The sequence below is a fragment of the Cryptomeria japonica genome, chromosome 6, assembly GCF_030272615.1.
Source record: "Cryptomeria japonica chromosome 6, Sugi_1.0, whole genome shotgun sequence".
Lineage (NCBI taxonomy): Eukaryota > Viridiplantae > Streptophyta > Pinopsida > Cupressales > Cupressaceae > Cryptomeria > Cryptomeria japonica.
In genome coordinates, this window is record NC_081410.1 from 405,545,617 (window position 1) to 405,617,705 (window position 72,089).

Genomic DNA, 72,089 nt, shown 5'->3' on the forward strand with positions numbered 1-72,089 from the left:
TTTGGGTCGTTCATTTGTATTTAAGAACTCTATATTAAGCTTGCTCATTTAATTTGTAGCAAGAAACTTTTGTGAAATTGTTGCTGAAATACTGCTAGAATAAATACAAACTCATTGAAGCTTGGTGAGAACTTGTGTTGTTTTGGGTGTTAGCATGGTTTCCTACTTCTCAAATTGGATTAGGATTTGTTTACATCAAGTTGCATAGCTGAACGGAAGATATTGTCATTGATTCATGGTGAAACCTATATGTTCATACCATTTGTGATTTGTTGATTGCAAGTTGCAATGCATGGTTAATCTGAATTCATTTGAAAGCTTAATTTTAATTGCTTTATGCTCATTAATTCACATTGTCTATGGTGTTGATGTGTAGAAGTGATTTGAAAATCATTTGCATTTCCCTTGAAGATTGCATCATCTTTGAATAAATCTTTCCTCATGGCAAAGAAAAGCTTGGATTGGTTTCACTAAGTCATCAATAGTTTCTTGAATTGTTAGAAATAGACTAGATTCCTAAACCTTATTCCTTTTGCATTTTATTTCAAAGGATCTTTCATAGAGTCAGTTGAAGAGCCTTATTGCAAAATCATAGGTCATTCTAAGGGAAAGAATTGATAAAGTCCTCGAACAATTATGTAAGTCCCTTTGTGCTAACCAGTAATATTACATCAATTCATCGAGTCTATCCATCATAAAGTCGATTGTTCGCATTATAAACCTTGGGGTCGCCTCCTTTGATCATGAAGTTTATCATTTGAGGTTTCCTTGTTCAATAGAAGATACAATACTTAGTATTTTATTCTATGTTCGAGGTGTCATAAAAAACATATCAACATATTTGGCACTAGGAGGGCCACAAGCTAGATAAAATCAATTCATTTTCCCTAGAGAGGTTCGAAAGATTCTTGAGGTCAGCTCCAAGGTGGAGTTGCAGTTTTACAAGCGTAGATAGAACAATCAAATTGTAGATCCTAATGAACCAAGTCCTTCAAACCAGTAGAATGCGATACAACAAGGTCCATTTCAAATAGTTCATGTTCAGATACTTCCAATTCAACTAGTCAATCCTGCAATGGCCCAAGTAGCTCCTAATGGTGTGTTATGGTTGGTTACCAACCCCTCTTCACTCACCTTTACTGATTATCATTAAATTCCTAAGAATATCAACAAGTTTTGTTCCAAGTTTCAAGTGAATGATCCAAACCGAATAGCCAAAGAGCATATCAAGATTTTTGAGGATGCATTGCGCAACAAGCAGATTGAATATGTGGATGTGGCATGCAGACTCTTTCCTTATTCCTTGGGGGAAGAATATTTTTATTGGTTTATCCATTTGCCTACATCCTCCATAAATTCATGGTAATTATTGAAAATGACATTCACGGGAAAGTTTGGTATCCCAATTACACCTTTCCAATTGTATAGGTAGTTCATTGAGGTTAGGAGGCAAGAACATGAACCAATTAGTTCTTTTAACAACTAGTTTCATAAGGCTTTGACAAGGTTACAAGACCCTAATGTTGTTAATGATGCATCTGCCAAAGAAATTTATTACTCTTCCTTGGATCACCCCTCTACTATGTTTGTCAGGAAGTCTCATCCTCCTCCTATACACTTGACAACAGTGTATGCTAAAGCCATTGAAGTAAAGGTTTGGGTCAAAATGTGGCAGGCCACTACTCCATATGGGACCACCCATAGCAACTAATCAAATTTATGATCTCAAGAAAGCTTTGAAACACAATACACCTACTATGAATCCACAACTTGTGTATCCAATTGTACATCTAGCCAATCAACTAGTACTTCATCCAAGAGTTCCTCTTTCTCAAGCTCCCCCATCACAACCAATCTATCTTAAAAATGCAACATCATCTGCAAGGACTCAAGAGGAGAAAGATGAGATAGAGTTGATTGATAAAGTGAAGAAGTTGACCACCGAGGTTACATATTTGAGAAATCAAAACAATCAGATACAAAGTATGCAAAGGAATTACCAAGGAAACCAACATAATTATCAAGCATATCAAGGAAATAATCAAGAAAATAACTAGGGATTTCAAGGGAACAACCAAGGATCTCATGGTAACAATCAAGGTTTCCAAAAGAGGATGTGGAATGCAAGACCTAACAATGGAAATGTCCCTTAACCTTTGAACAATCCAACAACTTCTAAAAATTGACCTGTAGATAAGGTGTTCCTCACTGAAGCAGCATTGTTAGGATGGTGTAGATTACATAATACAAATCAACATTTTGAGTTGCAATGTCATGAATTCCAAGTTTTCATTGATATCTTTCAGAAGGAGATGAAGAATATGGAAGCACAAGAGAGCCCTCCAGTACCTGGATATGAAATAGTTCCCACCATAAGATATGATCAAACCTTACTCTTGGAGCATTTCAAGTTCCCACCTAAATTTGAAAGTTATGAGAACAAAATGAAAAATTTCCACCAAAATCAACAAATGGTCTAATGGAGGCACCAAGCTTTAAATTTCCACCAGAATCCGCAAATGGTCCAATTGAGGAGCAAAGTTATACTTTTCCTCCATTGAACAATAGTGTCCTCGTCCAAGGAACAAAAGAAGTTTACGCATTTCAACAAACATCAAGGAATGAGGGACCTCAGGTGTATCAAAGAAACTATCATCCTCATGAGTCATTAACATCATCAATTCCTCGAAATAATTTTCAAATGCCACCACACCCCAAAACAAGCAAAACTCTAGGATATTTAAAAGATTCGCCAAAATATAAGTACAGTGCAAATAATACTCCTCCCAAGGATTGATTGCAGAGGTTGGGTCAAATTGTTGTGGAAGAGGTGAAGAAGGTAAAGTTGAGTTTGTCCCTAATTGAGAATTGATGAGAGTACCTAAGCTTAGGGAAACTTTCTTTAGCAATTTGGGAGACAATGCTACTCAAGGTGCAGCTTATCCTACACAAATTACATCAAAATTTTCCTAGACTATACCCAACATGGTTCAAAATACGAATGTTGTTCAAAGGTCACATCCTATGAGGATGCTAATATGCCAAAAGTTGCTCAAAATCCATCAAATCTAGTCTATGTTGCTCAAAATTCATGCAGTACAATGTAGGAAGCAACAAAGAAGGAGGATCCAAATAGAAACATGGATATGATTAGAGATCAGAAGGTAACAAGAAATGAAAATCCAGAAAGAAGAGAAGGTACTAAAAAGATGAAGTAAAAAGAGATAAAACTGACTATGAAGAAAGAGAATCAAGTTGTCTTCTACAAAGGAAGAGATTAACTGGTCCTTTTCCTTCTATCCCTTAGGATTTTTGGAAAACTACTAAACAATTACCTAGCTGATTTAGGTGCATATAGCAATGTATTGCCACCAGAAATATGTAGAAAATTAGGATTAACTCCCACCAAGGCAAGCAAAAAGGTGACACAATTAGAAAAGACGGTCCCAATGGTTGGAGAGTTGAACAACATCCACATGCAGTTGGCATCTGATCCAAGGATACAATAATTCATGACATTTATGTGGATGATATCATGGATGGATATGGCATGCTCCTAGGCCGAGATTAGTCCAACGAATTGAATGGGTATGTAGCCACCAATTTTTAACACGTGGTTGTCGTGGACATGAATTTCAAATCAAATGAGGATAGACATTGTTGGAGCTTCAAACTTTTGTAGAATTTGAAGTTCTATTGATGAAAAAGAGTGATTATAACATGCACAGTATCTATGTTAGGTGACTAACTTTGGAGGATTATATTTCAAAATCGGGTGATCATCATGACAAATGGATTGGTATGAACATTTATATGTCATAAAAAGAGCATATGTGCCAAGTTGCAGCCCCCTGTGATCAAATTTTGATACACTTACTTTTTGCGCCCTAAGAAGATTTGTTGCTTTGCACATTATTTTATATACATAAGTGTCTCCCTTTGAAGGAAAATATCTTAGTACCTAATATGTTTCCTCTCAAACCAAAAGTTCCTCACAATTGTCCTAGCAATGGTGAACTCTCGTGTCCATTTACAAAACCCTAGGACTTCATCTAGTATTTTTTTCCCAAGTCCAATCCATTTACAATTTGTTCAGTTTGTTTCTCACACATTGCAAAGTTTATCAAAGTGGCCTTCTACAAAAATTAATATCTCGGACCCAAATAACCTCCACACCAAACTAATTGTTCCATGCAATTTTCTATACCACAACGAACTCTTGGGCAAGTTTTTAGAACCCCAACATTCCATGTGATATTTTTTCAAAAATCAAAACCAAACATAATTTATTCAGATTTGCACATTGCACTATACACAATTTTTTAGAATGCCAACTTTGAGAATAAATTTCTCGACACCTATTAATCATCGTGAGAAACCACATTGCAAACATTCTTATGTCACCTTTATGTATATGCTTGCCAATTTTCGTAACCATTGGACATCATGTGATATTTTTTTAGGGTTTCAACTTTTCCAGATTTGAACTGTTTTCATAATAGTGTTTTGTCAAGACAGCTTCGGTGGCCAACTTTGACATATAATATTCTGGACCCCAGGATGAATTTCTTAGAACTGTTTGTTGTTGTGCATTCTTGGGTTGAATTTTTGCATGCCTATTAGTTTTCATGGCCTCACGATGAGATTTGATCAGTTTTTAAAGGTGATTCTGGAGGCTACAGGCCTTGTTTTGGTCAAAATGTAAAATGACAAAAAGCAAATTTTAATGACAACCCACCTAGTCCTTTTCACCCAAAAGCATGCAGAGGAGAGGTTGCCTGGAGTCATCTCATGGTGAAAATCATTTCAAAATAAAAAAAAATTAGGGCCATGCCCATAAGCCGAAAAAAAGAGAGGAACATTATAGCATATTATTTTATAAAATTGTATTATATTTTTAGGGCATCAAAAGAGAAATGTATGAAATTATTTTTCTCCGAAGATTTTTTCAACTATTCATTGATGTTAATGTGAGAATATCATTTAACCGTCTTCATTTTTGTATTTTCTTGACCGTATGAATCACTGTATCAAGGATATACTTGATTTGTCAATGCACCTTAATGCTCTTGTGTATTTAGTTTAGTAGGTCTTTTCAAGGAAAAATTAAATTTTGTTGAATGAATATAGTGGTTTGGGAAGACAAACTAGATCAATAAGTAGGGTTATATGATTAGCATACCTACACATTGATGCAAAGCATAAACAAGTATAGTGTTGAGCAGTTCGAATTTTCAAACATCGGATGATCAAATATTTATCATGACTTTGTTGCCTAGGATAAAGCACTGATCAATATTTCATTCAAAATAGATAAAACTAATTTGACATTTTATTTTCAATTGTAGAGATAGGAGTAGGAGATAGTTTTGCATACAAGTATCTATTTCAGACATTTATGCCAATTTGAGGTGGATTGAGAAAGATTTAATTTAAAATTCTATAAAAAGCTATAATTTGCTTAATTATGAAAAAGGTAAACCCGCCTTGGTATAGCAGAACCAGAAGTGCAAGAGAAATCAATTATTTTCAAGGTTGATTCTCGTTTGTTGGCCAAATTCAGTGTTGAACCTAATCATAAAGCTTGGCATACTTTTAGGGTTAACCTGCATTTTTGGGAACCAATAGATTGGCAACTCTGCTAGGAATAAACACAGAAGAATATCATTGGGTGAGTTAGAAAATTGTTTCGAGTTTGTTGCAGCAATGGTAACAAAGATTTGAGGAAGTGACTCTATTGTAGGGAGAAACCCAGAAGAAAAAAATTCATTCCTCTTTGGAAGAGGTGGTGACTCTGTAAAAAGAATTTAATGAACAAGAAGAGAAGTATCTGCATCAATCTAAGGCAACCAAAATGTATCTATATATGTATCCTCATGAGATTCCAAATGAATTATGCTTGAGTCAGTTTGAGGTCATGAATGAAAATTATGGACAAGATGCTAAACCTCAATACTCCAGCAAATAATGCAATATATACAAATGTGCAGTACACATCAAAAGCTAGGAATGGTTTTTTTGATATCCTAGTTTACCCACCTCAATACCTTGAACACTACGATCAACCATCAATTCATCATCAACCAGTTGCAATCAATGTTGATCCCACAGTCTTTATCCAAGCCCTATTTGACATAAGAAAACAAGGTGAATCTGTGTTGTCTTTATTTAAAAGAATATTGGATACTTATATTCAAATACCTATTAATGCAATGCCTAATGAATCAGCATGTGTTGAGATGTTCATGGAAATATGTGAACCTAATTTGGTTAATTGGCCTAAGTTTTCAAAGCCAACTACTCTTTAGCAGTTATTGGAAATGATCATAGAAGGGATCAAATATGAATGTGCCAACCATGCTAAATATTGTAATGCAGAGAATGGAAACACCATTGATGGACATTAGGAGAATAATGAAATAATGCAATTAATGGAGGAGTACACTAGCAATGAAGTAAGTGAATGGGCAAGTAACAAATAAGAAATTCATTCATACCTAAATATCATAATGACACGATTGGTGAAAATGAGGCATGCATCAATGATAAGACAAATGACAAGGTAAGCTCACTCAGTTGTGAACAAATTTCAGAGCTACTAGCTATAGAGTATCAAAAGTAAACTAAAAAGAACAATTCAAAATCCTCTTGCCCGGCACATATTGATTTTGACAATGAGAACGGGCAAAACAGCAACACAGTGAAGACAAAAGAAACGAGTATGTTCCATGAGCAGGTTGCATTTAATGGGGATATTCATTATGATTGGTAGATGGATAAGGTATTTGCTTTTGAAAATTTTTAATCCTTGGTATAATGAAACAATAGAAGAAAATTAAACAATCTCTTGCCAAGATATGCCTGAGAATAATTTTTTATTATGTGTTTTCAAATACACTGCATGATGAGGGAGAGGTGTTTCCAAATGATATGGATATTGCATTAGCCTATGAGAATCATTTATATGATATTGAGATGGAGCCATATGGATCATGTGAATATATAACATCACCGCCAAGGCAAGTCAAAGAAATGAGTAATGTTTCAGATCATAATGTTGATATCATAGAAATATCAGATATGGATATTAGTTCAATTGATTCTAAGGATGGGACAAAGGGAGACACTCCATATTTCTCAATTGACTTGAGGCATGTTGATCAGATAGAGATAAGTGATGAACCTTTATAAATTTGTAAGTATAATGGTTTATGAGAATTTGAAGTCCCATGAAATTAATAATAATTATGACTTGTTCATTACCGTGGTAGTTTTAATCTAGGAGATTGTTACCTTGATTCTAAGTTGGAATGTAAAGCTAATAATAAGGAGAGTGAAAACATCACATTGGGTGAATATGGAAAACATGTGTCACTTCACAATAAATATTTTCAGCATGTACCTGATTTTGAAATCTGGAGTGGTGAAATTAGAATATTCAGTTATGATCAAGAATCCACCAATGATATCTTCAGACTTGTTGCATTATTACAAGATGAACATTGAATATTTGATCGGGGAAAAAATTAGTTTTTCATTTTTTTTAAATTGTGATTTAGTTTTCAAAATAAAACAAGCAACGATTTGAGAAACCTATATTTTGGTTTGCTTCCACCAAAGACCTCAATTCTTTCTATGCTCGCAAGGGGCATACATCCCCAGATAGAGCCACTGTTGGAGCTTCAAACTTTTGTAGAATTTGAAGTTCCATTGATGAAAAAGAGTGATTATAACATGCACAATATCTATGTTAGGTGACTAACTTTGGAGGATTGTATTTCAAAATCGGGTGATCATCATGACAAGTGGCTTAGTAGGAATATTTATGTCCTAAAAAGAGCATATATGCCAAGTTGCAACCACTTGTGATCAAATTTTGATACACTTACTTTTTGCGCCCTAAGAAGAATTGTTGCTTTTCACATTGGTTTATATGCATAAGTATCTTGCTTTGAAGGTCAATATCTCAGTACCTAATGTGTTTCCTCTCAAACTGACAATTCCTCACAATTTTCCTAGCAATGGTGAACTCTTGTGTCCATTTACAAAACCCTACGACTTCATCTAGTATTTTTCCCAAGTCCAATCCATTTACAATTTGTTCAGTTTGTTGCTTACACATTGCAAAGTTTATCAAAGTGGCCTTCTGCAAAATTTAATATTTTGCACCCAAATAACCTTCACACCTAACTAATTATTTTGTGCAATTTTCTATACCACAACGAACTCCTAGGAAATTTTTTAGAACCCCAACATTTCATGTGATATTTTTTTTTTAAATCAAAATCAAACGCAATTTATTCATAATTGCACATTGCACTATACACAAATTTTCAGAATGCCAACTTTGAGAATAAATTTCTTGAGACCTATTGATCATCGTGAGAAACCACTTTGAAAACATGCTTATGTCACCTTTATGTATATGCTTACCAGTTTTCATAACCATTGGACATCATTTGTTATTCTTTAGGGTTTCAAATTTTCTTGATTTGAATTGTTTTTAGAACAGCATTTTGTCAAAACAGCTTTGGTGGCCGACTTTCACAGATAATATTTTGCACCCCAAAATGAATTTATCAAAACCATTTATTTTTGTGCATTCTCAGGTTGAATGCATGCATGCCTATCAATTTCCATGGCCTCACAATGAGATTTGATTAGTTTTTGAAGGTGATTCTGGAGGCTACATGCCTTGTTTTGGTCAAAATGTAAAATGGCAAAAACAAATTTTAATGACAACCCACCTAGTCCTTTTCACTCGGAATCATGCAAAGGAGAGGTTGCCTGGAGTCATCTCATGATGAAAATCATTTCAGAATAATAAAAAAAAATTTAGGGCTAGAACCATAAGCTAAACAAAAAGAGGAACATTATTACATTATTTTATATCATTGTATTATATTTTTAGGGCATCAAAAGAGAAATGTATGAAATTATTTTTCTCTGAAGATGCTTTCAACTATTCAATGATGTTAATGTGAGAATATCATTCAACTATCTCCATATTTGTATTTTCCTGACCATATGAATCAGTGTATCAAGGATACACCTGATTTGTTAGTGCACCTTAATGCTCGTGTATTTAGCTTAGTAGGTTTTTTCAAGAGTTAAATTTTGTTAAATGAATACAGTGGTTTGGGGAAGACAAATTGGATCAATAAGTAGGGTTATATGATTATCATACCTTCTTGTTTATGCAAAGCATAAACAAGAATAATGTTGAGCAATTCCAATTTTCAGACATCGGATGATCAAATATTTATCATGACTCTGTTGCCCAAGATAAAACATTGATCAATATTTTATTCAAAATAGATAAAATCAATTTGACATTTTATTCTCAGATGTAGAGATAGGAGTAGGGGATAGTTTTGCATACAAGTATCTATTTCAGACATTTATGATAGTTTGAGGTGGATTGAGAAAGGTTTGATTTAAAATTCTATAAAAAGCTATAATCTGCTTAATTATCAAAAAGGTAAACCTACCTTGGTATAGTAGAACCAAAAGTGCAAGAGAAAACAATTCTTTTCAAGGTTGATTCTCGTTCGTTGGCCAAATTCAGTGTTGATAAAGCTTGGCATACTTTTAGGGTTTGACAACCTGTGTTTTTGGGAACTGACAGACAATATGCCAAGACTCAAGCTAACGATAATAGAATATGATGAAGACAATGAAATCTTGTTTTTGGAAATAGATCTTGGTCTTTGTAGGCCATAGGTTGAAGAAGTTTTGATGTTACAATGTTTAAAAAAAAAACTCCTCTATGATAGCATTGTCCCATTTTGGAACAGGAAAACGTCTAAGGATCAGTAGAAACTACATGGCTAAAAAGACTAATACTTGAAGTGTGAGAATGAGTGCAACATGTAGCATTAGGATCACCAACAAGAGGACTAACATCCCCAAGAGTTGTATGAGCCCATAAAGGTCGACTGGGTGCAAGTGGAGGAGAAGGAGAAGAAGATAGAGTGATGTCAACAAGGTAAATACCATCCTCAACATAAATACCATCATCAAGAACATTTGTAGGAGCATCATCATCATCATCCTCTCGGCACAAAACATCCTCAGAAGAAGAATTGAGAAGAAGGGAGGGAGAGCTATGTGATGTTGAATTCTTCAGAGTGAAAGACTTATCAAACTAAACATCATGACAAAAATATACCTCTCGTGTGTTGGGATCCAACAAATGATAACCCTTCACATCCTCACAATAGCCAACAAATATGAACTACTGAATCTTCTTCTCCATCGCCTTACGTCTACCATCTGGAATGAATGTCCATGCATCATTCCCAAATACTCTAAAGTAGGAAACCTTGGGTTTGACATGAGACCAAGCCTCTTCAGGATTCATATTCTGCATTGCCTTGTGAAGCATATGGTCTGAATTTAGTTTAACACAAAAAATGCGGAAGCCATGGACCTAGATTGTAGCATACAATTGGCCATCTCCCTCAATATTTTGTTCTTCCACTTGGCCACACCATTTTGTTGAGGAGTGCATGGCACTATGTGCTGGTGAAGAATACCTTGAGCATGACGGGATTCCTGAAATGCCTGATTGTCATACTCCCCCCCATTATTTGTGTGGATCTTTTGAAGCGAATGTCTTGATTTCTTCTCCACAAATGTAATGAAGGTTATGAAATGTCAAAGGCTCTTATCCTTGTACTTCAAAAAGTACACCCATGTGTGCCTAGAAAAGTCAACAATGAAGTTGAGCAGATACTTGGCCCCTAAAAATGAAGGAGTGGGGAATGACATGAGGTCACTATGCACCAACTCAAGGGGAGTCGAATCTTGTGTGACCATACCCTTGGGAAATGGATTGCTATGATGTTTTCCAAGAGCACAACCTTGACAAACTCCATCCAAATAAGAGATCTTAGGTAGACCATGCTAGTTTCCATATCAGATATGCACAATAAGTAGAAAATCACAACACGGAATAAAAGACAAAACAATTTATCTTGGGAAAACCCTTCTACTCAAGGGAAAAACCCAACAGCAAATTAATCAATTATAGATCAGATATAATAGTGTAGAAGAGGCACTCCAGAATCAGGCCTAGAAAGGTAGAATATAACAAAATAGTCCAGCACTGTAGATAGTGTGAAATTATTAGTAACAAAGAATAATTGAATCTCCTTCTTAAATGTGAATCTTCTTCTTGAATGTGAACTTGCTTCTGCAAATCAGGAAATCGAATTGTCTTTCATTGAATGTATGAATGAGGAAACTCTTTATCCAATATATACATGTCTATGTGTTGCTCTCCTCTTGATCTGACCTAAAAAATTCAATATTTGGTTTATAATACTTAGGCCAACTAGTCTTATGAATTGATTCTTTTGGGAAATACCTCCCATAGCTACTAAAAAAAATGCTAACATTCCCTCTTAGCTATGGAGGTATTCTCAAATATCTGGTCATGGATTCTCTCAACATGACGTCCACAATGGCTACACCCAATTTTGGAAAAAACACAGCTCAGTCTCGGAGATGTGATCTGTACAAAGGCTTTCACCTCATATTTCTTAGTCTCAAAGAAATATACACTACAAGGGCTTTCACCTCATATTTCTTAGTCTCAAAGAAATATACACTACAAGGGCTTTCACCTCATATTTCTTTGTCTCAGAGAAATATACACTACAAGGGATTTTAGCTCATATTTCTCCATCTCAATGAAATATACACTACAACAATTCTTAATGATGTTGTGACACCATCTCAACAAGGGTGACATTCTCCACCACCCCAAGCTTGTCTCGGAATTGTGCAAACTTTACCCTAGAAAGAGGCTTGGTGAGGATATCAACCGTCTAATCATCAGTACAAATATACTTGAGTTGGATTGTTTTCCTCAGCACCATGTCTCTGATGTAATGATACTTGATCTCCACATGCTTTGTCCTATCATGAAATACAGGATTGACTAAGAGCTTTAAATAGCTTTGGTTATCACAGTGAATCAATGTTGGCTCTAACATCTGACCAAACGATCCTACAAGGAGCTTTCGAAGCCATGCTACTTCACGAGTTGCTACATATGTTGCAATTTATTCAGCCTCTGTTGTGCTTAGTGCCACAGAGGTCTACTTCCTACTACACCAAGAAATCATGGCAAACCCCAAACTGAAGCAACATCCAGAGGTGCTCTTCCTATCAACTACACTCCCAGCCCATTCAGAATTAGAATAGCCTTGTAATCTCATATACCCATTGGAAGTATACCACAAGCCATGTCCCACAGTATTACCCAAGTATCTCAATATATGCTTTGCTGCAACTAGATGTATTTGTCTTAGCTCCTACATGAACTGGCTAAGAGCACTTACTACATAACAAATGTCTGGTCTAGTGTTGAATAGGTACATCAATGATCTGATCAATTGTCTATACATGGTGGGATCTACCAAATCTGCATCGGATGCTGAGTCACTCAACTTCTTCAAATTTGTCTCCATAGGTGTAAACATGGACTTACAGTCCATCATCCCAAATCTTCTCAGTATATCTATAGTGTATTTCCCTTGACTTAGAAAGATCTCATTAGGTCTTTGCCATACTTCCAGTCCCAAGAAGTAATGCATAAGACCAAGGTCCATCTCAAACTCAGAGGATAACTCTTTCTTACATTTGACAATGAACTTCTCTGCTCTAGTGATAAAAAGATCATCAACATAAAGGACCAAGATCAAGGCCTCACCATAAACTATCTTGAAATAAATGTTGGAATCTACATCATTCTTGGAGAAACCCAAACTCATCAACTAACTATCAATCCTTTCATACCATGCACGAGGTGCTTGTTTAAGACCGTTCAAGGCCTTCTTCAATCTGCATACATGAGACTCCTTCCCATGAATCACAAAACTATCTAGCTACTCGATGTACACTTCTTCCTCAATCACACCATTAAGAAATGCAATCTTTACGCCCATTTGATGTAACTTCCAGCCCTTTACAAAGGCAATAGCAATAATCATCCTAATGGAAGTGTATCAAGCAACATGACTAAATATCTCATAATCTATTCCCTCCTTTTGAGAGAATCCTCTTTCCATGAATCTCGCCTTGTGTTTCTCAATGTTGCCATCAGCTGCATGCTTGATTTTGTAAAGCCATTTGGAAGTCACTACTAACTTCCCTTCAGGTTTCGAAACAACATCCCATACATCATTTTAAATGATGGACTGATACTCTTCTATCATTGCATCTCTCCATACGTACTAGTTAGATGTCTCCTCAAAACTGGAAGGCTCAGAATCAATGATGTGACTCATCAATGTCACATAACCTGGGAACTTTTGAGGTCTCTTGCTCTCCCTAAAATTGCCTCGAGGAGCTGCATATTTTTATGCCTCTTGCATGGTTTGTCAAGCCCATAGAGGTCTCTTCCAACCTACGGAAATATCTCTAGGCTCATCAATTAGTTCTATAGGATCAACTGGATCAATAGTCTCAGTCGATTCATTGGACTCCCTCTAAATGTTAGGTGTATGATCAAGAGATATATCCATATCCTGTAAAGTCTCTTATTCCTCATTATCTATCTCCATGTAAGATCTTTTAGATCTTCTGAAGGCTACTTCTTCTTCGAAGAAGACATCCTTGTTGATCTCAATCTATTTCTGCCCTGGAATATATATTATGTAAGCCTTTGAAGACTCACTATATCCCACAAATATTTCCTTCCAGCCTAAAGGTTCTAGTTTTGATATTTTGTCCTTGGGCACATGAATTTACATAGGGCAACCAAATATTCTCAAGTGACTAACCTCAGGCTTCACACCTATGAAGGCCTCCTCTAGAGTTATGTTTCCCAATATCCAATGAGAACTTTTGTTCTGAACATATACTGCAGTTCTGGAAGCTTCTGCCCATAGGAAACTCTGTAAACTCTAATCATAAATCATATCCTTAGTTGCCTCTACTATAGATCTGTTCTTTCTTTCAGAAACTCCCTTTTGTTGAGGGTTGTAAGAAAAACAAAACTCCCTCTTGATCCCTGCCTCGATGCAAAAATTATGAAATCCTTTGAAAGTGTACTCCCCTCCATTATCTGACCTCAGAACCTTAATCCTTTTCCTAGACATGTTCTCAACTTGTGCCTTGAATTCTCGGAATCTATCAAGGACTTCTTTTGACTCCTTGGATTTCAAGAAGTAAATCCAAGTCTTTCAAGAATAATCAGCAATGAAAGTCACATAGTACTGAAATCCACTCAATGATGCCACAAACATTGGTCCACATAAATCTGAATGAATAAGATCTAAGTTCCCCTTGGATCTACTATCACTGCTATGGAAGGGACTCTTGATATTCTTACCAAGTGCGCATCCTCGACAGATACCATCGTTCTCTAAAATAAGCTTCAGAAGAACAGTAACCACCTTCTCCATAGAGGGAAGGGCTCTAAAATGTAAGTGAGAAAGTCGCATATGCCATAGCTCACTCAAATGGATAGAGTCATGTAATAATGCTTGAACTGGCCGAATTGATAATCTGTATAGGCTCTCCTCATGAATACCAATTACATGAGCTGATTTTATGCTAGAGTGCTTGGGCCATGCAATAAATTTTCTTTCAGAAAAAGCAACCTTGTACCCTTTGTCCTCCAAGGCTAAAATGGAGACAAGGTTTCTTTTCATCCCTAGTACGAACAAGACATCACTCAAATGAAGAGGGATACCTTAATCTAGCTGGATGGAAGTGGCCCCAGCTCCCTTTACGGCATAAGTAGCATCATCTTCAATTATCACCTATAAGTTAGACTCTTTCTCTACTAAGTCTGTAAGATTCTCTCTGTAGCATGTAATGTGACGTGAGGCACTGCTATCTATCAACCAAATATCATTGTTAGTTGGTACATTACTTGAAAGAGAGGAGATGAATAGAAATCCCCTTGGGTTGTCTTTTGAATGTCTTGATTCCTTATGAGGTGACTCTTCATCAATGTCTATGGTAGAAACATGCTACTCTAGGTTTAATTTGCAATCTCAGGCATAGTGTCCATACTTGTCACACCTGTAGCACTGGATATGAGAGAGATCCTTCTTTTTCGATTCTAAAACAGAATCTGATTTTCTCTCTCTATTCCTCTTGAAGGTACCTCTTTTTCTAGTAGCATGTGTAGCAAGAACATGATTTTCTTCATTGTGGGAGTTTCATCCATTTTCTCTTGTTGCCAATCCGGTTTCTTCTTGAATACAGTTAGCTCAAAGACGATCAAACTTGAGCAACTTGGATCTCCCACTAATGATCTGAATAAAAGGCTCCCAAGATTGGGGAAGACCATTTAGAGCCAACATAACAAGATCTCTATCTGCAACTATATCTTCAATAGTGCTTAGTTGATCTCTCAACACAGAGATCTTCGTAAAGAATGAAATGACTGAATCTCCTATAGACATTTTTACATGGAGTTGTTGTCTTAGAGAAAGGGCTCTGCCGGTATTGTTGATCTCATATAGTTCTTTTAGAGCATCAAACATTTGTTTAGTTGTGTTCATCTTGGAGATGATCGGTACTAGGTGATCGTTCATGGAGTTTATCATGATCTTTCTAGCCTTCATGCCATTTTTCTTCCATTGGATTTTCTCTATGTCATCTGATGGCTCGAGAATGTCATTTTCTACAAATTCTAGAAGACCATTCCCTTCAAAGGCAATGAGTACCCTAAATTTCCAAGAGTTGAAGTTTGAGGCTCCATCAAGCCTATCTTCTACCTTGACACCAGTCACCATCTTCTTTTTCTAAGAAACTACCCTAAACAAGGAATTGTCTTCCACACACTTCTTAACCAAATCTGATCGGATCTTCCTAAACCTGCTCTAATACCATGTTAGTTTCCAGATCAGATATGCAAAATAAGCAGAAAATCACAACACAGAACATAAGACATAGTAATTTATCCTGGGAAAACCCTTCTACTCAAGGGAAAAAACCAGCAGCAAATTAATCACTTATAGATCAGATACAATAGTGCAAAAGAAGAACTCCAGAGTGAAGCCTAGAAAGGCAGAATATAACAAAATAGTCCAGCATTGTAGATAGTGTGAAATTCTTAGTAACAAAGAATAATCAAATCTCCTTCTTAAATGTGAATCTCCTTCTTGAATGCGAACTTGCTTCTTCAGATCGGGAAATTGAATTGTCTTTCCTTGAATGAATGAATGAGGACACTCTTTCTCCAATATATAGATGTCTAGGCATTGCTCTCCTCTTGAGCCGACCTAAAAAATTCAATATTTTGTTTATAATAATTAGGTCGACTAGCCTTATGAATTGATTCTTTTGGGAAATACCTCCTCCAACTACTAAAAAAAACATTAACAGACCAATCACCAATTTTTGTGTGCTCATCTATTGTAGATATTTGTAATTTAGGTGCACGAACCGTTTGTGCCAAAGCTTGCTCGTAGAATCTGCATGAGCAATAAGGCATGATCCTAATGAAGACTCCAATCCATCAAATGTATACAAACAGGATGCATAATAAACTATTCCTATAGCAATGACCTTCTCAAGATCTTGCTGTAATATCCCAGATATTTTTTTGTTTTGTTTTTAGGACCAATAATAATCATCAACCAACAAATAACCCGTTAAGGTTAGAAAACATAAACTCAAAGCTTGCTGGAAATTGCAACCCTTCCACTTTCTGATCACCAAGTGCCCAACATGGGAAGGTGAGAGCATACGGTGAATAGGGGATCATTAGATCTCAAATCTGTTGAAAAGATGAAATGAATACAATAATGGGCGGCAAGTCAGCCCCTTCTTCTTATCAAGCGGGAAAGCAAGAAACTTGGTGGTGAACCAACCAAGAGAAACATACAGCAGACACAAATCACTCAACTGTGGTATTTCAGCGGGAGGACTGAATTACAAATAAACTCAACTCGACCGCTTATGCAGTGGGAGGACCATTACAACCAATCATCACTCGACCGCTTATGCAACGGGTAGACTGAATTACAATTTAACTGAAATAGGCGGCAAGCCAGCCTCTTCCACTTTTCAGCGGAATGAGAGTTTACAAGCCAGAATGGTTAGTAGTACTACTACTTAACCTTACAATATCAAAGAGAGTGAGAGTAGAAGAGCAATGTTGAACATCCAAAGTAAATAGCATGAAATTTTGCTAACATCAAATCTGCAGGCTGGAAATGTAAAACCAGTAGCCTATGAACTCACTAAAACACTCATAACTCTCTCATTACTCACCCAATTCACCCCAAATCAGTTATAAACCAATACTATACCAGCAACAATGAAAACAAACCCAAAGGAAGCTATCAAAACACTCTAATTTAATTAGCATGCATCCCAATGCACTCCCTACACCCAACGCCTAACCAGAGAATTTCGATTTGCATTATAAAATTCCACACTCAATGCAAGGTGCTAAAAACTTACAAGATGAATCGCCAATGGTAGGAAAGATGGATGAGCTGGTACCCAAAAAGATGGATGAGCTAGTACCCAGAATGATGGAATCGCCTGGCCAAGAGGTATGAGCAAAATATAGTTTCAGTAGCTCCGCGACTAGCAACTAGAAAACCCTCCAATCCCACACAAAAAACTCCACAATCTACAAACTCGCTCACCAACAGCACTGGAAATACAAGGACACAGCTAGGTACTATCTTCCAAGTATGAAACTGAGACTTAGCTTAGATTTTTCAATCGCCAATCCGGCAGCATAATGATACAAATTCATAAGATAACCAAAATGAGAGCCCAGGGCTCTTATTTATAACTTCTAACTCCACCAAATCCAAATGTAAATGCTCACAAATGCGCCCAAATTCACTTTCCCATTTGCATTTCATTTACCCAAGGATGGCACCATACTTTAAGTCAAAACCCATGCTAAGCAAGCAAAGACCACGATTTGACTTAGCAAGTACTTTTATTGAATAAAATAACATCTCCCATTATATTATTGGCATCCCTTTCCAAACATAAACAATTCGCCTAGCACTTAGGAGACATTATGCGCAATTTCCAAAGTCATTAATCAGTAGTAAAAATAATCAAATTAATTAAATATTAAACCTTAGGATAAGGAAATAATATTTAATTAGATCACTTATGACTCCAATACTGATTATTAACAAAACTAGGATGAAGTTGAGCAAGGAAGACCACTGAACTGTTGCAGGATCAGGACCCTATCCACTACCAAAAATAGAAACATTCCATATTGCCACTTACGAAAAATAGTAAGTCATGAACTACTGCTCCAAAAAGCATGATCTTCGCACCCAGTGATAGAGCATGGAGAGCTCAGTAAGACAGTATCACCAAAACAACCAACCCCTGACTTACTAAAAATAGTAAGTTCTCGCCTTATCAATGTTTGACTCTCATTCTTCATTCCACATAGCCTACGGGTCTCAGGAATAGGCTAATGGACCACTGGAAGTACATCAATGAGAAGAGGACATTACAGTCCACCCTCCCCAAAAATTGCTTGTCCTCAAGCAACTGTAAGGCTAGATGCAGTAAAATCTCCTCATTTTCCCATGTAGCATCCTCTGCTGGTAAATTTTTCCATTTAATCAAGTATTCCTTGATCACCCTTCTCCTCAAAGAACGTTCCCTAAAATCAAGGATAGCTTTAGGAACCAAACCTAGCTCTCCCTCCTCATCAAGCGGGGGTAACTCAGCTGAAGCAACAACGTTCTATCCCACAGCCTTCTTGAGGCGTGACACATGAAATACATTATGAATCCTGCTGCTTGCCGGTAATTCCAACTCATATGCCACTTCTCCAATTCTCTTGCTGACTCTAAAAGGCCCATAGAATCGTGGCTTCAATTTCTCAACCCAACTCTTCTTGAGAGTAGACTATCTGTAGGGTTGGAGCCTCAAGTGAACCATGTCACCCACCTCAAAGGTGCGCTCAATTCGCTGCTGATCAACATACAACTTCTGCTGATTCTGTGCATGCTGGAGATTGTCTCTCAGAATCCTCAGAATATCCTGACTCTGTTGCATCATTTCCTTCACCGAGGTTCTGCTATCACCAAATACTAAGTCAGCAAAGCTAGGGGCTTCATAACCGTATAGTGCCATGAATGGTGACATCCGAATGGACATATGGTAGGAGTAATTGTAGCAATACTCTCCCAGGTGAAGCCATCTCACCCATGCATTCTGTTGCTCTGACACATAGTTTCTAAGATATCCTTCCAACCACTTATTCACTCTCTCGGTCTGCCCATCAGTATGTGGGTGATAACTTGTGCTTGGAGTGAGCACAGTACCACATAATTTGAAGATCTCCTGCCAAAAGGTACTTAGGAACTTGTTGTCCCTATCACTCACAATGTTCTTTGGTAACCCATGTAACATGAACACATCCTACAAGAACACTTTAGCAACCTGAGCTACTGTAAAAGAGCTAGTGATGGCAAAAAAATGAAGAAACTTAGTTAGCCTGTCTTCCACCACATAAATACTATCCTTCCTTTGAGCCCATGGCAACCCAGTGATGAAGTCCAACCATGGAAATTCTTTCCCATTTTTTACCGGGAATAGGCAAGGGTCGTAACAAACAAGCTAGAAAAGTGTGCTCATCTTTGTTTCTCCGACATGTGTGACACTCCTTGATGTACTTCAAAACATCATTTTTAAGTCCCTTCCAAGAAAATCTCTCTCGGATCTGCCTGTATGTTTTGAAGTAACCTTGGTGACCAGCAAGGGGGATATCATGGAAAGTCTTCAAAATCTTCTCCTTTAGCTTAGATTCAGTCACAATGAAGATCCTTCCTTTGTATAGTATCAACCCCTCAACCAATTTGTACCTTTCATCATGAAAAGTACCTTCTATAATGCTGGTTGCAAACTGATTTTTGGCATAATCAGCAAGCAACAACTCCCTCCAATCAGCAGTAAGCTCGCATAGTGAGCTCAAATGGGGCCTTTTGGATAAGGCATCAGCCACAACATTGTTCTTCTCCTTAACATACTCAATATCAAAATCGTAAGCCTGCAGCCTACTCAACCACTTCTGTTGTCTTTCATTCAAATCCTTCTGATGCATGAAGTGTTTAAGACTATTGTGATCAGTCTTAACAATGAACTTACTCCCCACCAGATACTGCCTGAACTTCACAAGGGCATGCATTATGGCAAGCATTTCCTTGTCATAAATCGAATACAGCCTTTCAAGTCCTCTCAACTTCCTACTCTCGAAGACTATAGGATGCTTATCCTGCATGAGGACTCCACCAACACCTTCTCCAGATGCATCACACTGCAGTTCAAAAGGTTTGGCGAAGTCAGGTAAAGCCAAAACAGGGCAGGAACTCGTGATCCCCTTAAACCACTCAAAAATTGTCTGTGTCTTTTCGGACCATTCAAAAGCTCCTTTCCTTGTAAGATCTGTGAGGGGGGCAGCCAACTGAGAATATCCCTTCACAAGCCTCCGATAAAAACCACACAAACCCAAAAATCCCTTCAAATGTGTTATGTTTTGAAGAGGAGGCCAATCAATGATGGCTCTAATCTTTTTGGGGTCCACCTTCACACCACCTGCACTGATAATGTGACCAAGGTAGAGAAACTCTTCCATTCCCACTTCACATTTAAACTCCTTGGAAAACAGGGATTTGGATTCTAGTATCCTTAGCACCTCATCCAAGTGTTGTAAATGCTCCTTCCAAGATTTGTTGAATATGAGTATGTCATCAAAGAATATCAAAACAAACTTCCTTAGCTATTTCTGGAAGATTCTGTTCATACATGACTGAAATTTGGCAGGTGCATTCGTCAAGCCAAAAGGCATAACAAGGAACTCAAAATGCCCAAACTGGCATCTGAAAGCGGTCTTCTCCACATCTGAAGCTCTCATCCTAATTTGATGATACCCTAACCTGAGGTCACTATTAGAGAACACTGCACCATGTAGCTCGTCAATGAGCTCATCAATTCTCGGGATAGGATACCGATTCTTGATAGTTTTCTGATTTGGGGCTCTGTAATCCACGCACATGCGCATGGTCCCATCCTTCTTTATCACCAAAACAACAACCGAAACAAAGGGGATTTTGCTAGGCCGTATGTAACCCATGTCAAGCAATTCTTGGATTGCTTTCTCAATCTCATCCTTCTGCTTCTTAGGATAGTGGTAAGGAGTAGTCATAACTCGCTTAGCTCCTTCTCCAAGCTCAATGATGTGTTCGGCACCTCTCTTAGGGGGTCTGCCAGGAGGTGGGTTTTCAAACACCTTACATCTCTTGGTTATCAAGGCCTTAATGTCCTCAGGATAGTTCCGATTTTCTTTTAGTGGTTCTGAGGGAATGACCATGACCTTACTTCTATCTGTGATCATTGCTTGAATGTCTGTGGAATAGCTGCTCTTATCTACCAATGGATTTGAAGGCATTATCAAATACTCTGCTAGCCACTCCACCTGGTTATGGCGGATCAGCCTTTCCATCCTTTTCAAAGATACAACTTTAAGTCCACCATGCGACATTCCTCTCAATACTACTGTCTTCCCCTCAAACATGAATTTCAGCTCCATGGTTTGAAAGTTTAGTGTGATCTCACCAAGAGATCTCGGCCATTGAATCCCAAGGACTGCATCATCAGTCACACCAATGCTAATCACAAAGAAATCATCTCTGATTTCATGATTTCCCAACTTCAGAGACATGTTGAAAATCATCCGGTTGTAGGATATAGTGGAGCCATCTTCTACCATGACTTTGAAGCCCTCAACTTCCTCTGCCACTAGTCCCCTCTTAGCAACAATCCTTTCATCAATGAAATTGTGTGTCCCTCTTGTGTCAATGAGAGAAATGACACGATGCTCTCCAATCACACCCCGAACTCTAAAGGACTCATTCTTATGAATGCTTGAGAGTTGAGAAACCACTCCTCTATCTTCTGACCCAATTTTAGGCCCTTCGGGAGCCTCTTCATACTCGTTGTCCTCAACTTCAGTTTGTTGTTCTGAAATTTTAGAATCTGATCCATCCGCAGAATAGCACTCCATCTGATGCAAATTGCCCTTTCCATGACACTTATGTCCTGGGGCCCAAGGTTCTTTGCAAGAATAACAAATATTCTTCCTTCGAAGCTCTTGACGGAGCTCATCATCCATTCACGAAGGGAACCTCTTGGTCTGATTTGTGAACTTCTTCTTATCCTTTCTGAAAGGAAAAGGCTTGGACTCAATTTTATTTCCTGGGGCAGCCAACTCTATGCTTCGAGATTTCTTAATAGCTTATGCCAAAGTAGGAGGATCAAATGCTTTAACCCAACCTTTCAAAGGTTCCTCAAGTCCTTCAATGAAAAGGACAACTAACTGCTTCTCAGAGATGCTACTTACCATAACTGATAGATTTTGGAATTTAGTTACATAAGTGTCCAACGAACCTTGTTGTTTGAGTTGAGCAAGTTCTCTAAATTTCACCTCTAGATCCTTGGTGTCAAATCTCTCAATCAGCTTGTTGGTGAAATCGGCATAAGTGGTGATTAAGTTGTGACCAAGGGTGACCAACCCATGGTACCACCATTCATGGACCACTCCATCCAAGTGCAAGGTAGCAAACTTGATGGCATCTTCTTCCAGCATAGGCCTCAAGGACAAGTAATTGTCCAACTTCTGCACCCATGCTCTAGCTGTGCTCTTAGTGCTTCCATCAAAGTGTGTTAAGGTCACTCTTCCAAGAGCTTGTTGATAATCTCTTGGGGTAGAAAATCTATTGTCATTCCTCCTTCCTCTCTTCATTTTCTGATTCATAAACTGATCCAAAGTGAGGATATCTCGGATCTCACTAGGGAGAGAAGCATATTCCATGTAAATATTTCTTATTTCATCAGTTGTAGGTATCTCAGTTTTAGCTTGTTGTGCTTCTCTTGGCAGAAATACAGATTGTAGAGGTCTTGGGGTTGAACCTCCATTGTTGCTCCCATTGTTACTCCCATTTCCATTGCCTACAGGAGCATTAGAAGTGTTGGCTTCTGATCCATTGTTGGGTTGGTTAGGGGTCCCAACAACGTTCTGGTTAAGTTTGGCCAGCAGTAGAGACATCATGCCCATCATGGCATTGAATTGTCTCTCAGCCTTCTTATCAGGTGCCTCATTCTATTTTGTAGCCTTGTATGCCATTGAATCCACTGAGTCTAAAGAATCCAATTCCTTCCCTCTTTTTCTCAGTACTTCTGAAAAATATATCCTCTTCCCGCACTTTCGAAATCTGAAACTGCTATCTCTTTTGTTCTCAATTGTAGTATCTGACGTCTCTATCACTCATGGAGAATTCCGAACCCATTGAAAGTCACGGGCTAGCAGAAAAACCAGCTCTGATACCACTGTAATATCCCAGATATTTTTTGTTTTTGTTTTTAGGACCAATAATAATCATCAACCAACAAATAACCAGTTAAGATTAGAAAACATAAACTCAAAGCTTGCTGAAAATTGCAACCCTTCCACTTTCTGATCACCAAGTACCCAACATGGGAAGGTGAGAGCATACGGTGAATAGGGGATCGTTAGATCTCAAATCTGCTAAAAAGATGAAATGAATACAATAATGAGCGGCAAGTCAGCCCCTTCTGCTTATCAAGCGGGAAAGCAAGAAACTTGGCGGTGAACCAGCCAAGAGAAACATACAGCAGACACAAATCACTCAACCGTGGTATTTCAGCGGGAGGACTGAATTACAAATAAACTCAACTCGACCGCTTATGCAGCAGGAGGACCATTACAACCAATCATCACTCGACCGCTTATGCAGCGAGAGGACTGAATTACAATTTAACTGAAATAGGCGGCAAGCCAGCCTTTTCCACTTTTCAGTAGGATGAGAGTTTACAAGCCAAAATGGTTAGTAGTACTACTACTTAACCTTACAATATTAGAGAGAGTGAGAGTAGAAGAGAAATGTTGAACATCCAAAGTAAATAGCATGAAATTCTGCTAACATCAAATCTACAGGTTGGAAATGTAAAACCAGTAGCCTATGAACTCACTAAAACACTCATAACTCTCTCATTACTCACCCAATTCACCCCAAATCAATTCTAAACCAATACTATACCAGCAACAATGAAAAAAAACCCAAAGGAAGCTATCAAAATACTCTCATTTATTTAGCATGCATCCCAATGCACTCCCTAAACCCAACGCCTAACCAAATATTTTTTATTTGCATTATAAAATTCCACACTCAATGCAAGGTGCTAAAAACATACAAGATGAATCACCAGTGGTAGGAAAGATGGATGAGCTGGTACCCAGAATGATGGAATCGCCTGGCCAAGAGGTATGAGCAAAATATAGTTTCAGTAGCTCCACAACCAGCAACCAGAAAACACTCCAATCCCACACAAAACACTCCACAATCTACAAACTCACTCACCAACAGCACTGGAAATACAAGGACACAGCTAGGTACTATCTTCCAAGTATGAAACTGAGACTTAGCTAGGAAGCCACACTTCGAAGCTCAGATTTTTTAATCACCAATCTGGCAGCATAACGATGCAAATTCATAAGATAACCAAAATGAGAGCCCAAGGCTCTTATTTATAACTTCTAACTCCACTGAATCCAAATGCAAATGCTCATAAGTGTGCCCAAATTCACTTTCCCGTTTGCATTTCATTTACCCAAGGATGGCACCATACTTTAAGTCAAAACCCACGCTAAGCAAGCAAAGACCGCGATTTGACTTAGCAAGTACTTTTGTTGAATAAAATAACATCTCCCATTATAATATTGGTGTCCCTTTCCAGACATAAACAATTCGCCTAGCACTTAGGAGACATTATGCGCAATTTCCAAAGTCATTAATCAGTAGTAAAAATAATCAAATTAATTAAATATTAAACCTTGGGATAAGGAAATAATATTTAATTACATAACTTATGACTCCAATACTGATTATTAACAAAACTAGGATGAAACTGAGCAAGGAAGACCACTGAACTACTGCAGGATCAAGACCCTGTCCACTACCAAAAGTAGAAACATTCCATACTGCCACTTACTAAAAATAGTAAGTCATGAACTACTGCTCCAAAAAGCATGATCTTCACACCCAATGACAGAGCATGGAGAGCTCAGTAGAACAGTATCACCAAAACAGCCAACCTGATGTACTAAAAATAGTAAGTTCTCACCTCATCAATGTTTGACCCTCATTCTTCATTCCACATAGCCTACGGGTCTCAGGAATAGGCTAATGGACCACTGGAAGTACATCAATGAGAAGGGGACATTACACTTGCATCTCTCGAATAGTCACATCTGTTGGAGAGAGCTCAACAAGTCTTCCATCCCCATGATGGCAAATCTAATAGATTGAAAGAAGATTCTATAAAATTTCAAGAACAAGAAGAACATCCTCAATGCTATCATCTTGTATCAAAACTAAGCCTATCCTTAGAACTAGAAGTTGAGAAGAGTTTCCAACAACAATATGTGAAGTAGGGATATCATAAAGAGATTCAAGAAGATCCAAAGTATGAGTAATGTGATGAGAAGCGCTAGAATCAAGAATCCAATTGGAACTAGTAGAGGACAAAGCCCTACCTGAAAGACATTGCCCTTTTTCCAAGAAAGAAGACTTTAGGCACGACAATATTGTGCTTCCTTGTAGCTTCCTCCAATGCTGCTAGCCTCACGAAACAATGAGCATCACTATGTCCTAGTTTTCCACAAAAGGAACAATTCTCCTTCTTCTTAGACTTAGAAGATGATTATGTTGAGTTAGGAGGAGGAGTTGTCTTCTTATCATACTTATCCTTAGGCTTGGAGGGAAGCTCATTGGTTGTAGATGAATCTGTCTTGGGCTTCTTGTTCCTACCCTTTCCCTTGGAAGATTGAGTCATCAAAGCATGACCCTTAGGAAGAGCATCCATCTTAATCAACTTGGCCTGCTCCCTAGTCAAATGATCACAAAACACCTCAAAACAAGGCATCTTATGGTCATCTTAGACAGGATTAGGAAGATACATTTCTTATCATTTTTTATCGACCGCATCCTTTCAACTTTGACAAAATTAGTTTGAACTATGCAAGATAATCTTGAATAGTGGGAAATGCATCTACAGAGAGATAGGTGAGATCAGCTTCAAGCTACAAGATCCTGAATTGATTGACCTTACCATACAACTATGCAAGTTTATCCCACATCTCTTCACACGCGTAACACTCAGCAATATGAAACAAGTTATCTAACACATGAATACCTATGAGACCTTTTGCCACATCCATTTTTTTTCGATGAGAAAACCTGTCAAATTCCTTAGTGAAATCGAGTTGGGTGGCATCCAACATTCACCAAAGACCCTGAGATTGCAACAATTGGGCCATCTTTAGCTTCCATGTGTGATAATTATGTGGTGTGAGCAGCTCAATCCTTGGGTTTGACATTATTTACAAGGGAACACACAAAGGACTAAAAAGAACTATACACCCCCCCAAATGGATACAAAGCAAATTTACAATTCCCAAAAACACTAATTTTGCCAAAAGAGTAACAATAACAACTTGCAACTTCAAGCTATAAAAGCTGGCATAAAATGGAAAAATATTCAAAAATTACCTCCACCGTAGCATAGTTCATCAAAGAAACTTTCTGACAATGTCTCGTTTGTTGAAAAAGGACTCTATATGCAAAAGTTATGCTGAGTTTAAAAAAAATAACTATTTTAGGCACTTTAGGCATCACAATAGCTCCTAGTCGCTCTCCATGTGACCGGCAAAGACTCTTTGGTAGAAAAAAAAGCCCCTTAAAGGAGCATAAATCCAACTCCACAAGGCCACATCAAATAGCCAAGCACCATGCACCATAAGTCACAGCAGGCCCGCAACCACGAACAAGGAAACTCACATCCACCCGCACGAGATACCAAAGGACAGGCACGTGAGCCTTAGCTGACAACATATGAAGTAGTCATTAGACTATTTAAAGCTCAAGAAGATTCAAATCCTCCTCAATGTGGGATAAAAGAATCCAAAACCAAACCAAACACTGATTGGGCGCACCCATGCACAACTCCAAACCTTAACTTAGGAAAGCATATGAAATATTTTGCAGCAACAATAGACTTTTTGAAGTCCCCGCAAAAGAAAAAAAATAAGCCTCAAACCACTTGTGAAGGCAAAACACACCTAATCACAGAGTCAAAAGACGTTGCAAATCCAAATGGTAATGCCATCCTACGAAAGATCTATCCATGAGGGTAGTGAAGGAAAAGAAAAATGTCGGTTATTGATCTCTTGAGCTGATCTCTTTTCACATCGGCTAGACAATAATGTAGTCCTATACCTCCAGGAATGATAGCTGGAACAAAGAGATCCAGTACAAAAACACCTGCTAAACTATGGAAAACCACCTATCACTACCAAATCTAAAGCAATACAAAGAAGCCAATGATGGTAATGAAAATCGGTCCACTAGAATAGAAGAGAGAAGTGAATAAACCTATACACAAAGGAGAAGAGCTACTCCACGGCTTCACCTCCTCTATGCAATCTCCATAGAAAAGAGGATTCGAGCCAATAGCCAATTCGTGAGGGAACTTCAGATGCAAAATATGGCTAATAAAGAGAAAAGGTAGGTCATGAAGCACAACGTACCCACCAGGCAAAAAAAAACACAGGTCCCTTCAAGCAATGATCAAATCTAATGCACGGGAAAGAATAGTAGAGAAATAAGATAATCTCCCCAATGTGGTGCCCACACAAATCAATCTCTGCAAACAGACTGGATAACAAAAATTGATTTTTCCAAATGACAAAAGCAAAAAAAATCATCAAAACAATGTACCTCAAACCCAGTGAAAACTCACTAAGCGAAAAGGGGTTGTAGTCATAGTCACTCTGATACCATGTTGATGCACCCAGGAGCCTGTGCTATAGGCCAAAACACAAACCTTCACCAAATAATGAGAAGCAACCACAAGTTATTTCACCAATCAATATACACAATGCATTGATGAGAATGAGATGTTAACAAAGGTACAAACCTCACGCTTATAAAGCAAAATTTGGGAGAGTAGTGTATAGACAACAAGGACAAATATCCCAATCCGCAAGAAGGTATAACCAAATCTGCACAAACAATGATATACCTAACCTAATAGATAATATATAGCTATGCATCTAAAATATTACCTATCCCTAAGTAAACTTAATAAATTGTGTACAGCCTAAATGCATACACCAATAGGGATTGCATGAGAGCTTATTTTAGTTAATTGAGAGAAGGATTGATAGAGTTTTGTTGAGTATTCAAGAACAAATTTGAAATTAATGAATGATTGCATATTTGAGGCAATTGGAGGCATAGATTGTAGGTAGTACGATTCACTTCTCTATTTGTACCATTTATAGTGCAAGTCATACCATTTAGAGGGTCTAGCATGAGATTTTTGGGGCATTTGAAGGGCATATTTTTTATGAGGGCTTCCTGGCAAATCAGTGATAGTAATTTGCAATTTTTTCAGACTCAATCCTGGTCATATAGGATTATTCCAACAGCTGTACTTCCTCTAGCATTCCTACATCTTGCCTGACAAGGCGTGTAAATTGGGTGTGTTCAATATTAATAATTAATGCAATAAAATTCTAGATTTTTGTGGAGTTAGTTATTTAATAGTGTTAGAAGTTGTTTTCTCCTTTGTTTCCTGTGTTTCTTTGAGTAGCTGCAAAACACAAAAAAAAAGCAAATATTTAGAAAACAAAGAAAAAAGAAACATAATCAAAGTCAAAAAAGGGATGGGACATTTATGTGGTATCAAAGCAAGGTATTCCTGCCAACCCATGAACTAAGTAATTTACAAGTGAAAAAGAGTACCAAACTTACACCAACAAACCCACTTTGTGGAAGCCACGATAGGTTCTAGAGGGTGAAATAGTTTCAAGAATTATTGGCACCCATAGGAGTTCTTCTAGTGATATTGAGTTTTACAGATACCATGGCAAAGAAAGAAAAAGGACGTGCTAGATCAATCAGTCCTAATACTAGAGGAGAGCAAAAATTTGACACAATGATGGATATGATGTCATAGCTCCTAGCTGAGATGAGGCAGAATACCACATCTAGACATACTATCACAAGAGTATAATTTGATAACAGAATACACAATCCAAAAATTTAACTTTACTACTCGATCTAAAATTGATTACATTCAAATTAGTTATAAAATGCTTCGACTCTCATTTAGGAGTCGCTATCACTTCCTGTGATAGGTTCTTCTTGATAACTAAACTTTGAGAACGGAAAAAGTCTATAACTAGGGGTAGGTATAGATGTTTCACAAGTTCAACAAAGGTAATATTCTTCCCAAGTGGTTTCTCAAGCACAAGTTTAGTTTCACTTATGAATTCCTTCAAAATGGATGCCTTGACTGCCACCTTGCTAGCGACCATCCATTTGTCTTTCTCTTTGAAGCCGCTCAAGAGCCTCATCCATGGTTTCCATGTCGAAGGGAAAAGAACAAGTATAGTCACGCTTTAACCAAATTTTCCAAAGTTGGGTAGTGTCGAGAATCCCTTTGGGGTATTTGTCAAATCCACATCCTATGAAACACAACGGCTAGGGTTCAATTTTCTATCTATGTTTCAGGTGGTGAGCCCAAGGTTCAATGTCGAACCTGGTAGCTCTAATACCATATGTAACAGCCATAAATTCTAAAAAGGAAAATTTCATTAACTTTTAACTAATCTAATGAAAAAGAATTGCATTTCAATCAAGTTAAATTAAAATTGAAGCAATTATTAACTAGCTTTAACTATCAATAACTAACCATTTCAGTAGAAAAGAAATTAACTAGCACCTAATCAACCTAGATTTTTAAATAAATGAAAGAGAAGGGTTAAGAGTTTATAGAATAACGAACTTCCTGAAGAACAGATGCATAACTCAAAACAACTGAAAGAGGGAGAGCATCATCAAGGGCTTTTCTGCCCAACCACAGACTTAAGTCCCCCGTTCCACTTCCTACTAGAAGGGCCCGACCCTTCACAAGGGTAGCAAATAGAAGATAGAAAAATTGCCATTAAGCCTTTGAGCTTGGTGTTTAGAATCTACACTGACTAATCAATCATACGCTATAGGTACCCCCTAACTTGCATGACACTATGGCTAGTGGTGTGTCTAACTCTTGTGAACTAATAGACGCATGTTGACCGAAGCACCACCTTGGCCAAGATTTCATAATTGTAATGGTTGAAATATTAGGGTTTCCACCATTAGAGGTAGTGAAAACCACTAATTTTATGGCTTAAAACCATTACATTCAAAAGAGGGTTCCAATCCAATAGATCTAGTCACAAACCAGCAAGGATTGGGACTGAGAATTCTAATTGGATTGGGGGTTTTGTGGATGATCCTCTTGTGTGAGTCGAATCACTGAAATTAGCGTAAAAGTGCTAAAAATGAAGATAAAAATGCAGAAACATTAAGCTACTAGTGTCAAATTGAGCCATGAACCTAGATCTAAGCAGTATAAGCCGATTCAGACCTATTCCTGGAAAAAGCTCCCAAAAAGTTGGGACCATTTCACCCACTCCCTAGTCCTCCGAACTTTTCGCACTCCAATGGGGGATTGATTCGTCACTGTAAATAATGCTTATTCTAAAGATCACATATTCGTACTTGGTAAGGGTTTCATGAAGTCTTCAACAACATGGAACATGAATGTCAACTCCAATGCTTGAATCTTGACCTTATTGCTACTCCAATGCTTGAATATTGAGCTTATTGCTACTCTTATGCTTGAAGGAAGGTTGATTGCTTGCTTACTTGACTTGAATGCTTGATTGCTTGAATTGATTGAATTTCATGCATGTGGATGGTATGCTTAGATGTCCAAATGAGAGGGGAAATCCTCCTTTTATACTTACCAGTCGAAAAACATATTAATTTTTCGACATGGGCCAACACGAAGCTAGGTTTCCCACTCAAATTTTGAAAAGGCCAAGGGGCCCAAAGTTAGGCCCTAATTGGGAGGACCAAGGTGTGGTACCCTGGTCCTATCAAGGACCAAGGTGCCATGCCCTAGTCCTACCCAATTAGGGGCTAGGACAAAGGGCCAAGATGGTACATAATGTCAAAATGAAGTCATATTTACATTATATGAGCGAAATCAGGTCCTCAGTAGGCCTAGGAGTGCAAATGCTAAGGAAAGGACCCAAATGCGATCAAAATTGTAAGGGAGTACAATTTAGGACACTACAATAATAAGCACATAGGTGTGCAGTCAATGTCCACCACCCTTACTCGACATAATGAAGGAAGAGTTGCATACTTACAACATACCCTTGGTTCTAACTAACAGTTGGTAATTATTGGGAACTATACATCGAGGTGGACAACGGTATAATCCTACCTTAGGAGTCGAGACATAAGCCCTTAACTTAGCATAGGGTGCAAGGTTTTACCATTCTAAAAGACCCAGTTCAAAAGAAATCATAACAAGCTTCACACAAAGATTGAGTCACGAAGATACAGAACAGAGCTATTCAACATTATGTTACAAATACTCTTACTTCCCTTACTAAAGTATAGGCATGTTAAACTAGTTGCACATGATTTCTTTATTTTCAAGAGAGAAGCTTAAACCAGAATAGATCGAACATTCATTTAGATTTTTAGTATCAATCACTATATAAATAAAAGGTATTGAACATTTGGTTCTCCCAACAGCAATACCATATGGTGGGTACGCTGCCTAAGGTCCTTGATAATTACATCAATACATTCCTATTCCCAACATTTCAATAAGCAAGAAAAAGAAAAAGAAAAACAATAAGCTCTCAAACTCATTCAAATTAATCGTTTAATCCATGTATCATTTAAATTCAACATATTATGAATCGACTGTGGATTCTTTCAACAACAAACAAACTAGTATCAGAAAAGCGTTCATAATAGAGATAGAAGAGGAATATCTCTTGCCTGAGAATTTAGAGGAATAGACTAAATTACTAGCCGAACTCAATGTGAATTGGCTTGAATACTGAACAAGATACTAACAATGCTTCCAAGCTTCAAGAAAACAACATGGTAGCGACTTGGTATCGTCGCCCTCCAATACTAACTTCTTAGAACAAGATCGGCTTAACAAAAAAATTAAGTTATAGAGCACTATCGAAAACATCATTATTGACATCTTCCAAACCACAAAAACAACCACCTTGCACTATGGCCTGAGTCTACCATAAGTACCAACATGGTGGCTAATGCCAAAACAAGCTCGGTAAAGAAACACTGGCACCAAGACAACCAAGAAAGTAATGTCCCTTATGTTACACAAAAAGGCTTTCACCACAAAGGTGGTGGCCCCCCGAAATGCTTGTCGATGGTCACCGAAATAAGAACTGCTACCAATGTGATACTTCGCATAACATAAACATAGCAAAAGAAAATATAGATATATACATATCCATACACGTAGGTCAATCTTGTATGTGTGTGGATATGAATATGTTCCTCAATAATAAATCAAAACAATAATAAAGCACTCAAGAGGCAACAATGAATATATATATGTATGTATGTATGTATGTATGTATGCGTCTGTATGTGCATATATATATATATATATATATATATATATATATATATATATATATATATATATATATATATATATATATATATATATATATATATATATATATATATATATATATATATATATATATATATATATATATATATATACTTATATATACATAAATATATATATATAATATGTATATATACCTATATTCTCGAACATAACAAGGGAGAGACAAAAAAAAACACTCAACGTCAAGAAATTGATTCAAACCAAGGATACTAGACCACTCAACAGTGACCAACAAGAAAAGGGGAACAGACCTAACTCAACCAAGGTCATGATGCTCAAGGAATACATTCGAATTTCTGGACTCAAGACTCAATGTCAATGTTCTTTTCTAATATATGTGACCCTCTCCTTGATGATACTCTCCCTCCCTCCTGAGGGTGTTGTGATTCTGCAAACACTTGGTCACAAGAAAATTCAGTTAGTCACATCTTAACCGTATTGTCGAATTCATAATATATTGTTGCTAACTAAATAACTTCATCAATCATTCACTTTTTTTATAAGAACTTCATTCATAGAAGAATAAAACAATGTTATTGATTAGGTAGAACAAAACATATTAAGCATTTTTCAAAACAAAGAAAGAGGGATGTAATAGGAAAGAAGAATAACATAATGGAGGGGAACGATGTATAGGCTCCACCAGGTATGCCACCTCATGAATCATTAAGGACAACATGAGGCCAAGAGGGACAGGGTTTTCCACTCTTGGGCCTAGGGATGGAGATATTTAGGGCACCTCATCATGACCATGCTATCTCCATCCTCATTATGGTTGAGCCTGTGAGATCAATTAGATTTATGTGCTATTAGTGTGTTTCACCTTTAACACTAGAGATGGATATATTGTATGTATTATGTCCATGTTATTATCTAACTTGGTTGAAGGTGTCCAAGACAAACTTACCTCATTCTATTCTTAGGTAACGATTATCTCTCTAAGTTATGTTCTCTGTTTCATTTAGAATTTGTGAATTTAGGGAAAATTACAAGGTAATCCAGGAAAGGGACATTACGAGTTTCTTGAGAACAAGCAAAATTGGGAGGGGAGGATTGGCATGCCCCTAAATTGATACCCCAAATCGGTGTCTCGCATTCCTTGAACAGTAGATCCAATCAAAGAAATAGTCTTACTTCTATATTCACAATTTCTTGTTCCTAACATAGACCCAAGCAAGAGTGGAAAATCATGGTTATCATGGTAGGAAGATCGTGGTCATTGTGGTGAGAAAATAGTGATTTCCTTATGCATCACCGCCTGAGGGGCAACTTGATACTAAAGGGATGTGATTAGTATCCAATAGACACTCCATCTCATCAATCACATCCCTAAAGAGAAGTCGCCATCCTACAAATTAAATGGAGGGGTATATAGGGAACATGTCAACATCCAAGAAAGAACATAGAAAGATTAAGATTTGACATTTCTTAAGATATTAATACTCAAGTAGTCCATTTGGTTATTGCAGTTTGGTATGAATTCTCTGTGCAAACATAATAAGCTAAGATACTGGATTCTCCTGGGCAGGCTTGAGTTCGGGTCCTAGTTTGCTTTTGGTTGTAGTTCAAGCCTGGTCTTCTGTGGATTCCTCCCGAGTTCCACCCAGGCGGATGGGTCCTCTATGGGTCTTGATTTGCAAGACCCAGCCACCTAGGTGGAACCCGAGAGGAATCCATGGAGGACCCGGGTGGACCAAGGGCCATGGGTTCCCAAAAATGCAGAGTCGTTTTTGCAAAATCATTAATTCTAGTGAAAATAATTTGAACATTGTTTGCAATAATGCAGTATGTAAGGCAGCTTATGGCTCTTCACACACATGTAGCAAGGTTGAAGTATAATGATCATGAGTTATATCATAATATAACATTTATCTACAATTCTTAAGAATGTGATTCAAAGATGCCTACATACTACATTATTGCAAACAATGTTCAAATTCTTTTCACCAGAATAAAGTAACCAGTGACTATAATAGACATATAGAAAGATTATATTATAATGACTATGGAGTTATTTACCCATCTATCCAAATCTTAACAATGTTTTAAAAGATTGTATGCATATGTCACTATAGGCCACCACTACTCTATGTAACCTTAAAATTTAGGAGAAATACATGAAAATACTTCTTTAACAAACTTAGCAAGTTTAAGGCTTCAGTACATTAGATCCAAAATCAATAATATATACCGCATTAAGGCTTTATATATATGTGTGTGTGTGTGTGTGTGTGTGTGTGTGTGTGTGTGTGTGAGTGAAAGTTGTGGAAATACAACCTTACAGAACCCAATGAACACCTGTATGCAAATAACTTGTCACAACAATGGAAGATTCACAAAACACAAAGATTGCTTTGAAAACCTAGAGCAAAAGAATGCAATAATAATAATCAAATTGGTTAGGATTACAAAGGGATCAATCCTTATAAAAGGAGATCAAACCTTAAAAGCAATTAATAATTAATAATGAATATTAATTATTAATATTCCTAAGTTTAGCTTCCTAAATTTAGCTTAAGTGAAATAGAGAAAAGGTGACTTAATTATTAAATCAATATGATTTAATTAATTAAGTAAAATAATACCTTAACTCTAGCATATATATATATATATACACAGACATACCCATACTCGTACTCAAGGAAAAAAAAATTTGCCGATTCCACAAATTCGTACCCGTTTTTGTATCTATAACTATATATATATATATATATATATATTATTGATTAACAATATACAGCTGATATGATTGCTCATATATGTCATAACAAATATAAATTTGATTAGTAATACTATGCAGTTAATTTATTTCATGTAAAATAAATGCCTTCATATATTCTGAATGTCTCTAGCCATGTGATAGAGGAAGATAGGATTACAAGTGGGGAAACAATGTTGGGGTTATCTTATAGGTATGCCACCTCATGGTATAAGAGGAGTCCCATGGGGCCAAAGGGGTACAAAGGGTACTACCTTTGGGCTTAGAAAGGATGGACTTCCAAGGCACCCTATTCTGGATGCCCCTCATGCTCTTTATCATGGTAAATGTATGCATTAAGAATGTTCAATCATGGGAAGTAGGATAGAAGAGGCAAGATTGAGGGGAACAATTATAGGACGCCTCACTAGGTACTCCACCTCATATGGATGGCATAGGCAACATGAGGTCAAGGGGGATAGTGCTTCACCCTTGGGTCTACGATAGAGGATCTCAGGGCACCTTATCAAGTGTAATGTCCCCAGTTTAAAAAAGGATTTAATAATAAAATTAAAATACAAAAGAATTAAAAAAAAATTAAATTAAAATATAAAAGAATAAAATTAAATATAATTAAAATTTAATTAAATTAATGAATGGTCAAAAGGCCTGAAATGAAAATCTGTGACTCCCTCGAACGTGAGATATAAAAGGGAGAAGAGAACCTCATTTGTGAGGGAGGAGGAGAGGACAGAATGGAGCATGTGAATCAAGGAAGGATCAATGGAAGAAGGAAGGAATGGAAAGTAAATAAGGAAGTGACTCTTCCAAAGGAGGGCAAAAACTATGAAAGGTTCTAACTCTTTCAAAGGTATAAAATGATGAAGGGTTGTAACTCTTTCAAAAGGGTGGTAATTATGAAATGTTCTCTCTTTAAAAGGGCATAATTAGGGAAGGTTGTGACTCTTTCAATGGGCATAAATGATGAAGGGTCGTGACTCAATTGAAGGGTGGTGATTGTGAAAGGTTGTGACCATTACAAAGGAAAGACATGATGAAGAGGTGTGATCCTCCCTCACATTGGAAGATATAATTGAAGAAGGTTTCATTTAATGAGGACATGGAAGCATAGCAAGAGTTCTCATTAAGCAATCAGATCAGACTTGAACTATGATACTCTATACTGTCCCCTACTACGAGGCTGCCAATTTCCCAATAATCAACACCCATTACTTATATTATCATGCCTTAAATTAATTTATTAAACTACATAGCCATATTTATTCATAGTATAGTTGATAATGGCTATATTCAAGCCCCAATTCTTACTTCCTTTCTAATCCTCAACCCTGGATGGGGATTTACTTGTCTAGGGCACAATGACACAATCTCCATAGTTGGGCCCAAGTTTTAGGAACATCTATTTAGACCACTCTTGGGGATGACCTAATTTGGGATGGATTTACTCCACCTCTCCCTAACACCACGTCGAGATTAGTATGGGGGGGCAATAGAAATGATTAAGTAATTGGGCTATGAGTACACTAACTTCTAATGTATTGTGAATAAATATGTAAACAATTGAAATTAAGTATGATTGTCATACATATTGCAATCTATATTAATTTATTACTATTAAATTATCCATAAGAATATTATCAAGCTTCATATATTAAGCATACATATTAAGCACATCCCCATCCATACCACCAAGAACAAGGGTGTTATTGCCTATAACTTAATAACAATTTTGATCTGATCTAATCGATGGTGATTGTCCATTGGATGCTTTTGATTCCTTTCCTTTGTATCTCTCAATGTGAGGGAGAGGTCACACCTCTTTATCATGTAAGCACCCTTTGGCAAGAGACACACCCTTTCACCATTAGCACCCTTTGAGTGAGTGCAACTCTTCATTATGTCTGCCCTTTGAAAGGGACCCAACCTTTCACAATCAGATCTGTACTCCTTATTTAAAACAAATCTGCACTTCTGATTCCCAAATTATCCCCCTCAAATGACGTTCTCTTCTCCCTTTTATATCTCATGTTTGAGGGAGTCACAAATTTTCATTTCATGTCTTTTGACCATTCATTAACTTAATTAAATTTTAATTATATTTAATTATATTCTTTTATATTTAAATTTAATTTTTAATTTTTTTATTCTTTTGTATTTTAATTTTATTATTATTTATTATTAAATTATATTTTAAAGTGGGGACATTACATACTCTAATATCTTGTGGGCAAAATATAAGGTGATTCAAATGGGGGACATTACAAATGGTGTTAGAGCATGATTCTACTAGCCTGAGGGACATTACAAGTGGTATTTGGTGGGTATAAATAAGAAATTATTGGAGATCATTTTATCATGGATTCAATTGATTATCATTCCGAGTAAAAAGCACATCTAAGAAAACTTAGTGAGCAGAATCAAAGGCGAATTGTATAGATCAAAGAGCAAAATTAATGGCGATTTGTAACAAATCTAAGACTAGACTTAAGGAGCCTTTGTGAGCAGATTTTTAAAGGTTTAATAAGCAAATCATTTCAAACTTTCTGAGTAGATTTAGCAGACCTTATGAGTATAGAACATCAAAGTTCATAAGTAGATTTTGAAGCAATTTATTGCAGACATTTTCCAGATTTATGGGCAAACATTTTTTAGACTCGTGAGCAGATTGCATCAGACCCCCTTGAGCAAAAATTTTGAAGAACATTGAGCAAATTTTGAAGGTGTTTTATTCCAGATCTTAAGGGTGAATATGCACGGACTTGTGTTACATCGATGAAGGCATGACAATCCATACATTCATGACTTTCTAAACCAAGAAGAGACATAAGAGGGACAAGGGTTTTGAGAATCAACCCTACATGGAAGGGTAAAGAGAAGTGACAGTCCTTTGATTGAGATAAGAAGCAAGTTAGATTACTTCAAGAGATGGAATTGTTCATAGTTGGACATTCCTACCTCTTGTGGGTCAAGTGGTGAATTAATTACCCCAAGGGATAGAATTGGTCATAGTTGGACGTTCTTTCCTCTTGTGGGCCAAGTGATGAATTGATTATCCCAAGGGATGGAACTAGTCATAGTTGGATGTTCTTGCCTCTTGTGGGCCAAATTATGAATTTATTGCCCCAAGCGATGGAACTAGTCATAGTTGAGCGTTCCTACCTCTTGTGGACCAAATGATGAACTGATTACCCCAAGGGATGGAACTTATCATAGTTGGATGTTCCTACCTCTTGTGGGCCAGATAATGAATTGATTACCCCAAGGGATGGAACCAGACATATTTGGACATTCCTACCTCTTGTGGGCCAACTAATGAATTGATTACTCCAAGGGATGGAACTGGTCATAGTTGGACATTCATGCCTCTTGTGGGACAAGTGATGAATTGATTACCCCAAGGGATGGAACCAATCACATTTGGACATTCCTACCTCTTGTGGGCAACTGATGAATCGACCCCAAGCAATGGATCTGGTCATAGTTGGACGTTCCTGCCTCTTGTGGGACAAGTGATGAATTGATTACCCTAAGGGATGGAACTGATCATAATTGGGTGTTCCTATCGATGTGGGATGTAAGGCAAATGGCCACGATTTGGATGTGATGCATTCTTGGGCTTAGTTGGCTTGGGTAGTTTACTAGCGCCCCCCTCGAGTTCCTGTTGAACTAAGAAATGATTGGTTATAGGTTAATTAGCTAGTCATAATGTTTATTGTAATCTATGTGTTCAATTGGGTGTTCCTATCGATGTGGGATGTAAGGCAAATGGCCACGATTTGGATGTGACGCACTCTTGGGCTTAGTTGGCTTGGGTAGTTTACGAGCGCCCCCCTCAAGTTCCTGTTGAACTAAGAAATGATTGGTTATAGGTTAATTAGTCATAATGTTTATTGTAATCTACGTGTTTACTATGTCTACATATATTTGTGTGTATGCTCTGTGTTTTCATATATATGCTTTGTGTTCTTAAATGTATGCTTTGTGTTCTTAAATGTATGCTTTGTGTTTGGTATATACCTAATGTGTTTTCAACATGTCTACTCTATGTGCCTTCCTAATGTATGCCTTGATGGAAATGTTGTCATTGATGTCAAAGATGCAAGAAAACAAATTAATCATGTCAAAGGTGATGGTTGAGAAATTGGATAGCTGTCATTTATATGAATTGGATAGCTGTGATTTATTTGTTGAAGACATCTCCATGATCAGATTAACGATTCGTTATGAATTAGGAGACTATGATGATTCGACTTTAATCTGCTTCAAAAACTATTCTTACGTATTAACAATTCTGTGGGTATTGACAGCGTGGAATTTTACTTGTGCGACTAATATAAAGGCGGCGATCTTTTTATGTGATGAAGGTTGTGTCTTCAGTAGCAAATAAGGTTGGCCAAAGTGAAATGAAGATAATCATGATACGTCTTCAAGCAATAATTACTGCACATACAAAGGAACAATGTAGCATTATTGGCTTCATCCATTATCGGGAAGATGACGATCTATTTGAATTCATTAAATGGTCGCAAAGGAGAAATATCTATTTATGGTGAGCGAAATGCATATGGACAGCGACTACAAAGCCGACATTTTTATATATCAGACGGGAGCAATAAACGGTGGTCATAAAAAGAGCTATCGAGAGGAAGATCGAATGAGTTTGATATCAATATAATAATGCTTAGTTCAAACAAGATTATAATCGGTGAACATCTTAAAGTATAGATGTTTGTATAAAAATATATATAAAATGTCAATGGGGTCTTGGTCTATTGGTGAAGTTGAATGGTTCCAAATGAGTGCATCAGGAATCAAGTCTTGCTGAGTGCAAGGCTCCAACATCATAAGGATGAGGTCGGGATCGTGCCCCAGGCGAATTTGGTGGAATGGATACCTCTCAATCCTTGGCTCTTAGCCGAAGAGGTTCCTCACTAGGCTGGCAGCTCGCGGGCTTCATGACGGAATGGACAGTTTGCGGGTTTCATATCCTTGCTGGACTGTCATGCTCGGAGATGTGAACCTCCATCAAATATATATATATATATATAACATAATATAATTGATAGCAAAACAAAACCATTAATCATCGATGGTTTAACAAAGTCAAAATCGATAGAACGTGTATTAATGAAATTGGCTCATGGAGGAGGTGCAAGGTCAGCGATTTAAAAAGGAGTAATTTGGGTAATAAAGTTAGTAAAGGAAGTGATTAATATTAAATGAAGATCTGCCATTAGTGATGGTGGCGTTTGATTTCATAATGATGTGTTTGTTAAATAAAGAGCTTTGACTATTTTAAAAGATGCGATCAATATTAAAAAGGAGAAGAGGTTTACTTAATCAAATAACTTAATAAAAGATGTATTTTGTTGTAAAGAAATCAGGCAGAGCGTGTGAGGTGTAGTGTATGGCATAAGACTAAAGAAGACAGATCGAGAACAGGCAACAAGAGTAAATAATGTATGCGTGGTGTGTGTGAGTATGTGAGGATAATTATGTTCTCATATTCAAGTTCTCATATTTTCCCTTCAAGATTTTCAACTTATCAATCTTTACATGATTATCACCTCCATGCAAGGTCTCCAATTTTGTCTAGATTTCATGTGCAGTCTCTATGTCCACCACATTAGTCATCTTATAAAGCAAAAATAGAATTCAGGCAGAAAGGAAAGTTCAGATGAATGTGGATGTAAAGTGTGTATTAATTCTGAACGTATTACTGAGAATATAGTCCAGAAAAATAAAGATTTCTCAGTATATGATGTGTGTGCTGAGTATAGAATAAAAAGAAGATCCTTGAGATGTACGTGTGTGCAGTACATGAGAAGAACTTTATATCAGATTTATGAAGATTTTATGAAGGCCTTATGTGCAGATCTTGTTCAGAAGTTTGGATCATATTTGAAGTAGACTTTATGTCTGATTGAAGATATTATAGAAGATTATTGAATGCAGATTTCTAAAGATTTGTATAGACAGATTCAAGACAGATTCATGAAATATTTATGGTAGATTTATGAAGGACTGTGTGTGCAGATTTATGAGGGATTTTTGAGTAAGTGTGATCACTTAATCAGAATTATCAAGAGGAGATTGTAGCAGTTTGAAGAAGGAAATTTGAGAAGAATAGAATCTATCATTCATTGTTATAGCAATTTTGTAAAGGTGGAAAATCATATTTATGGGAAGTGGGTTGGTGCTCACGAATTCTGAAGTGGGAGTTGGCGCTTCCATTGGGTCGGTGCTCACAAATACAGATTTGGAAGTTGGTGCTTCCAATGGATAGGTGCTCACAAAATCAGATTTGGGAGTTGGTGCTTCCAGTGGGTTGGTGCTCACAAGAAGTGTTAGGGGTTGGTGTCTCTAGTAGGTTAGTGCCTACAAACAATGTAAAAGAAGAAATTTATAAAAGCATTAATTTGTCGTGGTTTTCTCCCGTAAGGATGTCCACGTATATATCGTGTGTTCTACTTGTGTTCATCTTAGTTAGATCACATATGAATGTTGGCATGCAATGAATATGTTAATGAGATAAGTTATATACTTGTGATTGAAGTTGAAAAAGTCAATTAAAATATAAAAGAATAAAATTATATATAATTAAAATTTAACTAAGTTAATGAATGGTCAAAAAGTCTAAAATGAAAAGTTGACTCCATCAAACATGAGATATAAAGGGAGAAGAGAGCCTAATTTGTGAGGGGAGGGGGGATGGGGGAAGAAAGAATGAAGCATGTGAATCAAGGAAGAATCAATGGAAGAAGGAATGAGAAGTAAATAAGGAAGTGACTCTTCCAAAGGAGCGCAAAAATTATGAAAGGTTGTGACTCTTTCAAAGGGTATAAAATGATGAAGGGTTGTGACTCTTTCAAAAGGGTGGTAATTATGAAAGGTTGTGACTCTTTCAAAGGGCATAATTAGGGAAAGTTGTGACTCTTTCAATGGGCATAAATGATGAAGGGTTGTGTCTCTTTTAAGGGTGGTGATTGTGAAAGTTTGTGACCATTACAAAGGGCAGACATGATGAAGAGGAGTGACCCTCCCTCGCATTGAAAGATATAAGTGGAGAAGGTTTCATTTGATGAGGACATGGAAGCATAGCAGGACTTCTTATTAAGCAATCAGACCAAAACTGAACTGTGATACTCTAATCTCTTGTAGGCAAAATATAAAGTGATTGAAATAGGGGACATTACATCGAGTCACCTATCTTAGCTCTTCTATGGTTGAGCCTTCTCAAACTGATTTAAGCAATCTTGTGATTAGATCTATACTTCTAATATATATGTGTCGCTTTCGAATTAAAGAGATCTATTTTATGAATTATGATTATGAATAATTCCTAACTTGTTTGTATGGTCTCAATCAAAGTGAAAGGTATCTCCAACCCTACCTTGTTTCAATTAAAAATTGTGATCTAGGGAAAAAATTTAGGTATTTATAATTTGGGGACATTATAGGTGAATTGGGTTGCAAACAACATGTTTTCAATTTATTTTATGGTAGCAACAACGCTATTCACTTGGCTAAGAATGTTGCATTCCACAATCGAACCAAGCATATTGAGTTGCAATATCACTTCATCCCGAGTGTGCTTGAAGAGAGCAAGTTGCAAGTTGAAAATATTGTACTAAGGTGAATCTGGTTGATGTGTTGACAAAGATTGTCACGAGGGAGAAGCTCGAGTTTTGCAACACTTCTCTCGGCATTGCCAAAATGTGACACTAGGATGGAAGTGGGAGAACATCTCTAAAGGTTTGCAGCAGTGGTTAGGTTTCAATTGGGAGATTGTTGGATATGAAACCCAATCGTCAAGTCCTTTCCCTCCTTTTGGACACATAACTTTTTGAAAGCATATTAATAATAAATGGATTATTTGATTTATTATGACTTGCATAGTTGAAGAAGCTTGTTGTTGCACGTCTATAACAAAGATTAATATGAGAATTTCCCCTACTTCAAACTGGATGTATCTGATTTGATGTACCGCTATAAATTTTGTGTTTCGTGTCTCTAATTGTTGTGTCTTTTTATTCTTTAAATCTAATTCTATAAGTTGGTTATATTCACCCTTTGTATCTCAACAATTTGAAGCCTATGTTGATTTTTAATCGATAAAAGCATATAATCTTTTGGACCTCACATAAGGCTGTGTTAATTTGTGCCCGAAATAAAAATTATGAAGCCTTTCAAGCTTGTTTAGGCTACGCTAAAAATTTAGCATAGAAATTATGGATCCTAGTGGTCTTGTGTTGAGGCGATAGGGATTCTTGTTCATGCAGTTGGCTTAGATAAGGATTCGTGTTCATGTGGTTGAAATTGCCTTGCATTCTTACATTTTAAATTAAGATCTAGTATGATTGAGGATTTGAAAAAACTCAAGTAATCATCCATGAATTGGATACTTCCAAATAATCCATGTTAAGATTTCTACAAATGGTTTTACTGCTTTTGCAAACTAATCATGTTTCTAGATGGAACTAATCATGTTTCTAGATGGAACTACTAGATGATCAATGAAATTTATGTACCCATCATAAATTGTATAGGTTATCCATTTCACAGTGATGTTTTTAGGGAATGCTCACATTAGTAGAACTTAGTAGAACAATAATTATAGTTAATTAGAATGTAACAATTGTAATCAGTATGTAATTTTTATGTTGATTGAGTAAAATTTGTTAAAAAAATAAAAAAAATTGTAATCAAGAGGGGCTATTACACAAGTGATTTGAACTTTTAGAAAAAAAATCATTCTTTTCAAAAAAATTCCATATACATATGGTTTCAAACACATATAATCATATAGCATTGGCTTTATTAATAATATTTCAATAAAATTGGAGATGATATTAATTTTCTTAAGTATCAAGAAATAAATATTAATTATTGAACTAAAAACTGAACTATTTTCCAATAATAACGAGAACCTAAAGTAAGCAGGTCATGTATGTTGGTATTCATTTTGAAGGATAATCTTAAACTAAATTTTAGTGGTACTTTATAAGGCAAAAGTAAAATCATTCGTTCAAAAGAAATTAATCTATGTAATATCCCTTATATTTTAAAAATTTAGATTCTATTTAAAGAAGATCTAAACTATTTAATTGTTCATTAACCAATATTCATAATAATTATTAAATAAATATTATGTTTTATAACCACAATCAATAATTATTATTGTTAACTAACATTTACAATAATTATTAAATAAATACTGATTTGTATTTATAATCACAATCAATATTTATTCACAATAACTATTTAATAATCACAATAAATATTAATTTATATTTATAATTACAAACAATAATATTCACACTTAACTATTAATAGTCACAAGAAATATTAAATTGACTGATGCTTTGCAAAGGCTGTGGTCAAAAGACATTTTGATTTACATGTCTCTTTTAAGAGAAAAGACGTACCCATTGAGACTCTTTAAATAGAGTCGATCTTTCCCAGCCAGGACATGGGGGTAAGTAAGGAGGAAAAATAAGAGAGGAAGAGAATACGGGAATAAGAAGAAAAGAAAGAAAGTTCAGCACAGGTAAGTGGAAATCTGTAACAGAATTAATGATAATAAGAACTGTGCATTGTCTAATACAAAGATTAATGTATTATATAAGAAACTAATACTACATAAGATTACAAAGATAATCTGATTCAATATTGTTAACTAAATAACAGCAGACATATTGACTGGGAAAACTCTACGGTATGAATGTGTAGATTTATGATTCATAAGATGTTGTTTAGTATTATTGGTACAATTCAATATGATTAAACAATTAATATTATTAATAAAATTTAATTAATACAATTTAATATTAATACTGTTAATACAATCTAATATTACTAATATAACTCAATATTAATACTACTAATACAATTAACATTAGTACAATTTAATATTATTAACTCAGCACGGAGGATACAAGTGATGTGATTTCGTATGGATGAATCAATTTTTGATAAGATCCTAACCTTGGGCCTAGGGTTGAAGGTTGAAGGTCAAAGGCACCCTATTGTAGCTTCCCTACTATCTCTACATGGATCAATTGTTGAAGTGAATCAATCATAAGAGATGAGAGGTTGATATATGATGGAGGAGAATGGTGTAAAGCCCTCACTAGGTATGCCACCTCATGATGATGGTTAAGGACCACTTGAGGCCACAGAGGATAAGGTCTTGTTGTTGGGCCTAGGGTAGAGGATGTTTGGGACATATCATCATGTCTTCCAACTCAACCCTGGTTGAGTTTTCATGTATTTGTTGATATTGGTTGTGTAGATCAATATATATGTATCCTAACCCTAGAATTAGATGTTTTTGATGAGTTATATCTGCATTGTTGTCTAATCTCATTACGGGTATCGAAAAATAAGTTTATTTTATCTTATGAACTTAAATGAAAATTATTTTCCTAATTATGTTTGCCCTCATTTCATTCTAGATTTATGAATTTAAGATAAAGTAGAAAGTGATCCCAAAAAAAATACATTATAATCTAAAACAAAAAAGATTGAATAGCGTGATCATTGCAGAGCACATGCTACTAAGGGCAAACGATGAAGTAAAAAATTTAGCCCTAGTTTTGAATGTTTCAAGTCTTAGCAATTGAAGGTGACTCTATTACAATCATCAATGCGATGATTAAAGCGAACATTCCATGCTAGAAAATTAGCAAACCTTAAGAGAACTATAGGTATCTCTTGGGACTTTGAAAAGTAACAATCTTGAACATGCTTTCTGAAAGGCAAACAGTAATCCAACTTTCATAGAAAATGAGGGAATCCCCTCTCCATATTTTTCAAAAGGTTGTACCACACTCGTCAAAGATTGGTATCTCCATTCATTTTCCACAATTTCCTCCAAGAGTTTTGTTTTTCCATTTGTGCAAGGCGATTTTTTGAAGGCATAGGGTTAAGGTTTGAAATGGAGAAGGAATTCTGAGATGCCTTGTCTGCCGTAGTTTTAGACGGGGATTATGCAACCCATTTTGAATTATGGGAGGAGAAACCCTACATATGATTAAAAAAAACCGAGTTGGTCATTGAAGTATTAGCTAAAACTAGTTCAAATGAACAATAATGTAAATAGTTTCAAAACTGAGAAAATAGATCTGAAAGTAAGGTATCATATTCAAACATAGGATTGAGCATCAAATGGGAATATAGGATTGAGCATCAAATGGCTGTAGTTCAATTGGTTGAGCACAATTGATAAGGGTGATAGTATGTTTCTTCATTACCTTATTCACCAAGGTTCAAACCTCAAGATGTATGATACAAGGGATGAGGCTGAGATCCTAACTGAAGCTACTTTGGTGGAATAAATATCCCTCAATCTTTGACTCTCAGCCAAAGAAATGTCACTATAGACTCGTACCCCATATTGAATAACAAAACGATTTGTAAATGATATAAAATCTTTCATACAAAAAAATATAAAACTGAATAAAAATATTTGACAACAATTACAGCAAAGAAACCAGAACTATTTGAATTTTTTGAAATGCCATAAATCCTCTCTATAAAAAAAACTCTTTTCCCAAAATTTTCACTGCCAATGTTGTCTTGTGGAAGGCTAAAACCTTGAAAACAAAAAAAGGTTGAGTGCCTACCTCATCTGATAGAATCCGCGAGCAATTGATGCAGACACAATGGAGCACATTAATTACAGCCCTGAGAAAGCCTGGATGAAAGATGGGCTTGGCAAACTCTATATGTCCAAAGTGGCCAGGGCATTCCCTATGACCTTCCCCACAAGTGCCACAATCCAGTAGTTTATCAGCAACACCTAGGCGTGTATCACTTAGCCCATTTGGCACTGGTTTCTTAGTGTTAAAATCAAATGTTTCACTGCTTGTTATTTCAGCTACTGACATTCGTCGCTGCCAAAATCAATCAATCAAAACCCAATTCAGTGCCATGGAAAACCCCACCAAATGTAGTAATTATCTAACTCCAACTAGTATTAACCACAATTTTATATAATTTTCTAATTATAACCACTGCTGATACAAAATTCTCCAAATATAACTAACTGCATAAAATCTGAAATCAAAAACCAAACAAAAATTAGATGATACATTTCAGACCCAGCCTCCTACATAAAAAGAATTGAAATTTTTTATTGCAACCCAATAAAGTCAATCTTTTTGAAATTAAAAATATTTATTAGTGAATCCTACCGAGCAGTTTAACCTAAGGTGCGTTATAAACCCTGCATCTCATCATATGCAATTGTATAGCCTTTATAAGTATACACATGATGGCAATGTCAGAATTTCGTTCCAGAAGAAGAAATTTGTAGAGTTTGCAATATAATCAAGCAGAGAAATTTTAAAATTTCTTAGAAATTTATGGGATTTAAAATCAAATTAGGTTTTTTTTTCTTACAATTTCATCAGGGCTAAGAATCCCGAATTGAATAGCCTTTATAGGCCGCAGTTCCGCCAGTGAGGGAGCAAAGCGAACATCCATGATGTATGATACTCACAGCGTTCTGACAGTCTGGAAGACAGAAAGCCTGGGAATTTTTTATTTCGGAAGACAATCTGGGGAGATTTTTGGAGAATTGGTTACCAAGTAATCAAAAGAAACGCCTTCCAAAACCAGACCCAAATCTTCAAATTCAACGAACAAAACGTGTTACATTTTCTGCAGGTTTTGCAGGTGAAAAATGTTTGAGAGGATTCCCCAATGTCCAATTTTGAGATAAGAATGGTTCTCGTTCATGTGGCTTGACAATTCAAATTTCGGTTACAACGGTTAAATGTAATTTGTATATTGAAATATAAGTCGATTGTTCATCGGTTGATAATGGTTGTAAATTACCTGATTACATTGCCATTTACAGGTTACATTAAGTTTTAAATAAGGTTTACATTAATAAATATAATATATTAATAGTTAATTATATATTTAAAACTTTTTAATAACAAATTATCTGTTTAATATTTTAATAATTAATATAATAAAGCATATATAAAATATAATTAAGTGATTAAGATATATATTATATGAAAATTTTAATAATGTTATTGTTCAATTTTTAGAACAAACAATATTAAGTTTTTAGCTAGCGTATTTATATTTTAAAAATCTATGTAAAATACGTCAAATATAAGAATACTAATACTAAAAATAAATCCTATTAACAAATGTTTCATCATCAAAAACTAAAACTAAATTAAATTAGACAAAATTAAAATTCACCAAAACAGTTAAAAATAAATCTGACTATTACAAATTTACAGTTGTTTTGATATTTAAAATTTTTAATAATTTTTTTTGGCAAATGCTATTAAAGGGGACAACTCCCATTATATTGATTAAAATAGAAGTTACATAATCTCGTGCAAGATGAACATTAAGCCCTCTCCACATTCAAATAACCTCTCAAATTGAGAAGGAGAATAAGATCGACAATCTATTATACAAACTTGTTGGACGAATCATCATAGCAATCTAATTAACGAATTTGTTAAAAAAATTCCATCAACACCACCCAATTGTCTTGTTGACCAAGAGCCAAGGGGATGTGAAAAATTGAATGGAATACATACATTGATGCCTTTGAAACAAGGCCAAGCAGAACCTCAACAATTGATCGCCAAAGCATCTTCATCGATGATAGCCCCATGACCCTGTCAAACATTAGCCGAGTGAAGTCAGGAGAGCAAGGTTGGCTCCACTAGGGAGCAAGAGGAGGGAGGATCGTGCCCAGGGGGTGAGATTAGATGCCTACCAGCCAGCTAGGGGTAGAGCAGAGGTAGCGGTTGCGAAAGTTTTGAGACGGACACGGGGCATACCAGCGGCACCAGCTATGCCAGCTAGGAGGAGACTGAGGAGGGCAGGTGGAGAGATAGGGAGATCTAAGACAGGCAAAGGGAGAGGAGCCTTAGATAGGGACAGGGAGAGGAGGAGATGGCGCACAAGCCATGGATGTGGTTTCCCCAACACCTACATTAGTTTCACCACCAAGACAGGGGAGGAGCACACTTAGGCAAGTGCGACCTCGGTGGCAGAGGAGAGAGGAGAGAGGAGAAGGGTCAGCAGCACCTCCAGATCCCGTTGCACGGATCCAGTCCCTATAGGGGGCTGTGGCTAGAGCAGAGGAGAGGATACAAATTATTACCACTAAGAGAGATAGCCTTTGTTAGGAGTGGGATACAGCTGAGCAGGCCCGAGCACAACTGCAAGCATAGCGTGACAGGCTCTTACAGGAGAGAAATGCATAGCGATAGCTGCATGAGATGTTGTTGAGCATGCATGACGCGGGATAGAGGAACTCGTAGCCAGATATCAGCGAGAGAGAGAGATGAGGCTTGACGTCGGGCTGGGAGTGGTGGTGGTGGTGAGTCAGTTTAAATGGTGGCTATGATAGATCGACATTTAGCCAAGATAGAGGCATTTCTCATTAGGCGGGTTGGTATAGGTGTCAGTACGAGAGTGTTCTCCCACCAGAGCAATGTACAGTATATGTACCACCACCCATGGCCAGAGGATCTAGCTCATTGCGTAGCGGAGGATCCAGCGAGGGATCAGGGATATCCATCCAGAGTACCGGTGGATCTAACAAGAGGACTTGCACACATGGCAACGACCACGGTATAGGTCCAGCATCAGGATTTTCACAAGGATCCCAAGGGCAGGATCAAGGATAGGGACTGACCTAGTCTCCCCAGAGCATCTGGGCCTAAATTCTGATGGCAATTCGTCGAGATTCTGACTACAATTTGTCGGACTGCCGACAAGCAACGTCATCGAAAACTTGTCGTCGAACATTTCGACAGTGCTCAAAACCGTCAAAATTCCGACGACATCGAAGACTCTTCCAACGATGACCATGATTGTGCTTAGCCATCTATAAAACTTGATAAGTCATTAGAATTCCAACGGCTTCCAAGTAATGTTTCGACTGTTCGGGCGTCGGAATAAATTGGAATTCCGACAGCCCCCTCACTGCCTAACCGTCGGTAAAACTCCATAAGTCATTGGAACTCCAACGACAACCAGGGCATCCGCGCCGACGAGGATGTTGTATGTGCGACAGTTCGGGCGTCTGAATTCAAACGGCCCCGTCATTATTTAGCCATCGGAATTCCAACATCAACGAGGGCATCCACACCGACGAGGATAATGTACACGCGATGGTTCGAGCGTCGGAATAAATTGGGTGGGCGTCAGAATTCCAACGCCCCCTCACTGCTTAGCCGTCAACAAAAATCAATAGTCATCGGAATAGATTGGGTGGGCGTCGGAACTGCTTAGCTGTTGGTAAAACTCGATAAGTCGTCGGAATAAATTGGGTGGGCATCAAAATTCTGACGCCCCCTCACTGCTTATCCGACGAGGATGTTGTCGAACATACAACATCCTCGTCAGATGCCTTGTGGATGGAAAGGTTTGCACTTATTGACCAATACGATAATACTAAAGATTCATTATTCTATATCAACCAACCAAACGACAAAAAAAAATTATTTGACAATCTAATCATGCGACGATTCGGACGTCGGATGCTTGGTGGATGGAAAGATTTGAACTGATTGACCAATATGATAATACTAAAGATTCATTATTTTGTATCAACCAACCAAACGACAATAAAAACAATTTGACAATCTAATCTTTCCACTCGAAGACCAACCTCAAAAAACCATGTATGATTGAAGAATTGTGTCCCACGTTAAGTTCTTCAATCCCATCAATAGCCACCCATAGGTGGCATACCATAAGCTGGCATGGGAGGTATTCCCATTCCACTCATATCTGGCTGAAAGCAACCTCCCATGCCCACTCCCATGCCAGGCATTGGAGGTGCTGGCAAAGCAAAGGGGAAGAAGTTGAGTATACATATTATGTAAACAAAATAGGCACATATTTATTTCTGCAAAAGATTTAAAATGTTTATTAAAGAGAAACTTAAAATATTCATAGAATCATCAGAGTATATCAAGAACCTGAAGTAGGTATGGAAATACAAAGTCAATCATATTATTCATCCAGGCAAGTTCCAAAGCCACATCTGGTCTGATCAAGTCATAGCATATGAACAAGCATGAAGCAAAGCATTCTTTCTTGCCCTGCAGTTCCAAATTGCAAAAGTAAGTCACATTTCAATGCCCCAATCGAAAATAAAAATTCAAAATATACTTTACCCTGTGAGAGAGAACAACCAACTATATGTTTTACCAATTGTATACTTGTTCCACAAAATACACCAGCAATTCCTCTGCAAGTTCACGATCACCCGATTGAGAACTAGTTTCCATTGCATCCTTGTAAACATTATCCTTTTTAGACAGTGCAATATGTTAGCACATAATTTTTCTATAATATCCTGAAAAAATGCTATTTTTCTATAATTTCCTTAATTATGCTATTAAAAATGCTATTTTCTATAATTTCCTTAATTATGCTCTTAAAATGCTATTGAGGTGCTGGCAAAGCAAGGGGAAGAAGTTGAGCATACATATTCTGTAAACAAAATAGGCACATATTTATTTGAATTTTTAAAAACCGTCAGTAGAGTAGAACAAGTGCTCCTTGAGGCTCAATTAAGTAAAATGCATACCTTTTGAGCAACAAGATCTTTCTCTTCTTTCTCTTTGGATTTCTCTTCTTGGATAGCCTCTAACTTGTTCCACAAAATACACCAGCAATTCCTCTGTAAGTTCACGAACACCTGATTGAGAACTAGTTTCCATTGCATCCTTGTAAAGATTATCCTTTTTAGACAGTGCAATATGTTAGCACATAACTTTTCTATAATTTCCTAAAAAATGCTATTTTTCTATAATTTCCTTAATTATGCTCCAAAAAATGCTATTTTCTAAAATTTCCTTAATTATGCTCCAAAAAATGTTATTTTAGACAATCCTGATAAGCCCTTGTCCTTTGGGGAGTTGGGGGAAGAATACCTCAAAATGGACACTACATATACTAGCTCGAAATTTGTCATTCACAAGAGGCAGGCAAGGAAATTAATAGAGGAAGACCGGCTACCATTCAGCATTGATTTGTTCAGACACTACTTGCAGTACACATATATGTCATGTGGGCAAGTAGGAGGGGTGGAGGTCCCTGATCTGGCAAGCACTGGACCGCTGGTGTTAGCCTCTGATATACAAATGTATGAACCTAGGCCTTTTGACTATGCAACATATCTGGTGGAGAGGTTGCACGAAGGTTTTTTAAACCTTAGGGATGATACTCATCCCAATTTCAAATTTTATTCACTATTGATGCATCTAGTGTTATTTTATGGATATGTAAAGGGTTTTTGGTCTGAGGGCCTAAAATTAAATACCAAGAACAAGGAAGGTGAGGAGAAGCCCGTCCAATTGTGGACATCTCTTTGGGATTCTTGATATATGAGGTTCAACTATATTAAGTTTGAAGAAATTATCATGATGCCATTGTACAGAATGTATGGGATTTCATGTGAAGGGTCTATCTCTGACGAGATCAAGAGGTTCCTAAGACCCAGGGATTATGATGAAAAACACATTGTTGATCATAACTGGGGGGACTGGTTTGTGAATAAGGATTTTACATGTTTTAGAGTATATGGATTTGAGGGGAGCCCCTACATGCTGCCAAAACTAATACCAAACATAATAGCTTATCTAGAGATTGTGAGGCAATTGAGTGTGTCCAATGCTAAACATTTTGTAGATATGCGTAAGCAAGCCTTCCTGCCTAGGAAACTGAGTTTTGGTGATTTCACCATAGTGTCAACCAAAGCTTATGAAATAATTGATAAGAAGCTGATAGAAGAATACAATTTGTATGAGCATTATGCTAGGAAAAACTATGATCCTAAAGGATACATTCAGTCTTGCAAGAAGAGCCAAAACTTGGGAAGTTATCTGCATGTCAGTATTGAGGCTGGAGATATCTTCAGGAACATGGAGGATGCAGAGGCCAAAGAGGTAATTGATCAACTTAATAATGAACTGGCAAAAAAGAGACGGAGACTCGAGGAAATTGAAACCAAGGAGGAGGAGGCAGAAAGTGAATCTGATGAGAATGCATTTGTCTCTAAATGGCAAGTGCCAAAGAAGGAAGAAGAGCCAGACATGCAGGGTCAAATAGAGAAAGCATTAGAAATTCATGTTGACTCTCGGTTAAAGGAGTTTTCTGCTTTTGTTGCTGATGATGTTTGTATTCACTCCAAAGAATTTAAAACATTCTTGTACAATTTTAAAGGGAAGAAATTGAGGGACTATATTCCCAACATAACGCTTGATAATGAGGTTGAGTTGTTAAAGAAATTAAAAGAGGAAATTGATGTAGAGATAACCACAATGACCCCCCAAAAGGGGAGGCAACTACTTACAGATGGGACCTCAGTGCTTCTTTTATCTTTGACAATTTATTGCATTCAGAAAACAAGGAATTCAAATTGGATATACAAGGTGTAAATGATATATTTATTGGTTCAAGATTTGATCAGGACGAGGAATCTTTGAGGTTATGGGCTCTGTACCCTCCCCACAAGAGACCAAAGATCATTGATGTTGACAAGGCCTTTGGCCATATGATGAAACTAAAAGTTAGTGAAATTGATCCAATTGTTTCTGTCGATATCAGAGTGGATATTTCAAAATTCAATAGAGGACAGATGGTCAGAGTAGTGAGGGAGAGGAACCAATACAACGTGTTGCATGGAGAAACGCTATGGAGAAGTGGGCAATAGGTGCCAATGGTTCTTACTCCGGATAGCTCTCAATGGAAGAAAAAATGTGAGGAGTTGTAGCAAGAAAATAATAGGATATTAAAACAAATGCAAAGTGTGAGGGCAGATACTACTGGTGTATTACTAACAAAAAGATTTGAGGTTTTACAAGGCTTTCTAAAAGAATTTTGGAAAGTGTTTCAAAACAACATGGACAATGCAGTTTCGCACAATAGAATTTCAAATAGAGTGGGAACAAGGTTTCATGATTAAACAATGGCCAAAGCGGAAACAGAAGAAATTGAAAAAATAAAGAGGTTGTTGTCTAAACACAATAAATTTGATGAAGAAATACAATTAGAAAATGATGAATAAAAAGACATTATTCAGCATGGTTTCCCAGAGTTAATTGATCAGAAGGGTGAGATAAAGGATAAAGATGTATGGATCTCAAAATGTCGTAGTCTTCTCAATATCACCCTTGATACTGCCCAAATTGATGGAATTGAATTGAAAGAGACTGTGAAACAAATGGAAAACTTTGTCCCGCTGGAAGTCATCGTCAGGGATATCATCCATGATGCAAACACATATAAGTCAGAGAAGTACTTGGAGCATATCCAAAAGTGCGGCAAGATGCTGGGAGACCAAACCTGATGTCTAAGTTGGAGCCCAGAGTAATGTTTTTCTATGTTTTTATAATATGTTCATATTGTAAAGACGGTTTTTAGGAAGTTATTTTTTAGTTAGTTTTTGCTAGTTTTAATGAAAGGGTACGCCCTTTCACTTTCAAACTGAATCCTCATCTATAAATGGAGGATCTTTTAGAACAAGTGGGGGAGACATCTCAAGTTTTATGATCTTATCAATACAATTTTATACAACACTTATGCAATTTGTTTTCTAGAAATATCAAAGTTGATGGATGATACATATTGAAATCAACTGGTTTGATTATCTATTTTCAATATAAATTTCAAGTGTTCTTCATTCTGAATGGTATATGCTTTTCAATTGATTGATTAGTTCCATGTGATAAATCTACTTTATTAGATTGCGTCAATGTGCTATCTTATGTTATTGTGATAGAGACTAATTTCCAGTTTGAGCATCGGTTTGAAAGGTTGGTTGGCAAGTTTCAAATTGTCTTATTGATCTTTTAGAGCAAAGTTAAAATTCAATAAGAATAACTGCATTTTATATTTCAGTTACAATCCATATAGATGCTTTTGATGTGATGGTCTTGTTTTGAAAACAAGTTATTAAAACAGTCTCCATGGTTATACATAGGATCTTTCAATTTGAAATAGTATGAAATCAGTAAGGGATGAAGGCACTGGTCTGTTGTTGATTTGATATAATTAAATCAAGTATTTTTAGAAGCAATCTTCATCAAGGAATCATACTTTTAATTTATACAGGCACAACTTCATAAACATTTATAAGTAAGCATTTCATAATTTTCAGCAAGCAATAAATATAACCAGACAGAATTCAAGAATCATTTGCCTCCTCAAAAATTCGCTATAGAAAAGCCTTTAACCGGAATTCAAGAAGTTCATGTTTCTCAATCTAATTGAAATTGAAGATCATTAGGAAACTATTCAAATGCTAAATTACATCCCACTTTAACTAAAATGAAAGAACCAATAGAGAAGTTCCTCACACCCTCTGAGCAAGCCCTATCTGATCAAAGTTATCGTGCATATCCATAGATTCTCGAAGCCTATCATAATCTTCCTCTTCTACATAAATTGCATTCAAAGCCTCATTAATAGCAGCTACATTGTTGCTCTGTAATGCAACCATGTATGACTTCACAAGACGGAGATGTCTAGCGTGGATAATAAATACAACAGAACAAAAGACTCGTGAATTTTTTCCAAACCAAATAGCTAATAAAGAGAACATCTAGAAAAACTTAATACCCAAGTGAAAGACATCTCGGTAATCCTAAAAATAGTAACAGGATAAAAGAGTTTAGATCCATACCTTATGCATGATTTCAACCACTCGTGTGTGGTCTACCCTAAGGGCAAGGACATTCAAGAGGTCATTAATAAGATCTGGGTGTTCTTGCAAATAAAAGTGTATATCTTTGTAGTACAATTCAACATTGGCCACTTTAACTGCATCTTTCAATTGCATATGACCCCATGCCTCTGGAGAATGGTTCATGATAGTAGTGGCAACATTATCATATTCATCTTCTTGAATATATGAATATGTAAGTTCCTTCAAGTGTTGTTTCTCATCACAAACACGGATATGAGTTCATCAAAGTGACCCATGTTTTGATAGTAATCACTGACCTCTTCCAAGTCATCCACCTGGAACAAAAAATAAATGTCAGAACACAAAAAATATAAATTTCTCACCTTCACAGTTACATATAACATTGCAAATGAACCTTCTCAGATTATCATGAAAACAAAAACTTAAAAAACAAACCACTTACTTGTGGTGTTGTTCGCATTGGCTCGGTTGGACCCTGCAATTAAGATTCAATATACATTATTTAATAAGATTAACTGTGCAACATAATGAAATATTGAAAAGTGTGTTATCTTATTGAGCTCCGCTTGATTTTGAGAATAGTTTAATATTCTCTACTTAAAAGGGACAACCACGTGAAGGTGGAAGCTCATTTGCCCCCCACAAAAAAAAATCACCCCAAATTCCTCTTTAACATCTAACATTCATTCATTGTTCCATCCATTAATAAAATATAACATTCATTCATTATTACATAACATTCATTAACATTCATTAACACTCATTAACACGCAACATTCATCAATATTAATTAACACATATCATTCATGAACATTCATTAGCACATAATTACATTCATTAACACATAAAAATTAGTCATTATATCAAATAATGTAGATTACAATCATTTCTTTTCTTTTTCTTTTTTTTTAAGCTATGAAAAATCTAAGTGGAGCATCGTTTTCTTCATCACTTCCCCCCTCTTCAATTGTTCTGCCCTCTGCTCCTGATCTCGATGTATGCCTGGTCCTCTTTTGAGGATGAGGACATCGATGCAAAGGGGGGTCCTCTGCAATAACAAAGAAATGGGTTAAATTCAAATCATTTTTTTTTGTTACAAGTATTTCATTAATTTAAAGAACATAACTGTGGCACTCTTTACCTGATGGGGCCACATCATCTTCGAAATCATTTTGTCTAGCCTCAACCTCAACATGTTGAACACCCTCTAGATCCATTGGAATTGAAATACGAAAGCTTACATTAATCAATACACCAATTGCAATTAAATATATTTAAAGGAATAACAGTGGTCCTCTTTACCTGACTGGGGAACATCGTGTTCTTGATGTTGTCTACCCGGATCATGCTCCACTTGGTCACCACCGACTACATGCTCTAAAATATTAACAAAAAAGGTTACATTAATTTCTACACCAATTACAATTTAATATGTTTATTTGTATTAATAATTACATAAAAAAATTTGAATGGCAAATGAATACCTCCACTACTGGGATGCACATCTGGACCTTCATGTGGAGGTTGTGTTCCACAATTATCAGGTTGTATTCCAATGTCATGTGCATTGTTATAATTGCTTGCTTAATTCAAACAAATAAATTCACTTTATGTTGGAACATAACATCAAATAGATTATTGGTAAGGTATTCAATTTGAAATTATTTTCATATAGCTTATTTACCTGTGTGACGGATGCACCAGAATCTTGTGTTTGCCCACTCAATTCTCGTAGTCATTCAGCCACGGTTGTATAGCCTTGTTGGTAAGCAATTCTCTTGTCATCTTTTGTGGGCGCTCTATTGAAATCAAAGCCCTTCATTTTTGCTTAGTATCGTGAATTTTGCTTGTATTGTTTGATCAAAAAAAATTGTTTGCAATTTATAAATATTTTGATGCGATATTTCATTTACTGATTCTTACAATTTGTGTGGCAAGTTTCATATAACCACCAGAGCCAAGTTTGTGTTGCTCGTGATTTTCTTGTCTTGCCTTGGTTGCCTTTGATGTGTCACTCAGTCTATGAAAATTTTGAAATATGTTAGATTATATAAATATAAAGAGTAATTAGTACATAATTACATTCTTAATAGTATCACATACCTTCTTCTAGCGTCTAGTGGTGTATTTCTTTTTTTCCTTTCAATTATCTCCTTCGCATCCAAAATCAAGTCCTTCTACTCCCTCTTCGAAATCATGGGGGAGATGCTTGTACTTTACGTTCTTCTCTAAATGTGTCCTGTATTGGTCCCTCACATACTTAACATATGTGCCAGCTTTTTCGAGGAGCTTGGTTTTGTCGAATGTGTCTGTAGCGTCCTAAAATTGTGACACTTGCAATTTCAACCGCATTTGGGTCTTCATGATGGTGACGCAACACTGAACCTGAATGGAGACCCTGAAACTTGTCCATGACATCAAAAACTACATTTTTCAGCACCCTGGCTTGATCCTCCTTGCACCCCGCTGTCCCTGGAGGTGGGACCATGGCGCCCAGCGCCCTGGTCCTTCAGGACTAGGGCGCCCAGCGCCCTGGTCCCCCAGGACCAGGGCGCCCAACGCCCTGGTCCCCCAGGACCAGGGCGCCCAACGCCCTGGTCCCTGGCCCTATTTTGGGCCCGGTCTCTTTTGGGGCTTCGGGTCTTTATGTTTGCAATTTGGAAAATAATGTTTCCTAGTCGGCCTAAGGTCGGAAAAATCAGTCTATTAACCCTAATTGACAAGTATATAAACTACATTTCCTCTCTCATTTTAAAAGATGGAAAAGAGGAAGGACATATGTGTACAAGACACGGAAGCAATATTCAAACATTCAAGCATTCAAGCATTCCTTCAAGCAATTGATCATTCTAAGTCTCCATTCAAGGCTAGGTGTTGCATTCAAGACAAGGATTCAACCATTGAAGAGGAGATCACATACAACATACAACATACAACATACAACAACATCTACACCTTCGCATGTAAGAATACAAACATTCTTACAACAAGGTACTAGTACTTGTTTTACGATCATTTACATTTACAGCATTTCTCATTTCTTGGTTAATTCCAAAACCGGGGTTTGACCTAAGGGCAAACCCCTAATCCCTAACCCCCCAATCGTCCTCACTTTTCTATGTGTAGGTTGCAGGTACGCGGCTGTAATTGAAGATCTGGAATCCTTGTGCAGAGACGAACAGATCCCCCTTCGTTTCGCGGATTTTTCGGAGGACCGTGTGCACGTCGGGCGCCATCGTCCCGTCAACTTTTGCTCAAATTTGCAGGACAGTGCCGTCTCGACATTTTACTGCTAATTCCAGGTCCGCAGCTTCATCTCATATTCTTATCTCTGTTTATAAGTGAATCTTTCTCACTTTTCATGCATTCCTAGCTTAATCCTTCTATCTACATTCTTTACAAAAGAGGGTAGCCTTGCTATCTTAACCCTTGAAACTCATTTAGAATCCAATCTCGCATTGTGTGGGATTGGATCTTGTGGTTTTCAGCCCCTCTTTTGAATGTAAAGTCTCCCCTAAGTGAAAACCGTCAACCCTAGTGACCTCCTTCCCCTCTCCTCAGAGTGGTGGGGGGAACACTCAGGGTTCGCTCGCGATTTTCCGCTTTACATTTTGGTGAACTCGACGTGAACATCCTTTCTGATTATTCATGATTAGATCTGAAAATTGGATGCCTTGATTACATTTCTATGTTTGATCTTTTGCAAAGTTTAGAGGTTAATTGCATAAAAACCCTAAATTTTCTTTTTAGTAATTGAGCTTGCGAAATGTTTAATGATTAATGCTTGTTTCAGATCTACCCTTCTATTACAAATTGTCAATTCATATTTGTGCTTTAATTCTGAAAATTATGTGGTTAAGTGTCAAAACCCTAATTTTTGAAACCTCCTTGATTCAACCTTTGGCTGATAATTTCACTGATCAAAACACTTCCAAATCGGCTGTAACTTTGGATTCCGCAACAAAATCATAATATCTTTCATCCCTGAAAATTTGGAAAAAAGTTGCGAGGATCGTGTGCACCCCGAGCGCCATCGTCCCCAACATTTTTTCTGAAATTTCGGGAGCTAGATCTTACTGTATTTTTCTGCTAAAATCTAGAATTTTGGCTGATTTTATCAATTACAACACTTTCAAAATTAAAGTCAAAGTTGGTCTAGTGATTGCTTGGATTAAGGCTTCTAATCATTCAAAAATCGTTGAAATTGAAAATTTGTGTCGAAATTGTGTTCTTACTGTCCTAAATCTGAAAAGTGTGTTGGCATTCATTCAAAATTTCAGTGCTTTATTCAAATTCTTGCAATTTGTGACTTTTGAAATTAAGTGTTTAATTGCACCAACCTTGATTTCCACTTTCGAAATTGAATTTTGCGTGAAATTGAGTCAACTTTTAAAATTCAAAACTTGCATTGCTTTTGGTATTCCTTCTAAAATCATAAAATTCAAAATTTCAATTTCCCTCTCTTTTTCAAAATTTAAATTTTGCATTTTTCGACAATCTGGGTAGGGTTCAATTTTGAGATTGCAACTTTAATTTGGCCTATCTACAGATCGTAAAATCACTCAATTTTTTCAGATTAGCTTTAAAATCATCATAACTTTCATCCCTGCAAATTTCGAAAAAAGTTGCGAGGACCGTGTGCACCCCGAGCGCCACGGTCCCTGACATCTTTTCCAAAATTTCGGGAGATTGTCATGATTGCATTTAACAGCTTAAATCTAGGAGATTGGCTGATTTTACTAAAATTTGCTACCTCTAAATTCAAAATCTTCTCTCCTTCTCTAGTGCATGAGTTTTACAACAATAAGCCCTACTTACACTATTCCCATTAGACGAAGCCTTAGAATTAAGTCTTTCCAAGGTTTAATTACCGAGGAGATGGAACCTAATTTGAATAGCCTTTTTAACGAGGACATGGGTAATTCCTCTAATCCTCCTAATAATGAAGAAGCTCTCCATGAGGTTTCTGTAGAACAACTTTCAAAATTGGATCACCAATTTGATGATTTTCAGCAATGGATGTCTCAAGAGTATCCCGATAGTCAAGCTCTTTCATTAATTGAGGGTCTAAAACATATGGTTCAAAGTGATAAGAATGGAATTGATATTTTGCGTGGTATTGCACACATTGTGGATTCGAATGTGATGCCTATGAAGAGTTGTGCTGAAACTTTAGGTTATACACAACCTCCCACTCAAGTCAATCATTCTATTCCTTTGACAACTTCTATTGCTAGTATACCTACCTTTACATCAAACATAATGGCTACCTCTATACAAGACATTCCCCCTATGATCACCAGTCATGGGGGCAATCCTTCCTCTTCAATTAACCCTCTTCCTTCATTCAATCCAACTTCTTCATTCATTCCTTCAATAAGTGTTCCTATTATATCTCCACAAATGAACATGACGCAAGGGGGCAATTCATTCAACCATTCCATTCCTCCTCGTAGTGTTCCTCTTTTCCAATCCTCTCCTATGACTAACTATCATAGTGTCCCGCCACCTTACTCCTTACCTTCTTTCAATAACATAACACCTCCATCTCAATCTAACACATCTAATATGAATTCTTCGACTGAAGCGACCATTAATAATCTTGCACAAACTGTCTCTTCTTTACAGCAACAAATTGCCTCTATGAATCAATATAAGTTTAGTGTGCCCACATTTGATGTTGCGAGCCCACTTTCTCTTGACATTGTTCGAGCTATTCCTCCTAAACATGTTGAAATCCCGCATTTGGAGCTTTATAATGGTAAAGGTGATCCTCTAACACATGTTAAGACTTTTCAAACAATATGTACCGATTTTGCTTATGACCAAAGGTTGCTTGCAAAATTGTTTACTAGGACATTAAGAGATAAGGCCCTACAATGGTATTGCTCATTGCCTTCTTATTCTATTACTTCTTTCGAACAACTTGCAAATGCTTTCATTCAACAATTTCAAAACAATATAAGTCCTAAAGTTACTTTGATTGATTTAATGCATTGTAAACAAGGTGTTAAAGAAAAAGTGACTGATTTCATTGGTAGATATAAGCATTTGTATGCTCAAATTTCTTTTCCAGTGCCTGACAATGATATTCAAAGAATCTTTATTTCTAATTTACAAAAAGATATTCGAGACAAACTTCTTTTTTCTGAGTTTACTTCTTTCCAACAGTTGTGAGCAACTCTTCACAATTATCAACTGACTATGAGTCAAATGGAACAATCACATCCTATGGCTCCGAGTGATAAGGGTGATAGTAGTCAACAACCATTTGGGAAGTTTAAACCAAATAGAGAGTCCATCAAATTCAATGAAAACATCATCAACAACAATGTGAATGCAGCATCAGGTGTGCCTCCTATTTCTAAGTTTTTCAAGAAAGAAAGAAAGTTTACTCCTTTGAATGAATCATTGCATAGTATTATGAATAAGTTATTGGAACAAAATGTGCTTACTCTTCCTCCTATAAGGCAAATAGATCCTGCAAAGATTAATTCACCCTATTTTGATAACAAATCTTTTTGTTAATTTCATCGTCAACCTGGGCATGATACTGAAAAATGTTTTGCTTTAAAGGGTAAAATTCAAGATTTGATTGATAATAATACTATCTCTATTTCTGGAGTGAATGATAAAGGCAACACATTTGTAGCTCCTTCTAACCAAAATCTTCAGATTTTTACTGATCCATTACCTTCTCATACCTCTAATGCGATTGAGACTAATGATTCCTCTTTCTCATCTGATGGTCTTGTGTCTATGACTCCGAATGTGATTAACTTTGTAGAGCAGCAAGAAAACCCTAAAGAACCTTCCATCACATTTGATTCTAGTGAAACTATCAGGGCACCTGATGGTCCTTTATACATAGTTGCAAAAGTCAAGAATACACCTTGCCGTGGAGTGCTTATTGATCCTTCATGCATGGTTAATGTTATTACTGAGGAATTTCTTTTTACTTTGCAATTGAATCAAGTGATCTATGACAAAACAGATGTGATTGTGAAATTATTTGATGCATTTTCTTCTCTTGCAATTGGTTCTATTACATTACCTATTGAGGTCCATAACAAATCCCTTGATGTGAACTTTGCTGTTATTCCTTCATCCGAACAATTTCGTGTGAAGCTTGGCTATCCTTGGCTATCTTCCATGAAAGCTATTGTTTCTCCTATTCATAAATGTTTGAAATTTCCCCATAATGGTGAAGTTGTTACCGTCAATCATAGTCTCTTTAAACTAGCTGAAAGAACTTCTAGCGTTCCTATTGATTATTTTTGGCCTAAACAATTCCAATCCCTTCCTCCGCGAAGTGATCATCTTTTCAAATCTTATCAAAAGTGGAAAATAGATATGATCCTATCTCTAAGTGAACCTAGAACACCCAAACTTGATATTCCTATCATTCTTGAGAAGGAAGTTCTTCCTTTGAAAGATAAAACTAATGTCTTTCCTCAAGAAGATTCCCAACCCATTCCTATGGATGTGACTATTTCTACACCTAATAAACTTCCTAAAAGTAGACCTATACCTCATCGTCATGATGGACTTGGTCTCCTTCCTAAACCAAATATTCCTCCTTTATACGGAGCAGTTCCTCCTCCTTCTTTTTATAGAGAGAAGAGACCTTCTTCTTCTCCTATTATCCAGCCTAAGAGACCACAACCTAAACACCCAAGTAATAAGGATGAGAACATTCCTCCTCCTCAATCTTCTCCACTTCCTACTAAGACTAGACGAAATCGTTCTGCGCGTGAACCCCGACGAAAGCGTGGTCTTAGAGCTCAGGCAGCTGCTTCTCAAACTTTGCAATCCCCAAAAACACTTTCAACAAGCATTATTCCATTTTCTCCAAAATCTCCTAAACATAAGATGCATGATGGTCTTGATCCTATGCGAGTTAAAGATCCTATTTTTATAAATCTTGATGATGATATAGATGAAAATGTTATTCATGATGAAAATGTTACTTCTCTTGCTTCTGATAGTGAATATGAACTTGTTGATATTGATAACCATTTATCTAACGAATTTTCTAAAGCACTTATCCTAGCTCCTAGACAAGAACAACGTGGCTTGGAACATGAACATAGCCCTTGTTTGGATCTTGTGATAGCTCCATCTGCTGTGTTGGATGTTCCTCCTCTAGCGTGTTCCCTGCCTTCCCGTAACATTGATCAGCAAGATCGGGGGGGTAGATGACGTGCTAGACTAGTTTCATTAGCATAGCAGACTCTCTCCTCCTCTCTATTGTTACTTCTTCTATGTGTTATTCTCATTCTTCTATTTGTTGTCCTTAGTGTTGTCTACTTGAGGACGATGCAAAGCATTGAGATCTCTTTTGGTCTCTCTCATGTTGACTCAAAAGACACATGTGTTCCCTTCTTCTAGGTGACCTTCCTTGATTGGGGAATGAAGAACAATTATGCATACATACATATGATATACATGAATTATCATACAGCATACTGACCCCGAGGAAAGCGAAGTCACCTCGTGATTCATGTTTTGTGTCTATTATCCTTGGGTTTATCTCACACTTGGGGGCTAAATCTTTGTGATAACGTGCTCCTTTCCCTTCTCATTTCTTATGTGTATCACTACCTTAAAGCAATCACCCCCGTTGAGGCATGTGCGATCGCTTTAACGTAGGGGGGCATACACCCTGTCTATCCCTTCAGGATACTTGAAAATTTCTTAGCGAACTTAGCTTTGCCTTGAAAATTTTCAATATTTCTCTTGCATGACTCATAGTGAGGGAACCTTACTACTGACAGTCATGGTTCTCCCTCATGATCTTCCCTTTTACTTTGTCAATCGAAGTCGTAATATCCTTAGTCCACTGGGGGCTTGGTGTATCTTGCCTCCTTGACGTGGTGAAAGTCTTTCAATGATTGTTTCCTTGTACTTTACCAGAAGTATGAGCGTACGCTTATACTCCCGCTAAAGTGGGGGCTAAATGTAGCGTCCTAAAATTGCGACACTTTCAATTTCGACCACATTTGGGTCTTCACGATGGCGACGCAACACTGAACCTGAATGGAGACCCTTAAACTTGTCCATGACATCAAAAACTGCATTTTTCAGCACCCTGCCCTGATCCTCCTTGCACGCTGCTGTCCTTGGAGGTGGGACCATGGCGCCCAATGCCCTGGTCCTTCAGGACTAGGGCGCCCAGCGCCCTGGTCCCTGGCCCTATTTTGGGCCCGGTCTCTTTTGGGGCTTCGGGTCTTTATGTTTGCAATTTGGAAAATAATGTTTCCTAGTTGGCCTAAGGTCGGAAAAATCAGTTTATTAACCCTAATTGACAAGTATATAAACTACATTTCCTCTCTCATTTTAAAAGATGGAAAAGAGGAAGGACATATGTGTACAAGACACGGAAGCAATATTCAAACATTCAAGCATTCAAGCATTCAAGCATTCCTTCAAGCAATTGATCATTCTAAGTCTCCATTCAAGGCTAGGTGTTGCATTCAAGACAAGGATTCAACCATTGAAGAGGAGATCACATACAACATACAACATACAACATACAACAAAATCTACACCTTCGCATGTAAGAATACAAACATTCTTACAACAAGGTACTAGTACTTGTTTTACGATCATTTACATTTACAGCATTTCTCATTTCTTGGTTAATTCCAAAATCGGGGTTTGACCTAAGGGAAAACCCCTAATCCCTAACCCCCCAATCGTCCTCGCTTTTCTATGTGTAGGTTGCAGGTACGCGGCTGTAATTGAAGATCTGGAATCCTTGTGCAGAGACGAACAGATCCCCCTTCGTTTTGCGGATTTTTCGGAGGACCGTGTGCACGTCGGCCGCCATCGTCCCGTCAACTTTTGCTCAAATTTGCAGGACAGCGCCGTCTCAACATTTTACTGCTAATTCTAAGTCCGCAGCTTCATCCCATATTCCTATCTCTGTTTATAAGTGAATCTTTCTCACTTTTCATGCATTCCTAGCTTAATCCTTCTATCTACATTCTTTACAAAAGAGGGTAGCCTTGTTGTCTTAACCCTTGAAACTCATTTAGAATCCAATCTCGCATTGTGTGGGATTGGATCTTGTGGGTTTCAACCCCTCTTTTGAATGTAAAGTCTCCCCTAAGTGAAAACCGTCAACCCTAGTGACCTCCTTCCCCTCTCCTCGGAGTGGTGGGGGGAACACTTAGGGTTCGCTCGTGATTTTCTGCTTTACAGTGTCATTTGCGAACAACTCAACCATATGGTTTGTGAGTTCATCTTTTAACCTATTTTCTTGGTCATTCCACCATTTAAGCAAAAACAACCCTATTAGATTCAGAAATGAACTGAAGCTACCTTTAATATAGTTCAATAAATGGATCAAAGGAAAACTATTCTAGAAATGATGTGAAATAAAAATAGTGGATTAGAGTTAGTTCACATATGATGTTCCACCTTTTACGTATGGTGGGACCAAACATTTGCAATGCAATGTCATTAATTTTTTTATAAGAAATATCATTTCCTACAAAAAAAAATCATGGGATAATTAGTCCAAAACGAGTGGTCAGTAAGTAAATTACAATTACACTATATATAATAATAATTTTAAAGTACCTGGAACCTTATGTATCTTTAAGGGAATCAATTCTTCGTCGCTCATCACCAATGTGGTCTACAACGTTCTCGTACTAGCAATACAGGAAGATCTAGGAAATGATACTATGTTATCACTAGTATTCACCTCTGGTGCAACCTCATGTGCATCTCGTGCTGCAAAAAATGAATCCACTATGAAATTCCCCCAAGAAACAACACTTCAAGGGAAATAAACACATAACAAAAGAGAGAGCAAAAGAGGGATCTACCAACAACGTCGGTCAACATGACGAGCAGTAGAGGACGTCTGCATGATGCCTATTGCCGATATTGCAGTGGGAATATAGATGGGGATAACCTCGAATGAGGCGGCCTTTCCATAGGAAAATTAGCATGAAGAATAATACATTAAATATATGAAAACTGCAAGAATTGTAAACAAGGATGAACCTTTATTAAGAGTTGTAAAGAAATATGAAGCTTTATTAAGTGTTTGATGCTAATCTTAATGATACAACAGTATGAAGGAGAATAAGGAAGGTAGGTTTTGATACAAGACAAAGGTATGGAAATTTGTGACAAGAGGGCAGTGTAAGTGATAAACTAGTATAGTCCTTACAAAAGATAGTCCATAGAATCTATTTATTTAGATTTCTTCAATGTGGTATCTCATGTTGTCAAACTTCATGTTGTCTTATTGGTCTCTGTAATGTCCATACTTTGAAATATAATTTAATAGTAGTAAATTAAAATAAAAGTGATCAGATCAGATCAAATGAGAACTTCTAATTGTGCAACTAAATACTTTATTAATAGTTTAATAAACTATTATTACAATCATATATACACACAAAACTTATTATTATTCATTCTAAAGAGAGAGCAATAGTATAGACAAGGAAAGGCTTATGTAAATAACACTAGCATGAAAAAAGCAAGTTCACAAGTCCAAAGAAGGAGTAGTTTTAATTTATAGAACATGGTCATCACCTACACTACCTGCAATACCCTGATCATGTCCACCAGGGTGATGATGATACATGAAATTCTGTAAAAATAACATGTACATATTTTAGTTAGTGACATAGAAGAGTATAAAATATAAACCATTATTGAACTTTTGTTATAATTAAACCTTTCATTACTACTTACTCGCATGTTTTCTGATGCTTGCATCAATTGATTCACCTTATCTTTTATCTCATCTATATGAGGGGTCGTGCATACCAAAGCAACAATCTCTTTATTAATTTTTGTGATAGACATTTTTATCACTTCTACGGGGTTTGTGGAAATTACGTAGTCCTCATTGCTTAATACTGTACTGAGGTGCTGATGTAAGGGAGATTCATTTCCCTTTCCCTGAACATCCGTCTATGACAAGAATATTATTAACACTATCAAAATTACTCCAAAACACTCAAGAAAATAACATAATAATGTGACAGTTTGCTTCTATCTAATTTGTACAATTACAATGAGGTTTACCTGCTCGATAGAAGTGTCGGGACCTACATTCTTGTCTATGCTATGTGACGGATCCAATTCACCCTATGACAAAGAAAAAATATAAACACGTTAGCGAAATGAAACCAATAGACTTAGCAAAAAAACTTAATAATAAGATGGTATATTGGAGTCATTAATTGGTGGTTGTTTTAAATGGTATATAGTATGTACCACCCCCATGTTAGTAACTTTGTTTGTATCTATACGATTCAAATTGTAATTGATTAGCAGCTCTTCCCCTGCACTTATTGATTTTATCACACATTCGAATACTCAATTTCCCTCGCACACCTCAAATATGCAATTGGGTTGCTTATTAGTTGACCCAGGTAGCGTACTGTTTATAAAACCTACAATATTCCCTGTTGCTTTTGGCCTTCCATCAATGTATACAGCCACTCGTTTACTTTGATCATTATCTTTCTGTTGTATATAATTTGTTGACAGTGCATACCTACGCATACTTTTTTTATATCAAACAATCTGCATCCAATTTTTGTAATTGTAACAAGGTTTGACATACTCCATCAATTTAGCAACTTTGTTATAACAAACCTTTATGCCATTCATGGAAAATAGGCCCAAACCATATAACGACGAAGGTGTTATGCGATATATCCTCTTGTTAACACAAAAATTGGTGTTTATTGGAGGAAGTTCCTTGGGTACCCATTGTTTCTCTGTATGTCTATTTTGAGAAGCTTAATAGCTTGAGGAAGATCTTGACACCGATAGAGATGGAAAACTTGATGAAGCAACTAGAAGGAGCTCTTTCAGACTATGATGCAGAAAAGTTGAAAAATATCAAACTTGAAGATGATCTAAAGGCTGCACAGGATATTATTCAAGCACTTCAAGAAAATCTTACCATTGCAAGAAACAAGAGAAGAGAACTTTGTGAAAAGATGCAAATTGAAAATGATGAAAAGGAAACTCTTAGTGATCTGATAAACAAGTTGAAACAAGAAAGCATGACAACAAAGAATGAGATGCAGGATATGACTATGAGATTTTGTAAAGAAATTGAAGATAGAAAGAAGAATGAAGAAGATTTGACTAGAAGACTGAATGATACTGCAAATGAAAATACAAGACTTAGTTATGAAAATGATATGTTAAAGACAGATCTGATGCATGCACAAAATGACTCAAATGAACTCATAAGACAGAAAGGTATCTTGGAAAGAGAACTGGCTACTGCAAATCAACACAAAGAAAAATCTAAGAAAAGCTCAGAAAAACTTGGTGACTTGCTGAAGAATCAAAAACCAAATGGTGACACTAATGGCCTTGGCTTTGAAGTTGGTGAAAGATCTGGTACTGTAAACACATAGGATCATAGCAAACCAGTAATACAACCTAATGTTTATAAATTTAATGGCAAATGCTTTAACTGTAACAAGTATGGTCATAGATCAAATTAGTGTAGATCTAGAAATTATCAGAGCACAAATACACCCACCGGTCAATGTTCCAAATGCAACAAAACTGGTCATAACTTAGAGAATTGCATAATGAATGTTAGATGTTATGTTTGTGGAAGATTTGGACACTTATCTAATCAATGTAGAACACAAACCAGCATAGGATATGGGAAGGCTATTCAGAAAAACAATGTGACCTGTTATGCTTGTAACAAGATTGGACATATTGCAAAATTCTGCAGAAGTAAGACATCACCGGCAAGAAACAATGGTGCTAGTTTGAAGGGTAAAGAAAAGGTTGAAGAGGTAAAGCAAGAATTCTCAAAACAATGGATCAGAAAGTCAGATCCAAATGGTGATAGGAATACTCCTCCACTAGCAGAACAGAGTAACACTCCACCGGTAGGAGACTCTTCATCTAACTGAAGAAAATTCTTTTGAGGGTTTGGCAATCAAATGTGAAACATGCTATTATTCCCTTGGTTGATGGTGAGAAGTTGAAATTACTTCTATACCGGCAGATAAGTTAAGTCATTACTTAACCTACAAACATTAAATGTGGTGGTTGGCGAATTTGACATTATAAAACAAGTGTTTTGGCTCCATTTTCATTTCACCAAGCATTCAAATCTTCGAGAGCGTGAAAATTCCTAAGAGAAGGCATTCCAAGCAAAGAGGTGAAGCATTGCATCAAGTAATTATTCCTAAGGCAGATAAAGGTATTTATAATCATGGCTTCTTCATCTGTTCCTGAATTCATTGCAAACCCTACTGTTGTCGAAGTGATCAAATGCCCTAGACCCGTATTCCAGTTAGTCCTCGAGATTGCCAAGAAAGATGATAATATTGGTGCATATTCTCAAATTCCTAAGGAAGTAGTTTTTGCTGAAGACCCTAGAATGTACATTCATTGTTATATAGAGGAATTAGGTGATGAGGAAATCAAGAGTATGTATAAATCTGTAATTTGTGATGAATCCGACAACATCAAACCTGAACATAAGATAGTAGAAACCCTAGGTTTCACTGAAATTCTTAGTATCCCAGATTTTCCCAAGGATGTTATTAGGATAGTACTAAGCAGGGTACATGGTGCATTCCTCTGGTTGGACTCAGTCCACAAAATCACAAAAGAAGCAGTAAAGGCTATGACAGGGTTACCCTCCACTGGTAACAGACCAGATAAAACAAAGAAGGTCTCAAATGACCTAGTGATTAACCTGACCGGTGCAACATCTGACAAAAGATCCTTAAGGGTAAATGATGTAATGGACAACAATGTCAGATTCATTAGCATGATATTAGGCTACAAAACCACACATGCAAATAGGTTAAACTTAGTCTCTAGCCTATGCATAAAAAGTGTCTATAACATGGTTAATGATAATGCAAGAATTGATGTGTGTGAATGGCTTAAAGATGAACTGATTGACAATTTGGGAAAGATAAAGAAAGACAAAAAGGGGACATTCAGATTTGGAAACCTACTTGTCTGTTTAATGCTACACATAACCAAACAAGTACCCGGTATTGGTAATAGGAATCTTGGTTTTGATATATCGGGAGGCAAACAGTTGCCAGACTTACTAAACAACATGGGTGAGAACAAAGAAAAGAACATAAATGAGTACTTTCAAGCATTAAAGGAACGGATGAAGACTAGAGTTAGATTGTCACAAGCAATTGTGAACAAGTATAAGGATGAAATCTGTTTTGTTATAAAGAAGGATGAAATTTGGATGGAGGCAATTATCCCAACAACCATCTGGGTTACTGAAATGGGATATGAAACTGATGACCACATAATAGAAACATATGCAAAAGCCCTCCTAGAAGCACCTAAGGAACCCAAAGAAGAGGTATTTGGCAATGCTGAGACCATTGAAAAACAAATTCAATCAAAGAAAAATGTTAAAAAGGTTGAAGCAACAGTTAGAAAAGGATCAAGACAAGCAAAAGCCATTAAGGAAGATGTACTTAAACGGACTGGCATCACTGAAGATGAGTTAGAAGCACTTCAACTAGAAACACACCTTTCACTGATGGGAACTTCCTCAAAAAGTGATATCCTGCTTTCAAAAGAGTTGAGAGAAAAAGGAAACCTTCACCGGTATCTACACCTTCTCCTAGAAGGACCAAACAGAAACAACAGGAGTAAGGGCCCCAGCTAAGAAGTTAACTCCAAAGAAGAAGTTAACCCCTAAGAAGAAGACACAACAAACCATTGCTCCAATTGACAGACTTCTCAATGAAATAACAGAGGATGGCAAGCTAAAAAACATCAATAGATTATATGACTCATTCTCGGCTGATGACAAGGAAAAAGTTGAAAACAGTGTAATCCTACACTTGGACATTTACAAGAAATTTCTGATGCAAGTTGTTGATGAAATACCGGCAGAACTATACAAAAGACTTGAAGCTAGAAGACAAGCTATTGTTGAGCTTGACAAGAAAATAAAAATTGAAAAATTACTTGCTATACATCTTGTAAATTCACCAAAAGAGATAGATGAATCGATCTCTA